The sequence below is a fragment of the Strongylocentrotus purpuratus genome, unplaced genomic scaffold (genome assembly GCF_000002235.5).
Source record: "Strongylocentrotus purpuratus isolate Spur 01 unplaced genomic scaffold, Spur_5.0 spur5_scaffold_1, whole genome shotgun sequence".
Taxonomy (NCBI): Eukaryota; Metazoa; Echinodermata; class Echinoidea; order Camarodonta; family Strongylocentrotidae; genus Strongylocentrotus; species Strongylocentrotus purpuratus.
In genome coordinates, this window is record NW_022145594.1 from 3,273,107 (window position 1) to 3,345,195 (window position 72,089).

The following is a 72,089-nucleotide window of genomic DNA, read 5'->3' on the forward strand; positions in this document are numbered from 1 at the left end:
TCGTCGACATACGTCAATCTAAATCTACTGCAACTGAAGAAAGATCCAAATATTTAATAAGATCAATCACTGAATCGAACTCGAAAGCTAAGCGAGGTGGCGTGGCAATACAGGACGTGTGCACATTTCTGGCAGAAAAATGGCGATCACTGAGCGCGCGAATGAATGAGGGGAATCCCCGGCTCTTTTCAGCAATGTTGTTGTTGGGGTTTAGATGGCGCTCTTCAATCTTGACAGATCTGCGCCAAGGCGTTCCTTCTTTAATGCAGCATGTTCATCTTTTCGAACTTGATCTCATGGCCCACTTTTACTGATTGGGGGGGGGGGGGGGGGGGGGGGGGGGTCTGTCTTTCCAGACTTCTGTTTTCGAGTCATGACTTGGCTCACCTGTCTCAGCGAAGTGCTACTGTGCAAGATTAATTATATTTCATTTCCCTTCACCATTTAAATCGTGCATTTTAATCATAAGGATGTAGCCTATAATCCTTATGATTTTAATACTGATGATATTCAAACATTTCAATTTCAACAACAACAACAACAACTTTTCAGAAAGATATCTTCTACGCTTGCGCGGGGTACACAGCTATATAAGTGCAGACAGTTCAGTTCAGTCTTCAGCTAGTGTGGTGTGGAACAATGCTGTAGGCCTACATCACAATTATCATAATATTATAATCATTATATTGTTGATCTGGTATATGACCTACAAAAATTCTCCTTCATCAGAGCACTTCATCTGCACTTATCTCGATCTCATAGGCTAGCTTTCCTTTGTCTTTTCCTCTTTTTTTTATACACAATTAGCTATAGATTGAAATCGGCCATTAGTAAGACAGTTTTCAGGGTCTCCTATAATGATTGTTGTCATGTCAGTGGCGGATCCAGGGGGTGATTCGGCCATGCACTCCTTTTCGGCGGCCTGAAAAGGGGGAAGAGAGCGACGGAAATAAAAAATAGAAAAGAAGGTTAAAGGAGTCACACCAATTAAGAAGCAAAAGTGTTATTGAATTGATGCAAAATTCATATCATTGCGAAGGGGAAGCCTTACTGATCAAATACAACAAATTTCCTCTTCAAAATATGTTTGGGGCCCGCAGAAATCAACTTTCAAAAATGTTAGTTTTGAGATCCAGATTTACTGCCTTCAGCAGTCCTTCGTATGACGTCACTATTGTGACGTCACACCCTGGACACGGCTGTCTAGCTGCAGACTAATACACACGCGACTCCGGTATGCGGCCGGTGCCGAGCTGTTTGTCCAGGGTGTGACGTCACTATTCAGAGCTCGCTACGCTCGTGTGTTTGGCTTACGTTCGGGGGCGCTTGGGGGTCTAAGAAGGGTCTTGAAAAATTGCATTTTACGCCTTTCCATGATATCTATATGATTTCTCAGCAAACTATTCGTGTTTTTCAAGAGAAAATCTTTCCATCCATATGTAATTTGTTCTAATTATCAGTTGTTAGTAAATTTTCTTTGTGTAGCTCCTTTAAGAGGAGTTCGAAGAGATGAAAATGAAAGAGAGAGTGAGAGAGTGAGAGAGAGAGACAGAGAGAGGTATATACGAGAGAGAAAGAGAGGGAGAGAGAGGGAGAGAGAGAGAGAGAGAGAGAGAGAGAAATTAAATTGAAAAAAACAAAAAACAATATACCACGTATTGGATGGGATGGATACCCCACCCCATCGCAAACATATGAAAACCTTTATTCTATAAAATTGTCCTTAACAGAGTGTGACTGAGAAAGAGAAATGATTTCAAACGAGATAAACCATTAAGGGCAGTGCAAATTCCAAGGGATATAGAATAGAGTTTAGAGCGTTTGGGTCTCCGGCTGGGGCTCTAGCTGCATGCCCCTGCGACCCGAAAAGGCACTGCAGCATGGCATTCAGGACCCCATCCGTAATGATAGAAGTGATTCCCAAAATTCACAAGACAACAGCTTCTACTGTCACAAGCATTATGATAGTTGGCATCTGCATTTATCTTGATTCTTTGATTTACCTCCATACTTTCAAGTTTTGAATTATATGTGTGTTTTTGTTTGTTGTTGTATTTCAGTTGTCACATTTTATGTAAATCAATTATATTATATATTATTATTGTTAAATGAATATCTTGTATTTGATTTTTCAATAAATGCAGAAACATCTGCTTAAAAAAAATGCTTTGTTGGATAAAATTGTCGTTAGGAGAGAGAGCTAACTAGAAGGTTTCGAATTGCAAAAACTCGAGAACGTCTGAGGGATTCGCCCCCCCCCCCCCCCCCCCCCCCGACAGGGTCTTGAATTTTGACGTGCCCCTGGACAATGCAACTGATCGCTTCTCTGTCTTTTCTAATGTTTTCTATCTCCCTTTCTATATCTTTCTCTTTCACTATCTTTTACTCCAACCCCTCCCCCTCTCTCTTCCTATGTATTTCCTCGGTCTCTAATCATCTGTCTTACCCCCCCCCCTTCTCTCTCTCTCTCTCTCATTCCTCCACTATTCCGTTTATTTATGTCCCGGTATGTGTCTCCCTCATTTCTGCCCCCCCCCCTCGATCCCCGGCCCTCTCTCTCACTTTCTCTCCGTCTCTATCGATCTATCTCTGTTTCTATTTTTTCTTAGTCTCTCAGCATGCATCCCTAGTATAAATAATTATATCTATATATATATTAACATCCCTTTCTTCTTTTATCCATTTATTTTTGTATCCGACATCTCTCTCTCTTCCTTTCAATCTTCCATTCATTTCTCCTGGTATCAGTCTCTCACTATTTTGTTCTCTCTCTATCTATCTCTCATGTTTCATTCCTCCATATTTCTGCTCCTCTCACTAAATTTCTGTCTACTCCCCTTTCCTCTCAGTCTATTACAATTATTGATGTTTCTTACCGCTCTGTATCACCCAATTACCGTTTCTCCTGCTCGTTCTCTCTCAACCCCCACCCCTTCCCCCATTATAACTCATTGCTACATGCAGGTATCTCTCTCTATTTGAACCCCCCCCCCCCAATCCCCCTCTTCCTTCCTCACCCTTCTTCGTATCTCTCTTCATCAACATTGCTCTCCCCCCCCCCCCCGCTATATCTCCTTTGTGATGCTCCTCTCCTTTCTCTCTCTCTCTCTCACCATTTCTCTATCTTCTCATTCAGTCTCCCTCCAAAGTCATCTAGCTATCACCGTTTCCCATGCTGTCCATCGCTGCTTTATTTTCAATACCCACTTTATAAAAATCTCCTCTCTCACTCACGTTATTAAGTTTTCGAGGCATCTCGCTTTTCCGCACCTCTTTTTTGTTGTCTCTCTTACTCACTATAAAATAGTGTATTTGTTTCTCTCATCTCTCCCTCTCCCTTCCTTCTTAGCCCCCTCCCCCTCTCACTCTCTCTCATCGTCTTCCCATGTCTCTCCTATATATATTTCACATCATACAAAGAGATCAGAGATACAGAAGGTATATTTAAATCTTCCCTTTTTTATTCAACTTATAATCCTGACTTCTTTTGCAATTTGTCCATATCAGGAAATTTGAATTCTGCTGGTTGGTACAAGTTATACAATATAAACATACACACAATGAAACAAAATACATACATAACATACAAAAAATACTTCAGTTATATATCGTCATCCTTACAATCAATCCATCAGAAAGGTTAAGAACAAAATGAGCTTATCATTATTATTATCATTATTATCATCAATAGTATTATTATCCATATCATTGATGGTAGTTACTTACCTACTTATTTACTGCATTGTATTACTTATGCAATATCAGTTATCAATATATTACATTCAGTGCCATTGATATAGTGTGGCTAGATCATGTTGTGTTTAGACAATCCAGTACATTATAATTTTGTGGCTTAATTGATTACCGATTACTAAGAAACAGTATGAAATATATGTATTGGCAATGTATGTGCACAAGTAGGAATTTTAGCAAGGGTACAGGGGAGAGAAGAGAAAGAGAGATAGGGAAGAGAGAGAGAGAGAGAGATGGAGAGAGAGAGAACGAGAGTGGGAGGGGGAGGGGGAAAGAGAAAGTAAGGGGATATAGAACAAGAGAAAGAGTAAACAGAGAGAGAGAGAGGGAGAGATGACAAATCTGTACACTGTTGGACATTTACAAAATAACTTCATGATGGTGAAACTCGTCTTGCTTTGGAGTTAAACAGATGGATAAACAATAGACTTAGAGACAAAGGATTGTCTGAAACATCCGGGAAACATGCACGTTAAGTTCGCGGTGCACACAGGTGTGTTCCTGATCAGTTTACACTCAGTGGATGTGAGCTTGGGTCCTGCATTATTTGTATCACTTTTAGAAAGGACATTATTCTGGTACAGATCTTCGATTGATGGTAAATCCACTGCAGCTATGATGCGTTTCACTACCTTTCTTGGACGTTCTAACATATTCCTGGTATCAGTCAGATTAGGTTGAAGGGTAATACACTTTGTATCAGGGACTTTAAGAACAATGCTATCAAAATGATACATATCAATTATGAAGTATAAAATATTGGCGCAGCAGATATAGATTGCTAACCCACATCTATAAAAAATAGTTACATGTATTAGATTTACTATAAACCATTTTGACATTTTAAATTGAAGCCTTAATCATCATTTTTTCTGAGAATGTAGGAAAACAATATGTGCTAAAATTTATAGACAAAAATAAGCAACAATGTATATCGAAAAAAATGACAAAGGAAATTATCATGTCATTATACATCTTCATTCAGTAATCACATTTGCATAGATTAACAATACGTACATATATTTATAAATTATGTATACATGTATGTATGTATGTATGTGACATATTGAGGGAGCCAGGCGCATTTGAATGCTTTTGCAGATAAATGGCGCTATACAAATGCTGTTCATCATCATCATCATCATCATATGAACTGAAAAAAATACTGAATTAGGAGATGAATACATATAACACTAAACAATGAAATGCATGCAATATTTGTTATATAAAATTGTGGATATTTGCAAACCTTTGGAGTCATGCCCTCTTGATTACTTTCAGATTGCCTTCGCGTCAGATGCGTGCAGTTAAGACAATGCAAACAATGGGTACGCATAGAGAACTAGAAGAGATGTGCGCAGTTTAATTCTCTTTTGCATGCAGTATAAAGTGCAAAATAAGGTTGTTATATTGCACGGTCGTGGAAATATAACAAAATGTTGAGTGTCATGTGACACCTTTTCAGCTAATAGGATACTCGCTAACAACTACAGCATCATCAAACTATAATTCACAAGTTCTTTTGTCTCCTTGGTACATCAAAATGTTGAAAAATTTAAGGCAACTTCATTTTAGTAATTCATGATCATCTAATATACCGTACATAGAAAGACCTATTTAGTACTTTTGCATAATTCAGAATAAACTCACAGATTTGAGCCAAAAGGCAAGGTAACGGAATGCTCATAATAGTTCCATTTATGTTTGAATCTTATAAGCCAATCAGGAATGCAAACTTACTAAAAATATAAAACTTATTTACAAGGCAAGTATTGCAAACATACAAGTTCAAAATATACATGAATCATGCCAGTGCATAATCATAATGATATGAAGAAAAAAAGCCTGGAATATGTATCATGAACATTATTGAAATGCAGTACTGAATACAATTATAATAAACATGTATGGTACAATTTTAGTAGCATATTTACATATACACTGAAATGATGTAGAAAAACCTGGAAAATATTTCCTTAATTAGATTTATTATATAGTACTGGTGGATCTTAATAGTATCTTAATAGTATAGCAGCATATCTACACAAACACTGGTGTGATGTAAAGACAATCCAGGAAATGTTTCCTCAACTGGATTTATTGTAAAGTACTGTCTGGTGAATGTAGTTAAACATATACAAACAATGATCCATGTCAAATTAGATATTACACTGATAACTCAGGCATGTTACATTGACAAAGAGAAATAGCAGCATATTTACATATACACTGGAGTTATGTAAAACAAAATCAGGAAAATATTTCCTCAATTAGATTTATTATGTAGTACTGGTGAATGTAGTTAAACATATACAAACAATAATCTATTTTAAGTAAAATATCCCACTTATAACTCATGCATGTTACATTGAAAAAAGAGACAAGTATCTTAATATTATAGCAGCCTATGTACATATACACTGGAATGATGTGAAGAAAATCCGGTAAAAATATTTCCTCAAATGGATTTTAAAATCTAGAACTGGATTTATTTCTAAATTTAAAACAACAATGTCAGAGAAAATGTTACACTGATAACTCAGGCCTATGACATACACCCTTGCCAGACAAAGCTAGTTCTCAAGTATACCGATTGAGCTCTATCAAGTTCGCTGACATGATAACAAGAGCAATATGGCTCTTAACATCTGGGTCATTTCCGGAAATTAATTCACAAGATATTTTAGATTCTACTTAATTATATTTTTATTGAACATATGTGCAATGTCATTGACAAATACAGTGATATTTTGAAATAAGATAATTATTTTGAAATATTACATACATAACCTTATAACTCACTTTGTGAAAGTTGAGTGTTATTTCATACATTGCATACAAATCACCTAAAACATAATGGCTAAACATCCTTGACAAGGCATTAATCCACATTTGCCACTCTCCACCCAGGTACACATCAGCACCCGATATGCCAAAGCGCTACATATTCAGCCACCTAGGACCATTGTAATAATGGTTGAGTGATATGGTATGATGGCATGTGTAGTTTGTCTTAGAAGCCATTGTTATTATCATTATAACAACTAGTTGTTGTCATCTTTTATACACAGGCATATTTGCATGATCATAGCCGAGTAAAAAATTAATCCTATTTGGAGTATTTTCAAAAACATTTTCCACACAACATGGCCCCTTTCTGCATAAAACAGGTGTACACAAAGGGCTCTTGATGCAACTCTGTTTTTAGGCTTATTGAGTACACATTCACAAAACGTATCCTAGTTTTGCATCATTTTCTACATAGGACTTTCACATGTTTTTGAACATTGTGACAATATTATGTTCTCTTTCTCGTAATACACTAACACTAGATAGTGGACTGTACTCATCAGGGTGACAAAAAGAAGAAGACTGCCTTTTTACAAATATTCAAACGTTTGCGAACATTGCCGAAAGTTTTTCCCTTTTAGCCCAAATTTCTTGCTATCACTCCAGGGGGGTGTTTCATAAAGCTGTGTGTAAAGTTGAACTGTACATATGTAGATTAATATTCCTATTATAACAAACATTTTTAATCCTAAGTATATTTTTTGCCATAATTTAATTGAGGTTATTGGAAATATAGTCAGACTTTGTTAAAACATCAGGAAAAACTTTGGGCATCCTATCTGGCACTTCATACACAAGTCGTTCGTAAAGTCATGAGTAACTTTACGAACGGCTTTATGAAACACCCCCCAGGGCTTGAAACCAACAGGCCAGCCGGGACACATGGACACCCAACATCTAGGTCCCAACCCTCAGAATGTGGAAGTATTTTCTTAGGGCTTATATGCATACAGACTGTAAAAAGTTAATTCTCAATCTCTTTTCCAAAAAAAGTCGGTGTGGAGCCCTGTATCATACATACACAAAGTCAAGATGAAGTGTTACCACCATGGCAACTAGACTTCATACTTTGATTGCTTCTCTGGAATTTCAGGATCATCCTGTGGAACTCTTGACTGAGTAGAAGGGGCTGGCCTCTTATCAGGCCTGTTCTGACTGCTGCTACCCTCTCTGTGTGTCTGAGAGAATTGACAAATAGTATCTGTTGTACTGCCACCATGCTGTTGAGTGTGGTCTGATAAAGGTAATGTCCATCTTGAATAGTGTACATCACCCATGGGTTGCTGTTGAGGGTGGTCTGATGGTGGAAATGTCCTTCTTGGATAGTGTACATCACCCATGGGTTGCTGTTGAGGGTGGTCTGATGGTGATAATGTCCTTCTTGGATAGTGTACATCACCCATAGGTTGCTGTTGAGAGTGGTCTGATGGTGGTAATGTCCTTTTTGGATAGTGTACATCACCCATGGGCTGCTGTTGAGAGTGGTCTGATAGTGGTGATGTCCTTCTTGGATAGTGTACATCAACAATGGGTTGCTGCTGAGGGTGGTCTCTACCAGTACTGCTTGTACTTTGGATTGGGGACGAAAAGTTGTCGGAATGTGATACCTGACTGGAAGAACCTGGTCTACTTGTTCTTTCCCATACATTAGGCGGATGATGGGAAGCTGAATGGAATCCTGATATGGAGCGATTTTGACTAGGCTGAGGTTGGCTATATCCTGACCGCTCTACAATCATTGGTTGAAATGGTGCATCTAAAATGTGCCATCTCGACATGGCAGGTTGATGATATCCAGAGACTGGAGGGTTACACAACAGAGCAGAGCTGGACGTAGACGCACGGTAGGATCGAGGCTGTTGTAAAAGTTGCTCCACAATGACATTGTCCCGAGGCTCTTGCAAGACTGGAATATTTGCATCTAACCCCCTTGGTAGGGTGTCTGGGGTAACACTGGTGATGGCATTTACCGGGTTCACGCGAAGAAACCTAAAATAACGTTGAAAAGGACTGTAAGGAATGATGGGAAACTGAGTAACGTTTGAGTTGCCCAAGTTGGCTGAGCTATAAAGAAAACTGATTTTTGCTTACTATCCGTTTGCAAGATGAGAAATAGAAAAATTGGTCTTATTGAAAGTACTAGTCTCAAGAAACATTTTGATCAGTGTATGAAGAAGAAAAAAGGAAAAGAAGAGACTACAGCCCCCTCCCCCAAAAAATAAAATAAATAAATAAATAAAAAATAAAATACATATTTACATACAGTATAGATATTTACAAAGAAAACAAAAATTCAACAAAATTTAGGTTGACTGATTCCACTTTTCAATAGGGAATTTGTTCAATAAAGCTGTTACTGAATATTCATTACTGTAAGACAAGAAATATTCATTTTGTTTAAAGGTAAACAGTATCACTTTATCGCATGCTCCATGAAGAGGTATCAGCATTGTAGCTTTTCTTAGTATTATATACTTTATATATCGCACTATTCATGAAAAGTCTACATGCCGTTACCTGAATTTTTTCCATCACATATACTGTACTGACCTTTGCAAACATGTGAGGGTGTGAAGAAATGAGTTCAAGTCATCTTGAGCAACTCCATTGAACCTGAAGTTTCCTTTCCTGATCTGAGGAAAACAACCCTGTAACATAAAATAGCAACATTGCTTGTAAACCTTGTATCAGTTTGAAGTAAGTGGATCTATTTCATTCTTGAGGAATACACACTCAACAGCTACAGTTACATCTGCACCCTACACTGGCTCTTAATCCCTCAACGTATCCAATTCAAGATCCTTCTCCTCACGTTCAACATCATCCATCATCGCGCACCATCATGCCTGATTGAACTGATCTCACCCAAACAGACTACCGGCATGAACCTTAGATCATCATCCAGACCCCAGCTCGCACTTGGTCCTCGCACCCACAACCGCTATGGTGACAGGGCCTTCTCAGTCTGTGCCCCCACTCTTTGGAACACTCTCCCCGCCCATATCCAGGTCTCACCCACCATTGACATTTTCAAAAAGAATCTAAAAACTCATCTATTCCAAAAGCAACCCAAATAACTATAAAATAAGTTATGGCCCGGTCCCACTGGCCGATGGACACAAAACGTATGCAATAAGGACACAGCGGCAACCAAAATTTTGTGGGTTGCTCCATCCGATTTCATCCGCTCCAGAAATGGACAAAATTTGCGAAAATTTGCGAAAACAGAACGGAAAATAACGGACGTGGGTAGTATCTAGCAGGGATGTTAAACGGATGTTCTTCGGAAGCCTAGCGGATGAAAGCGGATGGAAGTGGATGACAGCTTTGAATACTTTATAAACAAGATGCATACGCTTACATCCTTTCTATTTCCATGCTACTAACGATGTTTAAACACCCCATGTACGTTATCTTTCCTCCCTCTTTCCGTTTTTATCTGCAGCGGATGTGAGTTGCGAGGTTGCCCAGAGGATGCAGAGAGGATGATAACAGACATAGAACGTTTGTTGCTCGTATTTGTCGCGTATTTACATCGTACACGGCGGAAGTTCATCCATTCTAAAAGTTTTGTGCAGCTCAAAACTTTTTGCGCGGATGAAATCACAGTGGACGGATGCTCGACGGATAGAGCGTATGAAACACGTATGCAATGAGTACACAACGGATGCATAGCGTTTTCCAACAGATGGCAAGATTTGTTTACGTTTTACATCCTCTTTGCATCCGTAAGTAGAGTGGGACCGGGCCTTTAGAATAAATATTGCCATGCCTTTATTTTGTCTTTTCAAATTATTACTATAATTGATATAATGATATAATGTGTTAATTTCCAAGGAATTTACATGTTTTGTTAATTTCGCTAGTAATGTTTGATCTTCTTGTAATGTTAATTTGGTAAGTTATAGTAATATTTGATCTTCTTGTTAATTTAAGTAATGATAATTTGTTAAGTTATGTTATTACTATTGTGTTTTCTTGGTAATTAGAGTAATGTTAATTCCATTAGTAATTTTGATTTGTGTACATGTACAGCGCTTTGAAACTTTTGTCACAAGCGCTATTTACATTTTTTGTATTATTATTATTAATCAAAATGAAAATAAGAAGGAAAAAAAATAAGTATGGACAATTAACAAAAGCTAGAGTAAGACAAATTTTGTGCAAGAAATTTACATTAGTACTGGTAGTAGTATCCTCTATAGCAATAATAGTGGAACATGGTATCAACGACAAGTAAATCAAAATCAACTACCTGTAAAACAAATTTTTATACTTTTTTTTATACTTTTTCTAATACTACTAGCGGATCACAGAACAATAGAGAACAGAAGAGCATTACCAGCATTATAGCCCAGCACGGGGGATTTCCACCCACCACTCACAATGAAATTTAAGCATATCAATGGGAACATTTAGATCTAACAACAGTTGTAGATCTCGCAGATGTTTCTGTTCTGTCATTTTCACCAAAAAAAGAAAACATATATACATATGCACCCTATAACGATTACTGCTGTTTCATTCGTTCAATTACCCTCTCCATGACATATATACATTAGTACACACATACCTGTATAGATGATGCTTTTGCTTTTAATGTAGAGCAGAACTCCTCATTAACACTATGAACAGGCCAGACAAATTGACTAAATATGATCTTGCCAAAGTCTTTTTTTTTTTTTTTTTTTTTTAATAATTAGATCATTAAAAGATTAGTTTCAGTATTAAAGGTATTTATAACTCTGGATTTCACAAAAAGAACACACTACAGTGTCCATGGAGAGGATTATTTAGATAAAGTGATTTTTTTTTTATTTTTTTTTTTTAATATTTTTTAAAATTAAAACTATATATGTATTCTTTATACGGCTTTAAACCTGTTTGCATTGGTTTGTCCTACATACCCAGAAATATACGTTTGCTATCAATGTTCTCAAGGTATTTAAAACTCTGAATTTAATGTGCTCAAGAACCCTAAGTCAGGAGGTTTGTTGCTTCAGTGCAGTTTTGAAAATTCAAGCCTCTATTAAAAATTGGCTCTTTAAAAAATACATGACAAGTTTTCATATCAATCAAACTTGGAAAAGGTTGGATGTTTATTATTGATCAAAACAATGTCAATCTTATACAAGTTTGAATTTCAACTGAATCAGTACAAGTGTAGTTTGCTTTCCTTCCATGTTTCATGACTATCCCAATATACCAAGTGAATGGCCTTTAAAAAAAGAGGAGTGTTTGGAGAAGGAAGAAACAGATATACATGTGCACCATATAACTATTACCGCTATTTCTTTCTTTCAATGACACTCCATGACATTTACATTAGGACACACATACCTGTATGGATGATGCATTTGCTTTCAATGTAGAGTAGAATTCCTCACTGAGTTTCATAGCAAGTTTCAGGTCAGTCAGGTTTGGCATATAACACAGTGCTTCTGCTAGGTGATGTGATGAGGCTGGTGTGGGACCCTGGATATGATCAAGCTTGAGAGCCTGGACCTGCATTGTTTGTGAATATAGTTTAAATAAGCAGCACGTCTATACATGCATATGTCTTATTTACTAACTTCCCAATGTATTCTTACATTTCACACAAATTCCATTAATTACATAGATATATTTATAACATTCTTAACAAGAATGATTGAATAGATTGTATTTTCAAATTCAATTCTGATCTATTGAGCAAAAGAACACACTGCAGTTTCCATGGAGAAGATAATTAGAGTGATTTTTTTTCTCCAATTCTATATGTATTCTTTATACGGCTTCCAACATGTTTGCATCGATATATCTTACTGCTAATAACATCGAAATTAATAAAACCAAGAAATATATATTTGCTATCAATGTTCTAAAGGTATTCATAACTCTGAATTTAATGTGCTCAAGAATCTTAAGTCAAGAGGTTTGTTGCTACAGTGCAGTTTGGAAAATTCAAGCCTTTATTAAAAAATGGCTCTTTAAAAACTATATGACAATTTTTCACATCAATCAAACTTGGAAAAGGTGGGATATTGATTATTGATCAAAACAATGTCAATCTTATACACGCTTGAAATCAACTGAATCAGTACATTTGTAGTCTGCTTTCCTTCTATGTTTCATGACTATTCCAATATACCAAGTGAAAGGCCTTTTAAAAACAAGGAGTGTTTGGAGAAAAAAACAGATATACATGTGCACCATAAATCTTTTACCACTCGTTTTCTTTCAATGACCCTCCACGACATTTACATTAGGACACACATACCTGTATGAATGATGCATTTGCCTTCAATGTAGAGTAGAATTCCTCATTGAGTTCCATAGCAAGTTTCAGGTCAGTCAGGTTTGGCATATAACACAGTGCTTCTGCTAGGTGATGTAATGAGGCTGGTGTGGGACTCGTGATATCAATGAGCTTGAGGGTCTGGACCTGCATTGTTTGTGAATATAGTTAAGCAGCACATCTATACATGCATATGTTTTACTTACTAATTTCTGACTGGATTTCATGTGCACAAGACCCTAAGTCAAGAGGTTTGTTAGTACAGTTTGGTAAATTCAAGCCTTTATTAAATTTGGCTCTTAAAAAAACTGTATGACATATTTTTCATACCAATCAAATTTGGGAAAGGTTGGATATTGATTATTGATCAAAACAATGTAAATCCTATATCAACTTGAATTTCAACTGAATCAGTCCATGTGTAGTTTGCTTTCCTTCCATGTTTCATGACTGTTCCAATTTACCAAGTAAATGGCCTTTAAAAAAGGGTGTTTGGAGAAAAAACACATACATGTATATACATGTGCACCATATTATTAGTACTGCTCTTACTTTCTCTCAATGACCCTTTCCATGACAATTTACATTAATATACACATACCTGTATGGATGATGCCTTTGTTTTCAATGTAGAGTAGAATTCCTCAGTGAGATCCCCTCCAAAGAGTTCCAGGTCAGTCAGGTTTGGCATAGAACACAGTGCTTCTGCTAGGTGATGTGATGATGCTGGTGTGGGAAACTGGGGACCATCAAGCCAGAGAGTCTGGACCTGCATTGTTTGTTAATATAGTTAAGCAGCTAATCTCTATACATGCATTCGTTTTATTTACTAGTACTAATTTCTCATTGCATTCTTATGTCTATCACCTCGAGTATGTATAATACAGCTGTATTTATATTTACATTCTTAAGCTTAAGATAATTAAATAGATTTTTTTGTTTTAAATCAATTCTTGTATAACATTCAAGTTTTCATCAGAAGGATGATTAAATTTTTTTTAAATATTTTTTATAAAAAACCCTTTTCTGTTTGCATTGATAAGTCTTACTCCGAACAACACTGAAATAAATAATATCCAGAAATCTGCATTTGTTATTAACATAGTGAAGGTATTAATAGCTCTGGTTTCATGTGCACAAGAAAGCTAAGTCCGGAGGATGTGGCTATTGAACAGTTTGGGTAAATTTAAGCCTTTATCTAAATTGGAAAGGGTTGGATATTGATTAGTGATCAAAATAATATTAATCTCATACACACTAGAATTTCAATTAAATATATTCTTCTATACTTTGCTTTCATTCAATATTTCATGACTATTTCAACATTTTTGGTAAATGGATTTTAAAAAACAAAAGGTATTTGGAATAAAAAAAGACATGTATACATGTACACAGGGTTGTTTGATTTAAATCATGTCGATTTAAATCACTTGATTTTTTTCAAAAAAATCACTGATTTAAATCAACTTTTATGAAAAAAATTAGTTTTCTCTATTTTCTCTTCTTCTTAACAGATACTTTCAATGTAATCATTTTCATTTCTGTTCCACATGCTTTAGAGATACTTTAAAAGAATGATACACCCTCATGGAGTCTGATTTAACACCACTGTTTTATTTTCAAATTGTAAAACAAGCAAAACTGATGAAAACAACAAGTTTCTAACGAAGTAATGATAAATAACTCTCTGTATGTACACCAAACTGTTAAATCTTCAATAAAATAATATATAAAATCTACAAAGGTGCTCAAAGTCCACAACTTGGATACTTTTACAAAACAGCTGAACTACTTGTATGTACCTCCTTCTTGTTACTATTAATACCCATTCTTTCAATTACTTAAGTTGAAGGCATATGTGTACATTTGATAAGAATTACATGTATATTTGCATGCTTGTGTATTTTCTTATCAATACCCATACATTCAATTACACAATTTCAAAGTACACATGTATACTTAATAAGTAAGAATTTAAAAATGGGAAAGTTGCTGGGCAAGTGTTACTGTATGCAGCAATACAACTGCTGTGCTTGCTTGTTCATGTAATAGTTTGAAAAAACAGCACATCAATGATGTGGTGGACAGTGGTGCTTATCCTGCATCTTGCAACGAAATTTATTGAAGTTTTATTTGGAACTGAGGTTACACTGTAATGAAAACATAAAATGTGTATTTTGTTACAAGCATATCAGGAAGTGCCTATTGCAAATCTGGTTAAATATTACATTCAAATTAGATGTTAACGTACAGACTGATATAAAAATTTCAAGAGTTTAAATGTATACATAATACATAACATTACTTGGGCTTCCATAAAATGTCCCTCTCTATCATGCAAATAAATAAATAAAAAAAATAAAAAAATTACCTGTATATAAGTGGATTATTGTGTCAAATAGTACAATACACAATGTTCAAAAGACTACTTGACCACTATTATTGGTGTAAAACAGTTTAAATATAGTCTAAAACTTGTTAAGTGTGACCATTATTTTTCGTTGGAAAAAAATCAAAAAAATCTGATTTAAATCATAAAAATCCGATTTAAATAAAAAAAATCAACAACCCTGCATGTACATCATATCATCAATACTACTTTCCATTTTTAATGACCCTTTCCATGACATTTACATTAGGACACACATACCTGTATGGATGATGCCTTTGCTTTCAATGCAGAGAAGAACTCCTCAGTGAATGCCGATCCAGAGAGTGTCAAGTTAGTCAGGTTTGGCATGGAACACAGTGCTTCTGCTAGGTGATGTGATGAGGCTGGTGTGGGACACTGGAGATTATGAAGCCCGAGAGTCTGGACCTGCATTGTTTGTCAATATAGTTAAGCAGCTAATTATACATGCATTTTTTGTATTTACTAGTACTAATTTCACATTGCATTTATATGTTGAGACCCTTCTTATCAATGTTTCTAGCTCTATCTTACGAGAAATGGACTCCGGATCTGTCACTGCCATGGTCCTTTTAGATATGTCCTCAGTCTTCAACACCGTAGACCACAAAATACTTGTAAATACTCTTACAAGTCTGGGTATCCAGGAATAGGCTCTTGAATGGTTTGAATCCTGTAGTTCATGCCATGCACAGTCTGTCCTTTTGAATGGTTTCACATCCTCCCCCAGGCCACTGGGCTGTGGAGTAACCCAAGGCTCTGTGGGCGGGCCCACCTTATTTTCAACATATCTAATTGGTCTCAGAAATGTTTATCAACGTCACTCTGTTCAATATCATTTATATGCAGATGACATACAAGTTTTTGTTTCTTTTCCGCCGCATCAAATTCAAGCTTCCCAAACCTTGCGAAATTTGAAAAATTGCATCGCTGATATTGACGCCTGGATAAGGTCACATTCTTTGCTATTAAATCATAGTAAATGCGAATTCATTCTTTTTCGGCTCAAAATCTCAGTTGAATAAATTAAATATAGACTCCATTTCTATTTCCAGTAACACCATTCCCTTATCAAATTCATGTCGCGATCTTGGCGTCATTCATGATTCTCATATGTCTATGTCTAAACATATCACCAGCATTTCCAGATCAGTTCGCTATCAATTGAGCAATATTGGCTTCATACGGAAATATCTGACTCGTTCGGCAACAGAGAAACTTGTTCACTCACTTATTTCTTTACGTCTGGATTTCGGCAACAGTCAACTCTATAATTTACCAAATTCACAAATTGCAGAGTTACAAAAACTACAAAACTCAGCTGCACACATCATTTCTCTGTCAAGCAAACATAGTCACATTACACCTATCTTACAAAATCTCCATTGGTTGCCTGTAAAAGAATGTATAATTTTCAAAATCCTTCTTTTAGTTCATTAAATCACGAACAGAACAGCTCCTGAATACAACCAGTCTTTAGTTCACCTCTACCAACCCACACATACCCTCCGATCCTCCAACTCTGGTATTCTACACATACCACTTTCAAAGAAATCTTGGGGGGAACAAGCTTTTGCTCATGCCGGACCAGCCCGGTGGAATTCACTTCCACAGGAGCTGGAGAACTCCGAATCTCCAACGTCTGTTAAGAGCAACCTTAAATCCCATTCGTTTAATTTTGCGTTTTGAAGACAGACATTCATTCATTCTTTCATTCATTTTCTTTCTTATGTAAATGTACACGGTTCTTTGTCATGATGTAATGTGTTCCCTAATATTTTTGAAGCGCCTTGAGCATTTAATTAAAATGGAAAATGGCGCTATATAAATCTCATGTATTATTATTATATATCTATCACCTATGGAAGGTATAACACAGATCTGTATTTATATTCAAAATCTGAACATAAACAATGAAATAAATAAATAAATAAATAAAAAATCAAATAAATAAAAATCATCAGAATATTTGAGTGGCCTTCTTCTTCAGGAGTTGCTATGGTCAGTGCTTCCAGATCTTCTTGGGTGCAAGGGTCATTAATATTCCACATGTAATCTTTAAGGAGAATGAAACCCAACAAATTTTAAGTGATAGCCTTACTAAAACAAATTAGAGCCGGTCAAAAATATCTTGAAATTACTTAGCAAGGAAGAAAAATCTCTCCTTATTTTGCAGTTTCCTTGCTAGCCATTCTAATTAAAATAGTGATGTCATAGGAGTACAACTTGTGAGATACCCACTGACCTGTATTCAGTGTAGGACACTCACATGTGAAATACAGGACAATGGTTTCTTAAAGATTTACTTTTTTATAATACATTCAAATAAATGGATAATCAAATTTTCATTTTGAACAGTGGTCTTTGTGAGTTTACAGGCCTATGGCGCCTGTGGCAAACAATAACACATAACAAAATCTTTCATTCAGACCTACAAGTTGTGAAGTTTGGAGAGCATAATTGCATATTGATACCGTGATATGATGGTTGTTAGTTTCTTGTCTTTCCTCACTTAAAAATGCAGATCATGTGCAGATCTCCCTGGTTTTACTAGAAACTGTGTACCGGTAGACCTACACCATTAAACCGCCATCCAGCCAGGCACCATATTTAGTAATATCATTCTGTCTATCTATAGACCGAGGTTTGGGAAAATGCAAAACTAATTAGGTGGTCTGTTGTCAACAGACCACCTATTGATTTCGTCAGAATTTTCTTTTTTCTTTATTATTTCTTTATTTTTATTTATTTTACCCCCTTTTTTGTGAACAAGATAACTCAAGATCAGTTTAGTCAATTTCGTTCAATTTTGGCACAGTCATAGGTCATTGTCATAAGACGTGACAGAAACATTTCCAAGGTCATCAAGTCTTTATGACGTCATCCAGGCGCCATTTTTTTTTTTTTTTTTGGTACTTTTTACTCAGGATCATATCTCCATAACGGAAAAGCATTTTTTATTCATATTTATCATAATTAAGGTCAATATCGGTCCAGTCCATTTTGCGAGCTCGCAAAAAATAAAAATGCTTGAAATCTTCCCAAATTCATTTTGCATACGTTTTAGGCCATTTTAAGCATTTCAAAAATTTTGCGTGCGCACACCATTGCGAGCGCATAAATTTTTGCGCACGTAATAGCATTTTGCAACATGTATCTGCCAAATTTTCTCTGTCATCATATTTGGCACATTTTTCCAAGCATTTTCATACCTTGTTCATCTTTTTCTGACCATTAATAACGGAATGAGCGTCCGTTTCAGATACATGTCCGTGCGTGCGAGCTCTTGTAATACATCGCATATATGGGCAAAAACATGCCTACCGGGTACAAAATCCATTGTAGCTCTCTAAGATGCCCGTTGACCCCTAATTTTCTTTTCATATTTGGATAGAATATGAATTGTAGATATGATTTTATGTCTCATTTGACCCTCAATGAACTCATGGCATCATCATAATGGCCTCTGAACTCAAAATTTCAATTTGCATATTACGACGTCAGCATATTTTTGGAAAATTGATTGTATTACTGTAAATATTGATCGATTTTCTTCCAAATGTTGACATGTTCTAGCTAAGACAAATTTAGTCACCACATTTTTTTCATTTTGACAAAAGCATCATGGCGTATTTTTGCGATTAAAGGAGGCATGTCAATTTTTCACATTTTGTGTGTATTCTATATGGGACATGACTTTTTTTCATCATGATCATCATTGTTTACATGTCTATATAAATTCTCCCATTCTCAAATCTATCATATGAAGTGAAGACAGACCACCTTATTCGTCCCCATGACGAATTAAATTTCTAGTTATGTTTAGTTGTTTGATATCATCACCCAGTCTAATTGTATCTAAATGGTATCTATATATAATATATAGTTTCATTGGCGATGAGATAAAGGGAATTTACAAAGACTTTTCAGAAATCATTTGACAGCCAGGCAGACCATCATGTTAGCATCCATGAATGGGGTTCTAGGACATCTCCTAAAGTATCTCTTTGCTCACTGATGTAACAGTTTGCTCTCAAAATATTATTCTTTCAAAATACTATGATTGTTAATCAAATTGGAACCTACATGTGTGAGTCTAAATCAATTTCTTACTGATATTTAGACTATATAGTCTTTACAATGTTTCATTAATGAGATATATGAAGAAAAGGGAGAGAAAGGGTGTGCAGAAAATAAATATACATTCTACTTAAAATGAAAATCTAGGGCAAGACCAATAGAGAGCGAATTCATGGTCTCATCAAAATAATAATCCAGTATTGAAACATCATGATGATGAGAGAAGATAGGGAGGAGAGGGAGAAGGAAAAAAAAGACAGATAGAGAGAGAAGGTCGAAGGTATAGAAGACAGTTTTAACAGGTATACTTTATTTGTGGTGGTGGTTATTTTGCCTGACTGCTAAGAAAGCATAAATGCTTGTAAGCAACCAGACGTTCGACGGCTTTAGGCCCTCTCCGACGGACCTGGTAATGAGGATTAATTTTTTTCTCCATATTTTTCCCTCCACAGGGATTTTATTGATTTTCATTTGAAACAAATTAACAAATATATATTCAAGGTAATTTACATTTATAACATAAATAAAATTGGCTTCTAAAGATACAAGTATTGTTGAACTGTTGAGTTAACAGAAAACTAACAAATCAATAATAAATTTCCGAAATTAAGTTCATGGAAAGAAAAAAGAAACACAGAAAAAATGTCATTTTAAGTAAACAAATTCCTGAATTGAAACCATTTTTGTGTGAATTTATTATTTCTACAATTCGAATTTGCAATAAATACTTTTCGTTTTTAAGTAATTTATAATCGAAACTCTAATATTATCAAAGTCGGGCAATATTTTCTTTATTTTGCAAGTATACACCATCTGTCGCACCACAATCAGTATACAATTCAATGCATAATTATTTGAACCTCTTAAACCAAATAATTTATCTTGTAATGAAAATGTTAATTTATTTCCGGTTCCAGTTTAAATTCAGTGCTATAACCTATCTCAAATATGTTTAACATGCGTACAATCACATAGCAGATGTATGACTGTTTCAATCTGTTCATTACAAAATGTACATTCTTTTCTTGGGACTAAATTCATTTTAAACAGTAGATCGTTCGTATATATAATATGTGTTGCAAAACTGAAACCATCGTAAGTCCACATCAATGGTACAATTAAATCCAATAGAACAATATGTTTCCCAACTCTTATTATTCAGATCGAAAATGCATTTCCATTTAAGAAAACTTTTACATAGTCGTTTTCTTCTCTTTGGTAAAATTGCATAGATATTATGTGAACATCCTTTAAAACGTTTCATAACAAATGCCATTGTATCTGGGAAAAGAGGTTGTGGCACCTTGTTAAAAATAGTACAATTGTTAAACCCTTGTCTAATTGCATCCCATAATCCACAATAAAATTTTTTTTATTTGAATTATACTTTTCTTGGAAGTGTTCCAGAGAGAAAAAAATCACCATTTGTGTTTAAAATATCATTGACAAAACGAACTCCCTTTTGACACAAATCTATATTATATATTGAGCTATTGCCTATTTTAATGTACCGGTAATCATTATTCCACAAGGGTTGGCAAGAAATGTTATCATAATGCATGGACAAGAGCGTAATAATAATAATAATATTTAATTTTTATATAGCGCTTAATACAAATGTCTCTAAGCGCTTTACAAATATACTATTACCCCCGGTCATTGGATTCAGTGCTTAATAAGCTTAATAAGCTGTTCCAAAAAATAATTGTTTCCCATATATAATTTTAAATCTTGCAGTTCAGGCAAGAAAGATTGCAAAAGACAGAGGAAATTGCTATCTATTGAGCCAATAACTAATCTCTTAATCCAGGAAATTTGTAATGATTGGCAATGTGTGTTTAAATCTATCATCTTAACCCCTCTGTCTGAGTAACTTTGTGACATTTGTTTTCTACTTATTTTATCAGGTTTCTCCCCCATATAAATCTATAAAAGTGAGCATTTATATCTTTCAAAAGATTTTCACCAGGATTAGGGAGGGGCAAAAAAGGTAGTTTAATTTGAATACCAACAATGACTTTACGACAGTGATTCTTCCAAGAATAGTTAAAGATGAAGTTGAGTTCTAGTCATGCGATTGCATTGTGAAAGAAACGGTGTGGAATCGACCAGAAAAGGTTGATCATCTAGCATATAAGAATGTGTGTGTATTGCAAGGTTCTGGAATCATCAAAATGATAAAAAATTTGGCCAATTATTGGTAAAGTTACAAACACTGTACTAATAAAGATGTATATGGGACTACACAAACATGTGGCGTAAAAAACCTACCCCCGAGTTTAAGATGTTACATTACATATTTAGAATATGAAGGCATTTGAAGAGCCATGCTTTTCAGGGAACATGTCTTATCTGATGTTCTTCCACGCTTGCATAGTAAGAATGATAAAGTTCACAAATTATTTTTCACCTCTTCCCAGAACTGAACCTTCTCTTTAAGTATCGCCTGAACCACGATGTCATTTGACTTTTGATTTCTTTAAATTTTTCATTAAAACTGTGCATTACCAGTTTGGGCATATCCGTACAAAAGTCTATACCTAAATATCTGAAATAATCATCAAACACCCAATTTAGATTTCTATTCAAAAGAACACCATTTTTATTTTTTTTAATCCTCCAATCCAAATCGCATGTGTCTTCTGTATTATAACTTTTAAACCAGACATTGCATTATATTTATCTAAAATGTTTAATGCACCGTTGAATTCCATTACTGACCCGTTCAATATTAGAAGTATCAGAGTATCATCTGCATATTGAATTATTTTAAGTTGTCTACCAGGTAAACCAACAATGGAATCGGAATTTCTAAACAAAAGACCTAGTATTTCGGCGCATAATAGAAAGATAAGAGCCGACAACCTCGCTCTATTGAAAATCTTGGAGACAGGTATCCATTGAGGTAATGAGGATTAATGGCTTACCAAAGGGCACTAGCGCATCGCCTTGGTATCGAACCCGCGTCACCGGATTACGAGACCATTGCTCTACCGACTGAGCTATCGCGTCTCCTTGACAATTCATTACTTAGTGCAAGCAAGAGAAGTAACAATAAAACCGATGGTTACCACAACGAAATCTAAAAAGAGTAATTCTACCTTTATGTGGAAATCAATAAGGTAATATTCATGGAGGATGGATTTATGTTAATATCAATGAAACCAATTAAGTTGGCATCAAAAAATCTTCTACCAATCTTCTAGATTAATTCAAGCATTTCAAATATATGTCTAACTGATCATAAACATATCCTTAATATGGGAGTACCTTGAATTAGCCTTGTTTGATTCAGATACAAGAATTAAAACAACAAAAATTCACTTCATGGTTTGACAAAATCAATATAAGTAGTGATTCTGTGGACAAAATCACTATGTGACATTGATTTTGTGACAAAATCAAGTATTCAGAGTGATTTTGTGACATATTCACATGTGTCACATACATGGTGCCCCACAGTGCATAGTTGGAAGTGGAAATGGGGGGGGGGGGGTGACATGGAAATGCTGACATCTAGTGCAGCTATCTTTGTTGGGTTAGTTTGCTCGATTGTTTCTTTTATAATTGATCTAGCAAAGTATTGGTGAATCAAAATAGATAAACATCTATCAAAATTGATTGATGTGTAGAATTGTCACTTCTCACATTTTTTCCAATCTCTGGCATTTTACCTCTGATATTTCAACCTCTCACACTTTTACACCAAATAAATTGTACTTGGTAGTTGCAAGGGAGGGGGTAAATTGTCCAAGGGGTACAATGTAATTGTCCAGATACAGTCCATGGAAGTGATTTAAATCATGCAAACTCTGCTAGCCAGGGACACTTATCATATACTCTTCTGTATTTATCTAATTATTTTATATATTATAATTGTATTTTGTGTTTTGTGATGTAAAATTTAACATCTTCCATTTTGTAAATTACATAGAGGGGCCAGAATCGACTAGCAAATACATGTGCTATTTTCTGGAATTTCATAAGTTGACCTTTGTGACCCTGACCATCGAGTCCAAAAAAGCGTTAACGTACACACAGTACATGCAGTCTAGTCATTACGTCACGATCACATCACCATGGTACCAGCACGCGCACAGCTAGCTGTGCGCGTTAATTTATTTTTCCGGTGCGCGCACGCATGCGTATTGGGTCTATCGTCAGAATTAACGCCTACTGGGCATGCGCAGAAGTCTTGACTACAAGTTAAACACGACCTGCGCAGAACTTAAACAGTTGTTTAGTTAAACACGACTTAGACAGGACTTAAACAGTTGTTTAGTTAAGACTTAGACACGACTTCAGAATACAAAATTTAGTTAGACAGGACTTAGACACGACCTCGCGTCTAAGTCGTGTCTAACTAAACAGTTGTTTAACTTTAGACATGGCTAAGTTAGACACGACTTCAGAATACGGGCCAATGCCTCCGGCAGCACCTTTATAATATTTCTAGGATTAAGAAATACATATATATCTGACTTTCAGTACATGCCAAAACATGTTAATCCTTAATCCAAAGTTGTAAGGATTTATATGCAAATTCTCTTCCTGCAAATGCAAATGTGACCGATACTATAATGCATCAGAGTCCAAAATAAAGGCAAGAATCACTCACCCTTCTTATTTCTTCAAACTGATTGTAGCCTAAAATGATTATATTATTGCTATCTACCCAATGTTTTACTACTAGTGCTTTCTATTTTTTTCCTCATTAGTAAAGCTCAATAATACCAAATAGGCCACTCTGTGACGTATCTTGCAAAATGCAAAGTCCCCTCCCTTTGACCCTGTAATAAATTCCTTTAAAAAATGTATGATTTCCCTCAAGAAATTTTTCAATCATACATTCATTCGAAATATAATCATACAAATCATTTTTATGCAACCCCTGTATGAAACATATCTATTCCATCATCAATAACTAAGAAAATAAAAGTTTATAAAATTTTCTGCATTGAACAAATTGAAGAGGAGCTTGCAAGATACATCAGTGTTGCAAATATTTGTTCCACTGATCACAACATCAAAAATTCATAACTTGTGTATCTTTAATCAGATATTGTTCAAACTTTCACATATTTGTTTCTCTTATTTTTCTGCTTTTATTAAAACAAACTTAATATCAAGGTGGACTTCCCCTCTAATTATGGTGTGATCTTCCTATATGTGATTTTTTTTTAGAGCATTCAAGTTCTATAAGCATACAGCTGTTTACATGGTGCTCCCTGCCCACACTCTAGGTTTCCACGGTTAGTTTTCACACTTTTCAAACAATGCTGCCAACTTAGTGAAAAAGACCATTGATATTATCTTCTGTACAAAAAACAGCATATATGAGATATTTAAAGGAATTAAAGAAAATTAGAAAAGGGAAGAGATGGTATTGGAATGAAATTAAATTAAAAACTCACACATACATCACAATTGTGGATAAACTGCTCACCTTTGATTCTTTTCCTTTCCTTGCAAGTGTTTCAAAAAAACGATGGTGGAATGCAGCTCGGTTAACGAAAACTTTCCTCAAGGATGACATAGAGCATATCATCTCTGCCACATCAAGTGACACAGTAGGTCCACAATCTCTCTCAATACGGAGTTCAACCTGGATAAAATGACAAAGTGATTACTGATGGGATGCAGAATATAGATGTTCACTTGGATGTAAGCCAAACATGAGTAACCTACATGAGCGGTTGCCCTAAATGTGCTGCTAGAACTACAGAGAGTAAGAGGGAAATGTAAATAACTAAGGATACAGGCTGAATAACTATTACCATGACATTTCATATCAAATTCCTATTTTGGGGACAGTAGGAATATCTCATCTTCGTTTACCATGTAATAAACAGAGAATCTTAAAAAAAATTAAACGAGAGTATAAATCTAAGAACAGGTTTCAAAGGAGATTACTCAAGTCCACACCATCTGGTGCCTCGAACATACCTTAATCATTTATAAATGTTAATAGGAATACCATCACTAAATTAAAAGGGTGGATACAGAGCAAACATTTAGGCTGGCAAAGGAGAAAAGAAGAAAAAATGTTGATACCCCCGGCATGAGCACAGTTGTATGTATTCAATCTTACCAAGGGAGAGTGAAGCAGAGGATGAATTAAAATCAAAATTAATAATGTACATTTATGTTAAGAGTTGCAATTTCAATAACACCAATTTTACACTGGGCCAAGAATATCAAACAGATTCCTTTGTTGACCTCTGTTTACCATGTTTGCTCCTGTTACATGTAAACATTCATAAACCAAGAATTGGGATTTCAATTGGGCAAGAGATATTTTTTTTTTGAAGGGATGAAAATGGGCAAACTATTGTTGAAGTTTCCTGTCCCCAAATTTTATCTCATCTAAAAGGTATAGATGCAATGTGTATGCATGTGCCAGTACATATACATAATAATGTAATTGAATTGAGTCAATGCCTTATATCAATTTGCGCGTTCTGAATTTTTTCTTATTCCTCTTCCGCCCAAATCACATTCGTTTTGCATGCAGCTAGTGCTTGTTATTCCTAATTAGGTCCTTTTCTCTATCCCAATTCCTTTCAGATTTTGTATGCATATGCTTTACCATCTCACCGTCTGCACTAGCGGCTAAACTTCATCCAGGCGCCATTTTGACTGTTTCGGGACCGTTTACATGACTTTCTTTCAGTCTACCTATCTCCCCTATCCTAGATGCTACAGACTGCTAACAAATTACTCTAAATAGTGCAAGAGATGCTCTTAATCTTAAATATACAATTGGTCCTTCAAAATGCAATCTTCATACTCTAAATATAAGGCCGAAATCGACTTTTTCAACAATCGCTAAAGTTCTTTAAATATTGACCAATGAAATAGAAAAATTACCTTTACTTTGTCATAAGTCTAAGAACAGGTTTCAAAGGAGATTATTTAAGTCCACACCATCTGGTGCTCAATCATACCTTAATCATTTATAAATGTTAATAGGAATATGATCACTAAATTAATATGGTGGATTTCTGTCTGAATTTTTTACAGCATGTTTATCTTTGCATTGCACATATTTCTGCTGAATTTCACACATCAATATAGTCATGCATGATATGAATAGCATCCTCTAAAGTTCTGACAATGGATGTTTATAGGGCCATACATGTAGCTTTATCATGCCTGGCTTTATCGGTACCCTTTTTTGGATTTACATACTTCAAGATAAACAATTTTCAGCAACAACAACAACAAAATTTGTCCTACCACTGACCGACTAGAGAAAAATTGCTCTCAAAAACCATACTTTTCAGGATAAATCCTTTTAAACTTCAACAGGTGTATGCGCTCAATTTGCGAACTTTATACCTAGATCTATGAAACTTGGCAGACATGTATATCAACCTACTTGACAACAGACTGCCAACTTTGGTAAAATTTCATGACGTCATCATCACAAGATTAATTTAAAAAATGCTGAATTTGCTATGCATCACATTACAATGCGTGAAATGCTTGGAGTACCACAATGGAATGCGCCTTCAAATGGTTCCATACACATGTTCACTCAGAAAATTTTTAGTAAATCGAAATTGGAAGCAGGTCACAATTCTGATTACGCAGGGTTTCTGCCCGTAACACGTAGCGGCTATAACTTCTATTTTCAGACTGATTTTTGCCCCTTTTCGGTTTTTCTTTATCTTGAAATTGTATTGAAAAGAATTTTCTGGGTGGCCAAACTCAGGGCATATCTCATAGCCTAATTTCACAAATCTGTCAAGCGGGACGTTTTAGATGCCATTTTATATCCTGCATTACAATGTATCGCTCTATATGCGTCATGTATTGGTATGTTAGCATTCAAGGCCATACACATGTAGGCAAAAGTATATATGGAAAACCATACATGTGTGTGCGTAATGTTGTGTACATTGTACAAAGTACCATTGATCTAATTGCTCAGTTTATTTATCTGCTCAAAAAATAGAAATGCAGGAATCAATGCATGCATATCATCACCGATTGCAGCTCTAGTTTTTAAATTATTTCTGTTTAAACCTCCTTGATGTACCCTTCCATAATTATACTGTTGTACTGTAAACAAATTGCAAAAAGACGTAATGTAAAAAAATGGATGTACTAATTGTGTTTATCAAACTATGATTAAACTTACCACATGCGGTCCAATGAATGCATAACCAGCTACAGTGTGTGCTGTCATGTATGTGCCTATGGTCAGCTCAATCTCCTCTGATGAAATCCTGTCCCTCACCAAGGCTGCTACATCTGGGTCCTGTCTCTCAAAGGCTACATCAACAATGAAAGCTAACTCTATGGCCAATAGACTCCTGTTTACTCCTTGAAGCATAGACCTCATTACATGGGTTGCAATACTTTTGTTTTGTGACACAGTGAAGTACAGGAGATACCTAAACCTCTCCTTCCATGGCAGCACTACTTGCTCAATCAGCCTGTTGAATTCATTACGATCTGATTCATACAGGGAAGCAAGATGGACTCCAGCCATGTACTCCTGAAACAGTTTGTGAGGAAAGAAGACTGGCAATTGCACATAAGAATTTCCCTGGTGTATGTCCATGCTAGTGGTAATTCTGTCCTCCTGAGACAAAATCCCAACCCTACAGGCAGTGTCCTTGGATTCTGGGCAAATTTCAAAATCGTCTTCACCGAAAACTAAGGTATTTTCTAGCAGACCATTGAGGGCCTGTTTGGCAATTGGTATAAGGAGCTCATCAATTTTTTTTCAAAGAGGCAAGAAGTGAGGGGCTGCCTACTTTCTTCACCTCTTTCTGAGCATAATGTTCTTTTAGAAAGGCAATCATTGTTTTGAATATTTGAGAAAAAGTTTTCAGTGATTTCATTTCCTTTAGTTTTTGCTCACCAACTTCTTTCCACATAAGACACAACATGGCTACATATATAGGATAGTGGGCCATGTTTTCAGATATGACATCATTCTCACGGGTGAACTGGATAAGCTGATTTGCCTTATCCTCATTCTTTGGAAAGTATTTGTGAATGTAAACTGACAAATTCTCTCTGTTGAAACCCTCAACATGAATGAATGTGTAGAGCTTCATCAGATCACCATCTGATCTAATCTCTACTGCTCTCCATGGGCGAGTGGTAACCAAGACAGGGCAAGAGGCAAGTTGATTGGAACAAAGAATGTCTACAAGTCCAATATCACCAGTCTCAGATGAGCTTCCACATGCCTCTGAAGAGTTGACACTTGGCTGTGATGGCTGAAGTTGCATTTGACCAGTAGACTGTGATTCGCAGGATTTATACTTCATGATTTCGCCACTGACTTCGTCTAGCCCATCGAATGCAATGAATACCTTGTCAGGATTTGACTGGATATACTCAGTAATCTGAGAAACCGTTGCTGGATTGTTTTTGGCCAGATAAGACTTTGCAATCTTGCCAATAGTGTGTTGCTTAAATTCACGTAGAGGAACAATCAAGACCCACACAAAGTGACTGAAATGCATCCCTTCAATCCAGTCCCAGGCAATTTTAGCACAAAATGTACTTTTTCCAGCCCCTGCCTCTCCCTGAACCATGATCCGCTTGGGGAACTCTCCATTGACTTTGAGATCAAGGATATCATTGTAATCTAGCATTTGTTTTTCTGTCCCATGTTCTTCTAGTAAGACGAGATTAGTATACATGTCTTTAAACTGCACAATGGAAGCAGGATTAAGAGGATCAGCTCTGATCTTACATACAGTTGACCTGTACTTGAACTTGAAATCATTTGCACACCGCTTAACTAGTTCAGGAGAAAGTGGTTTGGTCTGAGATTCACCTGAAGGAGGTTTGGTCTGTGATTCGAGCAGTCTTGATGACCCTCCTAAAAATACATAGATAATCGATATTCATATGGTTACACATAAACATGTATTTTGATACATCTGAAAGGATTTTAAAGGCATGAGGCTAATAATGTGACCTACGACTAGGTGCATGCACTCATGCAAAGACACAAAGTCCTACATGTTTGTCTGAATTTGACTTGTATGAAGACATGAAGTCAATTATGCATCCGTGCATGGGCAGATGCATAATGATAGTTATCATAATGAAATAACGCATAAGGATAACTTTTTGTAGAACATGTACACATAAAAAAAGCTGACAAATATTAAACTCTGCTATCACTCAAAGAACTTGTACTATACTGGTGTACAGAAAATACCTAGGATTAACGAAATTCAATTAGTAAATTATAAAAACATACATGTGGCCTGATAAAATTTGACACTTCTGTAAATTGTGGCAAATGTACATGCATGTATAGAACACAGAGCATCAGTCATTTTATCTAGATGGTAAAAACTGACTTTACTTTAATGCATGGTTTTCTATATCTTCTGTTGACATAGCAAGACTGCAATAATTAGTATCTGTTTACCTGTGCTGTTTGGTTCATTGAGTAATCTGTCTGATAAGCCACCCAAGTCGATCTCTCGTAGTTTGTCTGCCAAAACCTGCCGTTTGTTTGAGTGTGGAGGTTTTTGCATGACATTCCATTTCATGAATACCCGCAAAAATGCATTGGTATAGTTATTCCACTTCTGAATCAGGATGTTCTCTAGCTGAGCATAGGAGAACCCTAGGGATATCCCTACAGCCTCGTAGTAAGATGGTTGGATATCATGGGCCAGCTGCAGGAACTCCATGTCACTGACATTACTGTAAAATGAATAATAAATTAATTGGGTATGATAGGATATTAGTTCGAGACAGGGCTCCCGTGAGCCTTCCCACGGGGGCTCTTTTTTTAATACAAATTTCCATTGAATTGGTACCTATGAAACTCCTAGATTCCTTGGTATTTTCTTATTGTCATTTATTTAAGTCGGCATTTTCCCTCTTAGAAATTTACTTGACATAGCTGCTATTGACTTTTATCCCGTGATGACATTCTCTCCATTTGTTCCCGTTCTGCACATAATTTCCTTATTCGGAGCAACCTTATTTACATTCTTTCTTTACTTTTAGTCTTTACCATATCCTTCCAAAGCACAGGGGCGGATCTAGCTTTTTGCTAATTAGGGTGGGGGTAATCCAAATAAGATGTGGAGCATCGTCCACGAGCCGCGTAGCAGCGAGGCGATTTTTGTTGTTGCTATTTTGAACCCTCGCCCCTGTGAGCAACCTGACGGGGGCGATTATGGAGCTCACGGGGGCGAATCGCCCATCGCCCCCGTGTATTTTGAGCGTTAGAGAGCATCCTATTGCCTGAGAAGTTATCATGTGATACTCAACAAGTGCTTGAGCGTGCAATATAACAGCCTAGGAATATCAGAATATAATGCCTGTGATATTAACAATTGAAACATATTGGTCCAAGTTGCAGGTCAGGGCAGTATTATTCTGTCAAGGGTAATTAATAGGGACTTTTCGTTTTACACGACGAGAGCGTAGACTGCCGCGTGTGCCTTTGTGTTAAGGCACTGGGCCGTGCCCGGCAGTGCCTTAAAAGGATGGCACATTACCTTAAAAGGATTCACACGTGGCGGTCTACGTTCTCGTTGTGTAAAACGAAAAGTCCCTATTATTGTCTAATATTGGACCTCTTGACTGTGTTGCACTTTTTTTAGCACTAATTTTAAACCATGGGTTATGTAAATGAACTTAATGAAGGTTAAAACCATGGGTTAAATTTAGACCTCCTTTGTGAATTCGGGCCTATAAGTTTGTTCTATAAAATGATGATTTCAAGTGACACATTGATCTCATTCATGACTGACCACATTGTGTGGTTTGCCTTGTTTAAGGAGGTTGAGTTTTTGGGAAAGGTGACAAAAAATTATGAGCTTTTTCACACTTTTTATGTTAGTGTGGAAGAGTATCATAGAACAAAATCTTCCCTGACTGAAAAAGACAGCTCTTCAAATGCCCTCATTTTTAAAAAAAAAATTGTTTTTGACCACATGCACTTTCCTGCCGCCATGTTTGTGGAGTCCCAAATACGGTACACATTTCTATGTCCAGCTAGTACATACATGACTTTTAGCAAGACTGGGCAAAATTATAATTTTGACAACTCCAACACCTCACAGTATACACCAATACTTACATGTATGTGCTACATGATCAACCTTTCCTATCGCTTCCACACTGTTTCTTTCGCAATGCAATCACGTAACTTTAGGTCCCTTTTTCATGAAACTTGTTATCAATCAAAAATGCTAAACTTCTATGACATTTCTGATCTCAGGCTCTCAGGCTCTCAGCAGAACAAATGCCACAATAGACCAATTCACGGTTAGCACATCTCTGTAATGGCCCCGAATATCCACAGATCTTCAAAACATGGAGAAGTCCCACTTTGTACATTTTGAAATAATCACTCCTACAGCGATGGAGGTGCTACATATAGCCTTTGTTTCTCCTTTTCAAAGAATACTTCCACCTGTGTATCATGGAGTGCACTGCTTGTGCATGAATGAATAATGTTACATAACTCCCATCAGCACATATCCGGTATTTCGTCTCCGTATTTTTCACAATTTGTTCTGCAATAACCTTTATCTGCTCTTCCTCAGACTGCAACCGTGAACTTGCTTATTCTAGTAGCTTATAACAGTTATTGTAACTTGTTATGATAACAAGGTTTATGAAACAGGGCCCAGAATTCAACGTCATTGTTAACCCTAAAGGCGCTATGCATACCTTACTGCAGGGTTAGGACCTGGATTGGTTTCAACGTCACCAGATCTCATCAAGAGGATCAGGAGCAGATAGAGAAGGCAGAATCCATCCATGGTGTAAGATGTCCTTCTCACTCGACAGAAATGTACCAGTAGTCCTCTGGAAAATGGTGATATCACATGGACGACAGTATCTGAAAACAACATTAAAAAATATAAATATTACGCATATACAACAGATGGAATAACTATCCTTCAGAGTTTCAATTCACTACATCTATTTAATAATAGCTTAAGGTTTTGGGTGCTTTACTTCAACGCCATAAACTTTTTCGCCCACGCCTCCTGAAACCCGCCTTTGGAAAAAATGACTGGGACCAGCCAAGAAGCTGTGCCTCACAGGGTTAATATTCAAGAAATGCTGTAGGTCTATTTGGGCAGAAAAACAATGATTTTGTGATTTTTTTTTTGTAGTCAACAATCAGGGCACCCAGGTTTCTTTCCCAGCATGCAACGATTGTCATCATGTATTGCAGAGTCTACACCATATATAGAGATCCCAGGAGTTATTCAAGGCCCCTCGGCCCAGCAGTGGCAAGAAGAGGCACAGGAATGGAATCAATTTAATAGATAATCTTTGTTAAGTGCCTCGTTACAAATTATTTCATTCACCCGTTACAAATAATTTTATTTCAATAATCAGAATGTGAAATTGCAAACATTAGTTGTTACATGTAGATCTAGGTAGGAAAAACATGATTTCTTGTCCGAGACTACCTAACAACATCATGGAATAGGGTCTACATGCAATTTGCATTCTGACTATTTCTTACTTACTTACTTACTTTAATACAAGATGTTGTACTAGACCTACTAGGTCTATAAGCCTGGTCATCGATCCAGGATTCTTCCATGATTACTGCTATTTATGGAGGCCGGGAGGAGGTTGTGTAATAACATGAGACAATTATTTGTAACAGGTGAATGAAATGCTTCTAACAAAGATGTATACCCTATGCATTAAATTTGCTTCCATTTAATACGAAAAAATTGAGAAATTCTAAAAATAGATATTCGATGACGTCACACTTCACCACTCTATAGATCTACTACAACACATGTACTATGTAGATTATAGTAATTCATAGAGATATATATAGCTCTAGGCCCGGCCCCCCCCCCCACCCACTCAGTGTTATTTAGGGTACGCATATGCTCGTTCCCTCTTTTAATTTGAAACCCAGGACCAAAATCCAATTGAAACCAGTTGGAATCTCAACTGGTTTCAATTGGTTTCAATTGGTTTCAATTGGAATATAAAATTTCCAGTTGAAACCAATTGCCGAACTGGAAAATATTGTTATGGGTACTCATTTCCAGTTCAAACCAATAAGAAGTGCAACTGGAACCAGTAAGGTAATTTTTCCAGTTACTCAATTGGTTCCAGTTAGAATTCATTTCCAGTTACCCAACTGGTTACAGTTAGCATTCATTTCCAGTTAGAAGTCATTTCCAGTTACCCAACTGGTTCCAGTTAGAATTCATTTCCAATTACCCAATTGGTTCCAGTTAAAATTCATTTCCAATTACCCAACTGGTTCCAGTTAGCATTCATTTCCAGTTAGAAGTCATTTCCAGTTACCCAACTGATTCCAGTTAGAAGTCATTTCCAGTTACCCAACTGGTTCCAATTAGAATTTACTTCCAGTTACCCAACTGGTTCCAGTTAGCATTCATTTCCAGTTACCCAATTGGTTCCAGTTAGCATTCATTTCCAGTTAGAAGTCATTTCCAGTTTAATACCCAACTGGTTCCAGTTAGAAGTCATTTCCAGTTACACAATTGGTTCCAATTGGAAATATTTCCAGTTACCCAACTGGATCCAATTGAAACCAGTTAATTTGCATATTATCTGCTTGTGTTCAGATCAATGTTTTATGTAATTTATTATGATTTACAATGTACTTATTAATTAATTTTCATTTGCAAGTAATGCATTTGTTTTAGATAGATATAAAGATTAATTAGCAATGATAAGCATGTTCATTAGTAACATATTTTTGTAATTACACAGATTAAAAGTTGATTAGTAAAACACTAACCATGTACAAAATACATCAAATACAAACATATATAATGGCAATGCCTTCCTAGTTAAACCCTATGGTTTAACTAGGCGTTGTGGCGTGCGCCTGTAATCCAGCTAAAAAGTGGAAGTTACAAACTGATTCAGCCGAGGACGCAGGTTCGAAACTGAGTCACGTCTTTCGGATGGTGACGTTTAAAGGTCGGTCCCAGACGTAAATAATCATATCTGATTGATACACGTCTGTAAAAACCCAATACACACACTTGTTAAGTATATTATATGATCTGCATATTATAATGCCCTTTACATTGTACTTAATGTAGACACATATAACAATGCTTCTGTGTTGACATGAGCGATAATTAGTGCAAGGGCTAATTAACTTATAACTAAGTTTATGCCAACTGTAAGTTTCAATTGGATCCAATTGAAACCAATTGAAACCAGTTGAAACCAATTGAAACCAGTTGAAACCAATTGAAACCAATTGAAGCCAACTGGTTTCAATAGGGAAATTGGAACAACTGGTTCCAGTTGAAACCAATTAGGCAACTGGAACCAGTTGGCAATTGGCTTCAACTGGTTTCAATTGGAACCAGTTGGCAATTGGTTTCAACTGGTTTCAATTGGAACCAGTTGTTCCAATTTCCCTATTGAAACCAGTTGGCAACTGGTTTTAATTGGTTTTGCTCCAATTGGTTTCAACTGGATTTTGGTCCTGGGAAGCACCCCCTATCCGAGGACTGCCAACATTTTCGAACCCCCCTTTCGCAGGCTTTTCCTGCCTTGGAGACCCCCCTAAATCAGGAAAAATGCTTAATGTACCCCCCTAAATTCGGAATAATTTCTCAGGATTCCAAAGAGATGAGAGAAAAAAAGAAAAAACACCCCCTTTTTAGAGAAATCTCTGGGTGAAAAGTCAAATACACCCCTTTTTTTTACAATTCTCGGGCCGGACTTTGTCGCACGAAAAGTACCCCTTTACCGGACATTTTGGCAACACGCATGCGGTCATTCCGACCCCTGAGTGGGGGGGGGCCGGGGCTCTAGGCTATGAATACACTACCTTACCTAGGTCTAGTTGTTTCACTTCAGTCTGATTATGTTTACAAAGGCAGCATTTCGTCGACAGACTTCAATCTAAATCTACTGCAACTGAAGAAAGATCCTAATATTTAGTAAGATCAATCACTGAATCGAACTCGAAAGCTAGCTAAGCGAGGTGGCGTGGCAGTACAGGACGTTCATGTGCACATATCTGGCAGAAAAATGGCGACTGTACAGTTCGGTGGGTCACTGAGCGCGCGAATGAAATAAAAGGGGAATCCCCGGTTCTTTTCAGCAATGCTGTTGTTGGGGTTTAGATGGCGCTCTTCAATCTTGACAGATTATCTGCGCCACGGCGTTCCTTCACTTCTGTTTTCGAGTCATGACTTGGCTCACCTGTCTCAGCGAAGTGCTACTGTGCAAGATTAATTATATTTAATTTCCCTTCACCATTAGTCGTGCATTTTAATCATAAGGATGTAGATTCTAATCCTTATGATTTTAATACTGATGATATTCAAACATTTCAATTTCAACAACAACAACAACAACAACTTTTCAGCAAGATATCTTCTACGCTTGCGCGGGGTACACCACTGTAGACAGTTCACTTCCGTTTTCAGCTAGTGTTGTGTGGAACAATGCTGTAGGCTTACATTACAATTATCATAATATTATAATCATTATTGTTGATCTGGTATATGACCTACAAAAATTCTCTTTCATCAGAGCACTTCATCTGCACTTATCTCGATGTCATAGGCTAGCTTTTCCTTTGTCTTTTCCTTTTTTTTTATACACAATTAGCTATAGATTGAAATCGGTCATTAGTAAGACAGTTTTCAGGGTCTCCAATAATGATTGTTGTCATGTCAGTGGCGGATCCAGGGGGTGATTCGGCCATGCACTCCTTTTCGGCGGCCTGAAAAGGGGGAAGAGAGCGACGGAAATAAAAAATAGAAAAGAAGGTTAAGAGGAGTTCGAAGAGATGAAAATGAAAGAGAGGTAGAGAGAGTGAGAGAGAGAGACAGAGAGAGGTATATACGAGAGAGAAAGAGAGGGAGAGAGAAGGAGGGAGAGAAATTAAATTGAAAAAAACAAAACGCACTATACCACGTATTGGATGGGATGGATACCCCACCCCACCGCAAAAATATAAAACCTTAAAGTTGTCCTTAAGGGAGTGTGAGTGAGAAAGAGAATTGATTTCAAACGAAATAAACTATAATTAGGGACAGTGCAAATTCCAAGGGATATAGATCTAGAATAAAGTTTAGAGGGTCTGTGTCTCCGGCTGTGGGCTCTGCATGCCTCTGTGAGCCGAAAAGGCCCTGAAGCATGCCATTGGACCCCATCCGTAATGATAGAAGTGATTCCCAAAATTCACAAGACAACAGCTTATACTGTCACAAGCATTATGATAGTTGGCATCTGCATTTATCTTGATTCTTTGATTTACCTCCATACTTTCAAGCTTTAAATTATGTATATGTATTTAAGTTTGTTGTTGTATTTCAGTTGTCACATTTAATGTAAATCAATTATATTGTATACTATTGTTAATTGAATACTTTGTATTTGATTTTTCAAAAGTGCAGAAACATCTGCTTTAAAAAAAAAACGCTTTGTTGTATGAAATTGTCGTTAGGAGAGAGTGTGCATTGTTCCTATCGCTCAAGACGGCTAACTAAAGGTTTCGAATTGCTAAAACTCGAGAACGTCTGAGGGATTCGACCCCCCCCCCCCCTCCCCGACAGGGTCTTGAATTTAGACATGTCCCTGGGCCCCACTTTTTAAGGCGCCTAAAAATGGAAAGGGGTTAAGAAAGAGCGACTGGTGATAAGGGATAATATAAAGAGAAGAGAAGGTTGAAGAGAAGAGAGAGGGAGGGGAAAAGTAGAGATAAACCGAGATAGATATAGAGACAGGGAGACAAAGAGAGAGGGGAGAGAGAAAGAGAGAGAGAGAGGGGGAGGGAGGAAGAGAGAGAGAGAGAGAGAGAGAGAGAGAGATGGAGAGAGAGAGAGAGAGAGAGAGGGGGGAGGGAGGAAGAGAGAGAGAGAGAGAGAGATGGAGAGAGAGAGAGAGAGAGGGGGAGGGAGGAAGAGAGAGAGAGAGAGAGATGGAGAGAGAGAGAGAAAGAGAGAGAGAAAGAGAGAGAACAGGAAATAAAAATGTTAAACCTAAATTTACACATACAGATTCCCGTTGAGTTTGCTCGATATGGGCCGACGAAGACTTCGGAGGAAAATAGAACAGTACGACAAACAGTTAATCTTATTTATACACAATAGTTTTTTTACGACAGAAAGAGAGATGATTTCTAAAATGAAAAGATAAAGGCTATGCTATGTTAATTCCAAGGAGAAAATAACAATTTATATCACTTTTGACGGCCATCTTTATGGTTCTACAATCAATTTTAAAAACTGAAGAACTTCGGGGCTCCCTAGCAAAGGCTCTGCCCCTGTATGGACTTTAAGGCGGGCTCCTGGACCCCAAAACAACCTTTTGTTCTCTAAAATTATTGTTAAGAGAGAGAGTGTGCGTTTCTATCGCTCAAGACGGCTATCTTGAAGGTTCTGAATAGCTAAAAAAATTGAGAGCGTCCGGGGGCTCCGCCCCCGGACCCCCGACTTGCCTCTGCAAGCTTACGGGGCCCTAAAACAGGTATGTGGACCCCATCCGTATAAGCTGTTCCCAAGAAAAACCCTTTGTTCTATAAACTTGTTTTTAAGAGAGCATACAAAACTCTTTTTTTTCTTCAATTGTATTGAACAGTGAGTCTCAAAAATAAGTGTAAATTGTTTTTGGAATTACTGGGTTTTCCCCAAACAATAACGTGGGGGAATAAATTGAATTGAATTGAATTGAATTGAATTTATTTATTCACCACCATTGAAAACATTGAAACAAAAGATAAATGTACAATGACAATGTCAATATAACCTAAATGCATGACATGAATTATAAAAAATACATGTTCTACAGCGATATACATGTACATTATGACAATTATAAAGTAAACTTTGCTTCAAGAGTAAAACAATAAATGACTATTTACAATTTAAATTGAAGTGTTAGTTATTATGTTTAGTTGCATAATGAATTGAAGTATTCATCAGTGCACTCTTAGAAAAGTTAGTACATTTCGCATGAAATGAGATGACGCATTGGTTCTAATTTTAGAAACATATTAGAAGCGGTTCTAAAGGGGTTTGGGCTCAACCCCCCCCCCCCCCAAGTTATCTTTCTAGCAGCAATAGGCCTCATCTGCCCCTAGTGAAAATGTGGTCATATACGCCCATAGTTGAGGCGCTCTTCTTCTTCCAATTGTTATGTTAATCTTCAACGGGCTATGCAGCCCATCTCAAAGATTTGTAGGAAGGCTACCAGTTAGTGAAATTTTCTATAAATAAAATCCATTAAAAAAAAAGAAGTGTTTTTGAGGGTAAATGATGGAAGAAGAAATATAATGCTCATTTACAATGCCACTGACTGCTTCTCCGTCTTGTTTAATGTTTTCTCTCTCCTAGCTCTCGCCCTTTATCTTTCACCATCTTTTACTCCAACCCTTCCCCCTCTCTTCCTACGTATTTCCTCGGTCTCTAATCATCTTTCTTACCCCCCCCCCCTCCCCCTCTCTCTCTCTCATTCCTCCACTATTCCGTTTATTTCTGTCCCGGTATGTGTCTCCATCTCCTTTGTGCTCCCCTCTCTCTCTCTCTCACCCTTTCTCTATCTTCTCATTCAGTCTCCCTCCAAAGTCATCTAGCTATCAACGTTTCCCATACTCTGTCCCTGGCTGTTTTCTTTTTAACCCCCCCCCCCCTTTAAAAAAATCTCTCTCACTCATGATTTTAAATTTTCTTAGCATCTCGCTTTTCTGCTCCTATTTTTTTCTTCTTTTACTCACTATAAAATAGTGTATTTGTTTCTCTTCTCTCTCCCTCTACCTTCCTTTTTACCCCCCTCCCCCCCCCCCCTCTCTCTCTCTCTCTCTCTCATCGTCTTCCCATGTCTCTCCTATATAGATTTCACATCACACAAAGTGATCAGAGTTACAGAAGGTATATTTAAATCTTCCATTTTTTATTCAACTTATAGTCATGACTTATTATGACACAAGTATAGGTATAAGTATATAATTTAATGCCCATATCAGGAAATTTGATTTTCACTGGTTGGTACAAGTAAAACAATGTAAACATACACATAATGAAACAAAATACATACATAACATACAAAAATACTTGAGTTATATATCGTCATCCTTACAATCAATTCCATCAGAAAGTTTATTAAAAAATGAGCTTATGATTAGCATTATTATTTATATCATTGTTAGTAGTTACTAACCCAGGCGCGTACGCAGGGGGGGGGGGGGGGGGGGGGGGGGGGGGGGGGGGGTTGGGGGGGTTGAACCCCCCCCCCTTTGGTATTTTTATGTATGTATTTTCCCCTAAAACCCTCCCTTTTGTCTTTTTAATTAAAAAATAATAATACAAAATAATAATTTTAAAAAAATGGTAATGGCTGACCTAAAAACGCTGACCTTACCACCCCCCCCCCCTCAACGAAGAAAAATGTCAAATTTTCAAATTTCGACACCAAAACAAAAAAAAGTGTCCTCTTAACCCCCCCCCCCCCCCCGCTTATTCAGCGACTGGCTGAGTCGTTGCGAAATTTTCGGCCCGATTTCAAAATGTTAAAACCCCCCCTTGAAAAAATCCTGCGTACGCTACTGTACTTACCTACTTACTTACTGCATTGTATTACTTATCCAATATCATTTATCAATATATTACATTCAGTGCCATTGATATAGTGTGGCTAGATCATGTTGTGTTTAGACAATCCAGTACATTATTATTTTGTGGCTTAATTGATTATTGATAATTTAGATACAGTATGAAATCTATGTATTGGCAATGTATGTGCACAAGTAGGAATTTTAGCAAAGATACAGGGGAGAGAAGAGAAAGAGAGATACAGAAGAGAGAGAGAGAGATGGAGAGAGAAAGAGAGGGGGAGGGGGGGGGGGGAAGAGAAAGTAGGGGGATATTGAACACGAGAAAGAGTAAAAAGAGAGAGAGGGAGAGATGACAAATCTGTACACTGTTGGACATTTACAAGATAACTTCATGATGTTGAAACTCGTCTTGCTGTGGAGTTAAACAGATGGATAAACAATAGACTTAGGGACAAAGGATTGTCTGAAACATCCCGGAAACATGCATGTTGAGTTCGCGGTGCACACAGGTGTGTTCCTAATCAGTTCTCACTCAGTGGATGCGAGCTTGGGTCCTGCATTATCTGTATCACTCTTAGAAAGGACATTATTCTGGTACAGATCTTCGATTGATGGTAAATCCACTGCAGCTATGATGCGTTTCACTACCTTTCTTGGACGTTCTAACATATTCCTGATATCAGTCAGATTAGGTTGAAGGGTAATACACTTTGTATCAGGGACTTTAAGAACAATGCTATCAAAATAATACACATCAATTATGAAGTATAAAATATTGGTGCAGCAGATATAGATTGCTAACCCACATCTATCAAAAAGAGTTACATGTATTAGATTTACTATCAGGTATTTTGACATTTTGATGAAAGTACTTGTAGCCTTAATCATCATTTTTTCTGAGAATGTAGGAAAACATGTGCTAGAATTTATAGACAAAAATAAGCAACAATGTATCTAACCGAGTGACAAAGGAAATTATCATATCATTACATCTACATTCAGTAATCACATTTGCATAGATTAACAATACGTACATGTATGTATATATATGAACCGAAAAATACAGAAATTCCTGAGCAATCTTATATTTCACTGAGGCCATAGGCTGAGGTTGAAATATAATGACACAAGGGGAATACTGAATTAGGAGATGAATTCATGTTACACTAAACAATGAAATGCATGCAATATTTGTTATATAAAATTGTTGGTATTTGCGAACCTTTGGAGTCAGACAATCTTGATTAATTTCATGTTGCCTTCGCGTCAGATGCGCGCAGTTAAGACAATGCAAACAATGGGTACGCATAGAGAACTAGAAGGGATGTGTGCATTATAACATGCAAAATTAGGTTGTTATATTGCAAGATTGTGCAAATACATGTATAACAAAATGTTGAGTGTCACGTGACACCGTTTCAGCTAATAGGATACGTACTAACAAATACACCATCATCAAACTACAACTTTATCAAAATGTTGAAATATCTACAGCATTGCAAACTTCATTTCAGTTATTCATAATTAACTAATATACATAGAAAGACCTGTTTAGTACATTCTTTTGAATGAACTAATCTGGATAAACTTGCAGATCTGAACGATTTACATTGTCTATTATGAAAATCAGAGCGGATTATAAAACTGACATCACTTAATCAGAAGAGAACGGTGATCAAAAGGCAAGGTAACGGAATGCTCATAAGAGTATTATTTATGTTTGTATCTTATAAGCCAATCAGGAATGCCAACTTACTAAAATATCAAACTTATTTACAAGGCAAGTTTGGAAAACATGCAAGTTCAAAATATACATAATAATACCATTGCATAATCATAATCATAATGATGTGAAGATAAGCCTGGAATACGTATCATCAAAATTATTGAAATGCAGTACTGAATACAATTAGAATATATTTACATATACAGTGGAATGATGTAGAAAAACCTGGCAAATATTTCGTTAATTAGATTTATTATACAGTACTGGTGTATGTACATGTATAACATGTATAAATAATAATCCATGTCAAAATAAATATTACACTTATAACTCAGGCATGGCACATTACCAAAGAGACAAGTATCTTAATAGTATAGCAGCATATTTACATGTACAGTGGAATGACGTTAAAAAATCCAGGAAAATATTTCCTCAACTGAATTTATTATAGTGCTGGTGAATGTAGTTAAACATGTATAAACAATAATCCATTTCAAATTAAATATTACACTGATAACTCAGGCATGTTACATTGACAAAGAGATATAGCAGCATATTTACATAAGATGTAAACAAAAATCAGGAAAATATTTCCTCAATTCCTCAATTCCTCAATTAGATTTATTATGTAGTACTGGTGAATGTAGTTAAATATGTAAAAACAATAATCTATTTTAAGTAAAATATCACACTTATAACTCATGGATGTTACATTGAAAAAAGAGACAAGTATCTTAATATTATGGCAGCCTATGTATATATACACTGGAATGATGTGAAGAAAATCCTGGAAAAATATTTCCTCAAATGGATTTTAAAATCTAGAACTGTATGTATTTCTAAATTTAAAACAACAATCAACGTCAGATAAATTGTTACACTGATAAGTCAGGCCTATGACATTACACCCTTACCAGACAAAGCTAGTTCTCAAGTATACCGAGTTCTATCAAGTTCGCTGACATGATAACTAGAGCAATATGGCTCTTAACATCTGAGTTATTTCTGGTAACAAATTCACAAGTTAATTTAGATTCTACTTCATCATATCTTTATTGAACATATGTGCAATGACATAGACAAATACAGTGATATTTTGATAAGATAATTTAAAATACTATATACATAACCTCATAACTCACTTTGTGAAAGTTGAGTGTTATTACATACATTGCATACAAATCACCTAAAACAAAATGTTAAAACATCCTTGACAAGGCATTAATCCACATTTGCCACTCTCCACCCAGGTACACATCAGCACCCGATATGCCAAAGCGCTACATATTCAGCCGCCTAGGACCATTGTAATAATGTTTGAGTGTCATATAGTATGATATGTAATATATCTTAGAAGCCATCGTTATTATCATTATAACAACTAGTTGTTGTCACCTTTTATACAGTGGCATAATGCATGATCATAGCCAAGTCAAAAATGAATCCTATTTCAAGTATTTTCAAAAACGTTTTCCACACAACATGGCCCCTTTCTGCATACAACAGGTACACAATGGGCTCTTGATGCAACTCTGTTTTGGGCTTATTGGGTACACATTTACAAAGCGTATCCTAGTTTTGCATCATTTTCTACATAGGCCTTTCCCATGTTTTTAAACATTGTGACAATATTATGATCTCTTTCTCTTAAAATGTATACACTAACACTAGAAGACTGCCTTTTTACAAATATTCAAACGTTTGCATATACATTGCCGAAAGTTATCCCCTTCTACCCCAAAGTTTTTGCTATCACTCCAGGGCTTGAAACCAACAGACTAGCCGGGACACATGGACAACAACATCTAGGTCCTAACCCCCAGAATGTCAAAGTGTTTTCTTAGGGCTTATGCATACAGACTGTAAAAAGTTCAATCTCAACCTGTTTTCCCCCAAAACAGTCAGTGTGGAGCCCTGTATCATACATTGACAAAGTCAAGATAAAGTGTTACCACTGGGACACTGTCTTACTCTACCGATACCATAGCAACTAGACTTCATACTTCGATTGCTTCTCTGGAATTTCAGGATCATCCTTTGGAACTCTTGACTGAGTAGAAGGAGCTTGCCTCTTGTAAGGCCTGCTCTGACTGCTGCTTCCCTCTCTGTGTGTCTGAGAAAATTAACATGGAGTATATGATGTATTGCCAACATGCTGAGGGTGGTCTGATGAAGGTAATGTCCAACTTGGATAGTGTACATCACCCATGGGTTGCTGTTGAGGGTGGTCTGATGGTGATAATGTCCTTCTTAGATAGTGTACATCACCCATGGGTTGCTGTTGAGGGTGGTCTGATGGTGGTAATGTCCTTCTTAGATAGTGTACATCACCCATGGGTTGCAGTTGAGGTTGGTCTGATGGTGGTAATGTCCTTCTTGGATAGTGTACATCACCCATGGGTTGCTGTTGAGGGTGGACTGATGATAATAATGTTCTTCTTAGATAGTGTACATCACCCATGGGTTGCTGTTGAGGTTGGTCTGATGGTGGTAATGTCCTTCTTAGATAGTGTACATCACCCATGGGTTGCAGTTGAGGTTGGTCTGATGGTGGTAATATCCTTCTTGGATAGTGTACATCACCCATGGGTTGCTGTTGAGGTTGGTCTGATGGTGGTAATGTCCTTCTTGGATAGTGTACATCACCCATGGGTTGCTGTTGAGGTTGGTCTGATGGTGGTAATGTCCTTCTTTGATAGTGTACATCACCCATGGGTTGCTGTTGAGGGTGGTATGATGGTGTTAATGTCCTTCTTTGAGAGTGTACATCACCCATGGGTTGGTGTTGAGAGTGGTCTGATGGTGTTAATGTCCTTCTTTGAAAGTGTACATCACCCATGGGTTGCTGTTGAGGGTGGTATGATGGTGTTAATGTCCTTCTTTGAGAGTGTACATCACCCATGGGTTGCTGTTGAGGGTGGTTTGATGGTGTTAGTGTCCTTCTTGGATACTGAACATCACCCATGAGTTGCTGTTGATTCTGGTCTGATAGTGGTAATGTCCTTCTTGGATAGCGTACATTACCCATGGGTTGCTGTTGAGGGTGGTATGATGGTGTAAATGTCCTTCTTGGATAGTGTACATCACTCAAGGATTGCTGTTGAGGGTGGTATGATGGTGTAAAAGTCCTTCTTGGATAGTGTACATCACCCATGGGTTGCTGTTGAGGTTGGTCTGGTGGTGGTAACGTCCTTCTTGGATAGTGTACATCACCCATGGGTTGGTGCTGAGAGTGGTCTGATGGTGTTAATGTCCTTCTTTGAAAGTGTACATCACCCATGGGTTGCTGTTGAGGGTGGTATGATGGTGTTAATGTCCTTCTTTGAGAGTGTACATCACCCATGGGTTGCTGTTGAGGGTGGTTTGATGGTGTTAGTGTCCTTCTTGGATACTGAACATCACCCATGAGTTGCTGTTGATTCTGGTCTGATAGTGGTAATGTCCTTCTTGGATAGCGTACATTACCCATGGGTTGCTGTTGAGGGTGGTATGATGGTGGTAATGTCCTTCTTAGATAGTGTACATCACCCATGGGTTGCAGTTGAGGTTGGTCTGATGGTGGTAATGTCCTTCTTGGATAGTGTACATCACCCATGGGTTGCTGTTGAGGGTGGACTGATGATAATAATGTTCTTCTTAGATAGTGTACATCACCCATGGGTTGCTGTTGAGGTTGGTCTGATGGTGGTAATGTCCTTCTTAGATAGTGTACATCACCCATGGGTTGCAGTTGAGGTTGGTCTGATGGTGGTAATATCCTTCTTGGATAGTGTACATCACCCATGGGTTGCTGTTCAGAGTGGTCTGATAGTGGCAATGTCATTCTTGGATAGTGTACATCACTCATGGGTTGCTGTTGAGGGTGGTATGATGGTGGTAATGTCCTTCTTTGAGAGTGTACATCACCCATGGGTTGCTGTTGAGGGTGGTATGATGGTGTTAATGTCCTTCTTTGAGAGTGTACTTCACCCATGGGTTGCTGTTGAGGGTGGTATGATGGTGGTAATGTCCTTCTTTGAGAGTGTACATCACCCATGGGTTGCTGTTGAGGGTGGTATGATGGTGGTAATGTCCTTCTTGGATAGTGTACATCACTCATGGGTTGCTGTTGAGGGTGGTATGTTGGTGGAAATATCCTTCTTGGATAGTGTACATCACCCATGGGTTGCTGTTGAGGTTGGTCTGGTGGTGGTAACGTCCTTCTTGGATAATGTACATCAACAATGGGTTGCTGTTGAGGGTGGTCTCTACCAGTATTGCTTGTACTTTGGATTGGGAACGAAAAGTTGGTGGAATGTGATACCTGATTTAAAGAACCTGGTCTACTTGTTCTTTCCCATACAATTGGTGGATAATGGGAAGCTGAATGAAATCCTGTAGTGGAGCGATATTGACTATGCTGAGATTGGCTAGTTCCTGACCGCTCTACAATCATTGGTTGAAATGGTGCATCTGAAATGTGCAATCTCGACATGGCAGGTTGATGATATCCAGAGACTGGAGGGTTACACAACAGAGCAGAGCTGGGCATAGACGCATGGTAGGATCGAGTGTAGTGATCCTGACTTGACAAAGGTATGTTGGTATGTGTAGCACCTGTGCTCCCATGAACCGGTGGTTGATACTGTGTTGGTGAAAGGTACCCTGCGAACAGGGTAGATTGATGATGCCTCGAGACTAGAGGGTCAGGAGACGGAGCAGAACTTGACATAGTGGGATGGTAGGTAGGATTGTAGTAGCCTCTCTATACTCAAGACTGCAACAATAACCACTGAATGGCTCATTTGGAGCAGGGGTGTTGTACCCAGCAAACATGCCTGATTGGAGATTGGAAGGCATAAATTGGGGCTGACCAGGCCCAGCATTCCAAGGTAGGACATTATTCTCTGAATATTCTCAATGTATGTGGCTGTTGTAAAGGTTTCCCCACAATGACATTTTCCTGAGAGTCTTGCAAGACTGGAATATTAGCACCTAACCCCCTTGGTAGGGTGTCTGGGGTAGCACTGGTGTTGGCATCAGCTGAGTTGTCTGATTCATTTGAGCAGCTTCTTAATGGATAGATTGACCTGAAATAAGGTTGATAAGGACTGTAAGGAATGATGGGAAACTGAGTAACGTTTGAGTTGGCCAAGTCGGCTGAGCTATATAGGAAACAGATTTTGTCTTACTATCTGTTGCAAGATGAACTAGATGGAATTCGACTGCGCGCAGTCGAAAATGATGCCTCCGTTATAGAGCAATTTTACAAACCAAAACAGAAGAAAAAAATTGAATTCACGTTCAATGGTAATCCATTGACAGGTTCTCAGAATATTGTGATTACAAGCAATTTCTCATATACATATATGACCCTTTGATCTTTGACCTCATGACCATAAAATCTACTCAGTTCATTGGCTCTGCAAGATGTTCTGAGTTAAATAGTAATCCATCTGTCAGTTCTAATGAGAATGCGTTCACAAGCTATTTTTGCATACATAATGGGCCCATGACCTTTGACCTTTGACCTTATGAACCAAGAATCTATTCAGTTCATTGGCTCTGCAAGTAACAAACATGACCTAATTTTGGCATGAATCCATCAATCGGTTCTTGAGATAACGCGATCACAAGCTGTTTTTGCATTCATAATGTGCGCTGTGGCCTTTGACCTTTGACCTACGTGCTCCAAAATCTAATCAGATTGTCTTCCTATGGTGATACACACTATCATTAAGTTTAAAGTTTTTACATCTCCAGTGGTTCTTGAGATATGATAACAATCTCAATGTATGGAATTTCATAAGTTGACCTCTATGACCCTTGACCTTTGACCTACATGCTCCAAAATCTAATCAGATTGTTTTCCTATAGTGATACACACTATCACTAAGTTTGAAGTTTAAATCTCCAGTGGTTCTTGAGATATCATGATAACAATCTCAATGTATGGAATTTCATAAGTTGACCTCTGTGACCCTTGACCTTTGACATACGTGCTCCAAAATCTAATCAGATTGTTTTCCTATAGTGATACACACTATCACTAAGTTTGAAGTTTAAATCTCCAGTGGTTCTTGAGATATCATGATAACAATCTCAATGTATGGAATTTCATAAGTTGACCTCTGTGACCCTTGACCTTTGACATACGTGCTCCAAAATCTAATCAGATCGTCTTCCTATGGTGATACATACTATCCTTAAGTTTGAAGTTTAAATCTCAAATGGTTCTTGAGATATCACGCTAACAAACTCAATACAAGGAATTTCATAAGTTGACCTCTGTGACCTGTGACCTTTGACCTACGTACTCCAAAATCTAATCAGATCGTCTTCCTATGGTGATAAATACTATTCCCGAGTCTTAAGTTTAAATCTTAAATGGTTCTTGAGATATTGTGATAACGGTCAAACGGGACGGACGTACGGACGGACGTACGGACGGACGGACGGACGTACGGACGGACGGACGGACGGACGGACGGACGGACGGACGTACGGACGGACAACCCGAAAACATGATGCCTCCGGCACCACCTTCGGTGGCGGAGGCATAAAAATAAAAAATCAACTACTCTTGGTCTTATTGAAAGTACTAGTCTCAAGAAACATTTTGATCAGTGACTGGAGAAGAAGAAATACATATAAGAGACTACAGCCCCCCCCCCAAAAAAAATACATATGTATACAGTATATATATATATATACTAGTATATATAAAGGTAGAGGACACACAAATTAAACAAAATTTAGGTTGACTGATTCCACTTTAGAGTAGGGAATCTGTTCAATAAAGCCGTTACTGAATATTCAGTACTGTAAGACAAGAAATCTTTATTTTTTTAAAAAGGTAAACAGTGTCATTATTGCATGCTCCCTGAAGAGGTATCAGCATTGTAGCTTTTCTTAGTATTCCATTAGAGGCTCATTATATTGTTAATATATCGCACTATTCATGATGGGGATATACATGCCGTTACCTGATTTTTGTTTTGTTATCACATATACTGTACTGACCTTTGCAAACATGTGAGGGTGTCAAGAAATGAGTTCAAGTCATCTTGAGCATCTCCATTGAGCCTGAAGTTTCCCTTCCTGATCTGAGGAAAACAACCCTGTAACATATAATAGCAACATTGCTTGTAAGCTTGGAGAATTAAAAAAAGCTAGAGTAAGACAAATTTTGCACAAGAGATTTACATTAGTACTAGAAGTAGTATCCACTGTATCAGTAGTAGTGGAATATGGTATTGGTGAAAAGTAAATCAAAATCAACTACCCGTTAGACAAATCTTTATATTTTTTCTCATACTATTAGGGGATCAGAGAACAACAGAGAACAGAAGAGCATTACTTGTACGATTTAACCCTAAAAGGGATTTGGTTGGTGGAAGCTGCCTACTTTCTTGTAAGTAATGTGTTTGAGAATAATTTATTTCCAAGATCTGTCCTGACTTAATAGCCTAAAATCTTGTGCATCTTTGATTCTAAATGTATAGAATTTAACCATAGGTTACTGCACAGCATCAAGAATGTTTGCACTGTGCACAGCCAAAATAGACATTTACCCATATGTAATGTACACAATGCAGAATAAACAAGATGAATGTGACTTCATATCTAATATGACTCCCCCTACATTTATGTTCAATGATCAATGATCCTGTGACCTTTAACATCTGACCTCACAAACCTAAACCTAATATTTTCATGCTCTCAAATACCTGAGCCTTGTTTGGTTGAAACTGATTACTTTTGTTCATTTTTAGACTAATAAGGTATTTTGGGGGATTTGTAACAGTTCATCATTCACCTTTGATCTTTTACAGGCACTCAAAATCTAATCAGTTCATCCTTACAGCCAGGTATATACGTATGTAATGAAATGGCTTTGAAGCTTTTGTTTGATGTCTGCCTGACTCGCATGACTGGTTCCCTGACATAGCAACCAGGCATGCAGTCAGGAAGTAGATTGTATTAAAATGACTTTGTCGTTTTTGTTTGCTGTACGTCTGTCTGACTTGCATACCTGGTTGCGTCTTATTTTTTTGTAAGCAAGGTAGCCCAGCTTGCGAAGGAAACCTGAACATGCGCACTCGGGAAGGATACCTGCACATGCGCACATGGTAACCGTTAGGCCAAATAAAAAAAAAACATGTTTAGCGTCCTGTTTTTTTGAAAAATAAGAAACAGGAGGCCCTTTTTTTTTTCTTTCAAAATGGCCGCTCAAAATGGCCACTCGGTACATTTTCCCTGACAGTCAGGCTATTTTTCAAGATGGCCGCCGACAATTTTTAATGATATTTTTTAATCAGAAATAGATCCATTTTAGCAGTGCTTTTCATGTTTTGTTTTGTTTTTTGTTTTTAATTAAAAAAAAAAAAAAAAAAAAAAAAAAAAAAAAAAAATAGGAGGCGACCACCAAAAGGAAACGGGCGGGGACGCTAAACATGTATATTTTTCGTAATGGCCTTAGGGTTAGTGATAGGGTTATAATAATCATGCAAACCCACCTTTCATCAACCCATCGTTAGCTCAATTGGTAGGTACAGGGTCATAAAACATTGGAGTTGTGGGTTCGAATCTCAGTTTTTATTCAGTTTTATTTATTGCCTTTATAAATAGTGAGTCAAAGCAATAAATAATCAAAGTATAATTGTTTGTGATCTCTTTCTAAGCTTTCGTAGCTTGTTATTGACAAGATTGACAAGATGTACGAAAATGAATTCATACTGGAATCTCGGCTCGCTTGGTTACCCCAAAACAAGATGCTACCTGGTTGCCTGACATAGCAACTAGGCATGCAGTCAGGTGATAGATTGCTTTATCGTACCTATGTGATGCAAATGTTTTGTACTCGTGCACTATGCGTCTGGATTAACATGCCAGAAGAAAGGATAAAAGGGCGCCTGGTGTATTGGCACGAGGCAGATAGACTAGGGCCTGTAGAGATGAGATGTACCAGTAGGGAGTGGCAAGATTGGCAATAGATTATATTTTGTTTGATATTTTGCTTGGACATTAACAAAGCAGGATTTCAAACTGTATACACTTGAGCCTGCGTTCTTATTTTCTGGTTTCACTACAAGTACTTGAGCCAATATTAGTTTAACCCCTAATCAGGCAGGGGGCCATAATGCCGCCCCCTCCCCCTCCCCCCCCCAGAGTTTTTGCGCTGCGTCTTTACCACTTGAACTACTTTATTTTTTCTTTCAAGTCTCCCGCACATTTTGATTCCAAATTTGTGCAATCCGGACCTACAGTAGGGGTGTCAAATGACAATTATTGATCACATGTCAATCAAAATGTGCATTTTCTCTATTTGCTAGTATGTTAGCCTATTGAAGTATCGATGATCATTTCAAAATCAGTTGATCTTTGTCGTTGTTAAGAAGGTTTACACTCCTATTCCACTAAGTGAAACCTATCTTGGGTTCATGCAACAAAAGAAAACATAGAATATGATAAACAAGATAAGAAATAGTTGGTGCTATATCTTACACAAGAAATAGTATATTGTCTTTTTCATCCTTTATTATTGGCCAATTTCCATATTCATGACAACTGAACTACTGTAATGTATTTTACTTAACTTCTGTTTTAAACAAACCATGTAGTTCATCAGTTGGAGTTTTAAATATATAAAGCAACTAATTTTTCAACCATTTTACACTGTAAAACTGCAAAGTAGGTGTGTTAAGAAAAATTTGGAAAAAATTTGCATATTACATAAGAAATAAATAAATTTATAAGAAATGAAATTGAAAAACTATTGTTGTCTTGTTGTTCATTATACTTTATTCAATATGTGTACCAACTTTCATCTTCATAGAGCCAACCATAGCCGATATCTTAGGGGTGTAATAATCCCCCCCCCCCCCCCCCCCGTATTAGAAACCCTTGAAATACCCCGGGCTCATTAGGGTTAAAGTGTTTATATATCAATACATTTATGTGATTTTCACAACTTCTTAGCCCTGTAACCTTTGACTTTTCACATCTCACCCCAAAATCTAATCCCTTGATCCTTGGCCGATTCTTTGCTGAATGTGTCCTTTTCTGTCCATGTGCTTACATACCACATAGATGAGGGGGAGGGGTGTATGTGGAGGGGGTTCCCACGGAAGGCACTATTTTAATTAGATTTACTTAAATTGTGATTTAGCGCAATGAACAAAATAGGAATTGAACGTTACCTTTTTAAATAATTAAACAAAATAGGATTGACAGGAGGAGCATCCTTCAAAATGAAGGGCACTAACAACAAAAAAAGGACAAGGTGGACTGGGTAACCGGGTCCTGCCCGAGAGCCTCGGGTCCAGGGTCAAAACATTAGGTACATGTTTCCCGAAATTGGATGGCGATGAAAAATAAGCCCCTTAAAATTTATGTTTGTCAGCAATGAAATAAATCGACACAAGAGTACCTTGGCACAGATTGGTATATTATTCCATTTGATATTATGTTCATAATATATGTGTTTGGCAATGTTAAGTACTAATATCATGCTTCTAAATGTTGAAATCTGATATAAAATTAGAATTAGAATATGCGAGCCACCATTCTGATTTATTCAGGATAAAGGAATCATGCTAAAAAACAATGTTGGAATTACAAAAAAGGCTTTCTGAAAATTCTTCTTCTAATCAAATACATTTTTAAAGACTATTTGTTTTCTTCTTATTCTAAACAATGCATGCTTCTTTGAATAGCTGATGTAATCATAACAAGTTCCATTATTTATCACTGTTGCTAGGCAAGTTTGGATTAGTCACGAAAGGAACTCTTGTACACTGCATTAGCTGTAATCAGAGCTGCCAACCTCCAGAACAGAAAATCAGTAATTTTAGGAATAAATCAATAATTTCCTATGCTGCGCTATTAATCTTAAAAAATGGCACTACAACACTCCATGGCCGCCAAGAACGAAAATAAAATGCTGTAAAACTAATACCTAGCCTTTTGGGGGGTGATTTTAGTCACACAATATTGCTAAACATTCAATTTTTAAGTCATCACAACACATCTCACGGAGATGGCGCTGCTCACATTTTTTTTTGTTTTTTGTGTGTGGTCGTGTTTTCCGTAATTTTAGACAACATTCCATACTTGGGTAATGATTGTTAATTTCTGTACCAATTAAGGGAAATCTGTACTAGTTGGCAGCTCTGCGTAATATGTGCCAAAACAAACCGTAACAAATATACCGGATCGTACTAAGATATCTTTCAAAATTATGAAAACACATCGGAAAAGACAACTACTCCAAATGATTGTAAGCAGATAGTCTTCCTTGAAATGCCACAGAAATAGTTATATTCAAGGAGTTACTGGGTACATTTTTAATGAAATGCTCATCTATTGCTTAATAGTGCTAATCACTAAGCTCGAATCTATTGCTTTACTTATTTTTACCGCAGAGGGCAGTAGAGTGGATTCTCGCATAGTGATCAATATGAACAGTACATGTGTAAGAACCTCTCACCAAGCCCATTCCGATACTAAATCTATCAACTAACTCCTGAAATATCACTATTTCTGTGACATTTCTTGGACAACTATTGAATTCATGTACCTGCATGTTTACACAAATTTTGAGGGGTTGTCTTTTTCATTATGCTTTCATATTTTTGAAAGATATCTCGGTACGATCACATTTTTATTTAGGTTTGCAACAGCAATGAGTATCGAAACTTATTGTGATTACTTAGCAAAGATATAAGGTTTTAAAAGAAATTCAAGGTATTTAGACTAAAAGACGTAAAAGCACTAAACAATGCCAAACATGGATGAAAATAGCTTTATATGAGATATATTCTGACATTAGCCTATCGGTAGGTATTCATGCTATGTATATTCAAAGGTATTTGGCTGCTACAATGAAATGTCAGCATAGTAATGGGAACATTTAGATCTAACAACAGAAGTAGATCTAGCAATTGTTTTCTGTTGTATCATTTTCACGTTAAAAAACACATATATACATATGCAGCATGTAACTATTATCGCTGTTTCTCTCTTTCAATGACCCTCCATGACATTAACATAGGGACACACATACCTGTATGGATAATGCCTTTGCTTTCAATGCAGAGTAAAACTCCACAGTGAATGTCTCTCCAGTGAATGGCTCTCCAGTGAGTGTCAGGTCAGTCAGGTTTGGCAAAGAACACAGTGCTTCTGCTAGGTGATGTGATGAGGCTGGTGTTAGACACTGGAGACTATGAAGCCAGAGAGTCTGGACCTGCATTGTTTGACAATACAGTTAAGCAGCAAATCTATACATGCATTTGTTTTATTTACAAGTACTAATTTCTCATTGCATTCTTATAACTATCACCTAGGATATATATAACACAGCTCTATTCATATTTACATTCTTAACCTTAAGATAACTAAATAGATTTTTTTTTAAATCAATTCTTGTATATTTAAACATTCAAGTTTCCATCAGGGGGATGATTAAGTTATTTATTCTTTCATAAAATATCCTTTATCTGTTTGCATTGATACGTCCTACTCCTAACAACACTCAAATAAATAATACCCAGAAATCTGCATTTGATATTAAAGGCATCGTTTAGCAACGTTAAATCTTAGATGAATGGCCCTACGTGTCATCAATGTCTGTGATATGGTGTAATATGAAGCCCTAAAAAAAATTGCGCTTCCAAATGATCATGAAGTGCCTCAAAAAAGTAAAAATCGTGGAGTGACCGGTTTTACCATACTCGTTTTTCCAAAATAGACTGTAGTGTTATCAAAGCTGTAAGGAAAACGCAATATTTGATTTTGATTTCCAATCATAAATATCTTGATAATCTAACAAGCGATCAGGTTGTAAAAGTCATAGGGTTCCTGACTGACCTAAAGGTTTATAATTATAATTGCATCATGCGCTAAATCTAGGATTTTGTTTCAGAATCTGATACAAAGTTACCCAATCCCTTTAACCTAGTGAAGGTATTCCTAACTCTGGTTTCATGTCACAAGAAAGCTAAGTCAAAAGGATGTGGTAATTGTACAGTTTTGGTAAATTTAAGCCTTTATCAAAATTAGAAAACAGTCAAATAATGATCAGTGATCAAAATAATATTAATCTAATACACAATGGAATTTCAACTATCTATGCTCTTCTATAGTTTGCTTTCATTCCATTTTTCATGACTATTTAGACATTTAGGGTAAATGGATTATAATTTTTAAAAAAAAGGTATTTGGAATTTAAAAAGACATCTATAGATAAACATCAGTTGATCAATACTACTCTTTCTTTTTTCAATGACCCTTTCCATGACATTTACATTAGGACAAACATACCTGTATGGATGATGCCTTTGCTTTCAATGCAGAGTAGAACTCCTCAGTGAATGACTTTCCAGTGAATGCCTCTCCAGTGAGTGTCAGGTCAGTCAGGTTTGGCAAAGAACACAGTGCTTCTGCTAGTTGGTGTGATGAGGCTGGTGTGGGACACTGGAGACTATGAAGCCAGAGAGTCTGGACCTGCATTGTTTGACAATACAGTTAAGCAGCAAATCTATACATGCATTTGTTTTATTTACAAGTACTAATTTCTCATTGCATTCTTATAACTATCACCTAGGATATATATAACACAGCTCTATTCATATTTACATTCTTAACCTTAAGATAACTAAATAGATTTTTTTTAAAATCAATTCTTGTATATTTAAACATTCAAGTTTCCATCAGGGGGATGATTAAGTTATTTATTCTTTCATAAAATATCCTTTATCTGTTTGCATTGATACGTCCTACTCCTAACAACACTCAAATAAATAATACCCAGAAATCTGCATTTGATATTAAAGGCATCGTTTAACAACGTTAAATCTTAGATGAATGGCCCTACGTGTCATCAATGTCTGTGATATGGTGTAATATGAAGCCCTAAAAAAAATTGCGCTTCCAAATGATCATGAAGTGCCTCAAAAAAGTAAAAATCGTGGAGTGACCGGTTTTACCATACTCGTTTTTCCAAAATAGACTGTAGTGTTATCAAAGCTGTAAGGAAAACGCAATATTTGATTTTGATTTCCAATCATAAATATCTTGATAATCTAACAAGCGATCAGGTTGTAAAAGTCATAGGGTTCCTGACTGACCTAAAGGTTTATAATTATAATTGCATCATGCGCTAAATCTAGGATTTTGTTTCAGAATCTGATACAAAGTTACCCAATCCCTTTAACCTAGTGAAGGTATTCCTAACTCTGGTTTCATGTCACAAGAAAGCTAAGTCAAAAGGATGTGGTAATTGTACAGTTTTGGTAAATTTAAGCCTTTATCAAAATTAGAAACAGTCAAATAATGATCAGTGATCAAAATAATATTAATCTAATACACAATGGAATTTCAACTATCTATGCTCTTCTATAGTTTGCTTTCATTCCATTTTTCATGACTATTTAGACATTTAGGGTAAATGGATTATAATTTTTAAAAAAAAGGTATTTGGAATTTAAAAAGACATCTATAGATAAACATCATTTGATCAATACTACTCTTTCTTTTTTCAATGACCCTTTCCATGACATTTACATTAGGACAAACATACCTGTATGGATGATGCCTTTGCTTTCAATGCAGAGTAGAACTCCTCAGTGAATGACTCTCCAGTGAATGCCTCTCCAGTGAGTGTCAGGTCAGTCAGGTTTGGCAAAGAACACAGTGCTTCTGCTAGTTGGTGTGATGAGGCTGGTGTGGGACACTGGAGACTATGAAGCCCGAGAGTCTGGACCTGCATTGTTTGACAATACAGTTAAGCAGCAAATCTATACATGCATTTGTTTAATTTACAAGTACTAATTTCTCATTGCATTCTTATAACTATCACCTAGGATATGTATAACACAGCTCTATTCATATTTACATTCTTAACCTTAAGATAACTAAACAGATTTTGTTTTAAATCTTGTTTATTCAAACATTCAAGTTTCCTTCAGTAGGATGATTAAGTTATTTATCCTTTCATAAAATATCCTATATCTGTTTGCATTGATACGTCCTATTCCTAACAACACTGAAATAAATAATACCCAGAAATCTGCATTTGTTAATAAAGGCATCGTTTAACAACGTTAAATCTTAGATGATTGGCCCTACGTGTCATCAGTGTCTGTGATATGGTGTAATATGAAGCCCTAAAAAAAATTGCGTTTCCAAATGATCATGAAGTGCCTCAAAAAAGTAAAAATCATGGAGTGACCGGTTTTACCATACTCGTTTTCCTAAATAGACTGTAGTGTTATGAAAACCGTTAGGAAAACGCAAAATTTGATTTTGATTTCCAATCATAAATATCTTGATAATCTAACAAGCGATCGGCTTGTAAAAGTCATAGGGTTCCTGACTGACCTAAAGGTTTATTATTATAATTGCAGCATGCGTTAAATCTAGGATTTTGTTTCAGAATTTGAGACAAAGTTACCCAATCCCTTTAACATAGTAAAGGTATTGATAACTCTGGTTTCATGTCACAAGAAAGCTAAGTCAAAAGGATGTGGTAATTGTACAGTTTTGGTAAATTCAAACCTTTATCGAAATTAGAAACGGTTGGATATTGATTAGTGATCAAAATGATATTAATCTAATACACAATGGAATTTCAACTATCTATGCTCTTCTATAGTTTGCTTTCATTCCATATTTCATGACTATTTAGACATTTTGGGTAAATTGATTATAATTTTTTTTTTAAAGGTATTTGGAATTTTAAAAAGACATGTATAGATAAACATCATTTGATCAATACTTCTCTTTCTTTTTTCAATAACCCTTTCTATGACATTTACATTAGGACAAACATACCTGTATGGATGATGCCTTTGCTTTCAATGCAGAGTAGAACTCCTCATTGAATACCTCTCCAGTGTATGCCTCTCTAGCGAGTGTCAGGTCAGTCAGGTTTGGCATAGAACACAGTACTTTTACTAGGTAATGTGCTGAGGCTGGTGTGGGACACTGGAGACCATGAAGCCCGAGAGTCTGGACCTGCATTGTTTGACAATACAGTTAAGCAGCAAATCTATACATGCATTTGTTTTATTTAAAAGTACTAATTTCTCATTGCATTCTTATAACTATCACCTAGGATATATATAACACAGCTCTATTCATATTTACATTCTTAACCTTAAGATAACTAAATAGATTTTATTTTAAATCAATTCTTGTATATTTAAACATTCAAGTTTCCTTCAGTAGGATGATTAAGTTATTTATTCTTTCATAAAATATCCTTTATCTGTTTGCATTGATACGTCCTACTCCTAACAACACTCAAATAAATAATACCCAGAAATCTGCATTTGTTACTAAAGGCATCGTTTAACAACGTTAAATCTTGGATGAATGGCCCTACGTGTCATCGATGTCTGTGATATGGTGTAATATGAAGCCCTAAAAAAAATTGCGCTTCGAAATGATCATGAAGTGCCTCAAAAAAGTAAAAATCGTGGAGTGACCGGTTTTACCATACTCGTTTTTCCAAAATAGACTGTAGTGTTATCAAAACTGTAAGGAAAATGCAATATTTGATTTTGATTTCCAATCATAAATATCTTGATAATCTAACAAGCGATCAGGTTGTAAAAGTCATAGGGTTCCTGACTGACCTAAAGGTTTATAATTATAATTGCATCATGCGCTAAATCTAGGATTTTGTTTCAGAATCTGATACAAAGTTACCCAATCCCTTTAACCTAGTGAAGGTATTCCTAACTCTGGTTTCATGTCACAAGAAAGCTAAGTCAAAAGGATGTGGTAATTGTACAGTTTTGGTAAATTTAAGTCTTTATCAAAATTAGAAACAGTCAAATAATGATCAGTGATCAAAATAATATTAATCTAATACACAATGGAATTTCAACTATCTATGCTCTTCTATAGTTTGCTTTCATTCCATTTTTCATGACTATTTAGACATTTAGGGTAAATGGATTATAATTTTTTTTTTAAAGGTATTTGGAATTTAAAAAGACATGTATACATAAACATCATATCATCAATACTACTCTTTCTTTTTTCAATGACCCTTTCCATGACATTTACATTAGGACAAACATACCTGTATGGATGATGCCTTTGCTTTCAATGCAGAGTAGAACTCCTCAGTGAATGCCTCTCCCATGAGTGACAAGTCAGTCAGGTTTGGCATAGAACACAGTGCTTGTGCTAGGTGATGTGATGATGCTGGTGTGGGACTCTTGAGATCAAGGCTGAGAGTCTGGACCTGCATTGTTTGACAATACAGTTAAGCAGCGAATCTATACATGCATTTGTTTAATTAACAAGTACTAATTTCTCATTGCGTTCTTATAACTATCACCTAGGATATGTATAACACAGCTCTATTCATATTTACATTCTTAACCTTAAGATAACTAAACAGATTTTGTTTTAAATCAATTCTTGTATATTTAAACATTCAAGTTTCCTTCAGTAGGATGATTAAGTTATTTATTCTTTCATAAAATATCCTATATCTGTTTGCATTGATACGTCCTACTCCTAACACTGAAATAAATAATACCCAGAAATCTGCATTTGTTACTAAAGGCATCGTTTAACAACGTTAAATCTTGGATGAATGGCCCTACGTGTCATCGATGTCTGTGATATGGTGTAATATGAAGCCCCAAAAAAAATTGCGCTTCCAAGTGATCATGAAGTGCCTCAAAAAAGTAAAAATCGTGGAGTGACCGGTTTTACCATACTCGTTTTTCCAAAATAGACTGTAGTGTTATCAAAACTGTAAGGAAAATGCAATATTTGATTTTGATTTCCAATCATAAATATCTTGATAATCTAACAAGCGATCAGGTTGTAAAAGTCATAGGGTTCCTGACTGACCTAAAGGTTTATAATTATAATTGCATCATGCGCTAAATCTAAGATTTTGTTTCAGAATCTGATACAAAGTTACCCAATCCCTTTAACCTAGTGAAGGTATTCCTTACTCTGGTTTCATGTCACAAGAAAGCTAAGTCAAAAGGATGTGGTTATTGTACAGTTTTGGTAACTTCAAGCCTTTATCAAAATTAGAAACAGTCAGATATTGATCAGTGATCAAAATAATATTAATCTAATACACAATGGAATTTCAACTATCTATGCTCTTCTATAGTTTGCTTTCATTCCATTTTTCATGACTATTTAGACATTTAGGGTAAATGGATTATAATTTTTTTTTTAAAGGTATTTGGAATTTAAAAAGACATGTATACATAAACATCATATCATCAATACTACTCTTTTCTTTTTTCAATGACCCTTTCCATGACATTTACATTAGGACAAACATACCTGTATGGATGATGCCTTTGCTTTCAATGCAGAGTAGAACTCCTCAGTGAATGCCTCTCCCATGAGTGACAAGTCAGTCAGGTTTGGCATAGAACACAGTGCTTGTGCTAGGTGATGTGATGATGCTGGTGTGGGACTCTTGAGATCAAGGCTGAGAGTCTGGACCTGCATTGTTTGACAATACAGTTAAGCAGCGAATCTATACATGCATTTGTTTAATTAACAAGTACTAATTTCTCATTGAGTTCTTATAACTATCACCTAGGATATGTATAACACAGCTCTATTCATATTTACATTCTTAACCTTAAGATAACTAAACAGATTTTGTTTTAAATCAATTCTTGTATATTTAAACATTCAAGTTTCCTTCAGTAGGATGATTAAGTTATTTATTCTTTCATAAAATATCCTATATCTGTTTGCATTGATACGTCCTACTCCTAACACTGAAATAAATAATACCCAGAAATCTGCATTTGTTACTAAAGGCATCGTTTAACAACGTTAAATCTTGGATGAATGGCCCTACGTGTCATCGATGTCTGTGATATGGTGTAATATGAAGCCCCAAAAAAAATTGCGCTTCCAAGTGATCATGAAGTGCCTCAAAAAAGTAAAAATCGTGGAGTGACCGGTTTTACCATACTCGTTTTTCCAAAATAGACTGTAGTGTTATCAAAACTGTAAGGAAAATGCAATATTTGATTTTGATTTCCAATCATAAATATCTTGATAATCTAACAAGCGATCAGGTTGTAAAAGTCATAGGGTTCCTGACTGACCTAAAGGTTTATAATTATAATTGCATCATGCGCTAAATCTAAGATTTTGTTTCAGAATCTGATACAAAGTTACCCAATCCCTTTAACCTAGTGAAGGTATTCCTTACTCTGGTTTCATGTCACAAGAAAGCTAAGTCAAAAGGATGTGGTTATTGTACAGTTTTGGTAACTTCAAGCCTTTATCAAAATTAGAAACAGTCAGATATTGATCAGTGATCAAAATAATATTAATCTAATACACAATGGAATTTCAACTATCTATGCTCTTCTATAGTTTGCTTTCATTCCATTTTTCATGACTATTTAGACATTTAGGGTAAATGGATTATAATTTTTTTTTTAAAGGTATTTGGAATTTAAAAAGACATGTATACATAAACATCATATCATCAATACTACTCTTTTCTTTTTTCAATGACCCTTTCCATGACATTTACATTAGGACAAACATACCTGTATGGATGATGCCTTTGCTTTCAATGCAGAGTAGAACTCCTCAGTGAATGCCTCTCCCATGAGTGACAGGTCAGTCAGGTTTGGCATAGAACACAGTGCTTGTGCTAGGTGATGTGATGAGGCTGGTGTGGGACTCTTGAGATCAAGGCTGAGAGTCTGGACCTGCATTGTTTGACAATACAGTTAAGCAGCAAATCTATACATGCATTTGTTTAATTAACAAGTACTAATTTCTCATTGCGTTCTTATAACTATCACCTAGGATATGTATAACACAGCTCTATTCATATTTACATTCTTAACCTTAAGATAACTAAACAGATTTTGTTTTAAATCAATTCTTGTATATTTAAACATTCAAGTTTCCTTCAGTAGGATGATTAAGTTATTTATTCTTTCATAAAATATCCTATATCTGTTTGCATTGATACGTCCTACTCCTAACACTGAAATAAATAATACCCAGAAATCTGCATTTGTTACTAAAGGCATCGTTTAACAACGTTAAATCTTGGATGAATGGCCCTACGTGTCATCGATGTCTGTGATATGGTGTAATATGAAGCCCTAAAAAAAATTGCGCTTCCAAATGATCATGAAGTGCCTCAAAAAAGTAAAAATCGTGGAGTGACCGGTTTTACCATACTCGTTTTTCCAAAATAGACTGTAGTGTTATCAAAACTGTAAGGAAAACGCAATATTTGATTTTGATTTCCAATCATAAATATCTTGATAATCTAACAAGCGATCAGGTTGTAAAAGTCATAGGGTTCCTGACTGACCTAAAGGTTTATAATTATAATTGCATCATGCGCTAAATCTAAGATTTTGTTTCAGAATCTGATACAAAGTTACCCAATCCCTTTAACCTAGTGAAGGTATTCCTTACTCTGGTTTCATGTCACAAGAAAGCTAAGTCAAAAGGATGTGGTTATTGTACAGTTTTGGTAAATTCAAGCCTTTATCAAAATTAGAAACAGTCAGATATTGATCAGTGATCAAAATAATATTAATCTAATACACAATGGAATTTCAACTATCTATGCTCTTCTATAGTTTGCTTTCATTCCATTTTTCATGACTATTTAGACATTTAGGGTAAATGGATTATAATTTTTTTTTTAAAGGTATTTGGAATTTAAAAAGACATGTATACATAAACATCATATCATCAATACTACTCTTTTCTTTTTTCAATGACCCTTTCCATGACATTTACATTAGGACAAACATACCTGTATGGATGATGCCTTTGCTTTCAATGCAGAGTAGAACTCCTCAGTGAATGCCTCTCCCATGAGTGACAGGTCAGTCAGGTTTGGCATAGAACACAGTGCTTGTGCTAGGTGATGTGATGAGGCTGGTGTGGGACTCTTGAGATCAAGGCTGAGAGTCTGGACCTGCATTGTTTGACAATACAGTTAAGCAGCAAATCTATACATGCATTTGTTTAATTAACAAGTACTAATTTCTCATTGCGTTCTTATAACTATCACCTAGGATATGTATGACACAGCTCTATTCATATTTACATTCTTAACCTTAAGATAACTAAACAGATTTTGTTTTAAATCAATTCTTGTATATTTAAACATTCAAGTTTCCTTCAGTGGGATGATTAAGTTATTTATTCTTTCATAAAATATCCTATATCTGTTTGCATTGATACGTCCTACTCCTAACACTGAAATAAATAATACCCAGAAATCTGCATTTGTTACTAAAGGCATCGTTTAACAACGTTAAATCTTGGATGAATGGCCCTACGTGTCATCGATGTCTGTGATATGGTGTAATATGAAGCCCTAAAAAAAATTGCGCTTCCAAATGATCATGAAGTGCCTCAAAAAAGTAAAAATCGTGGAGTGACCGGTTTTACCATACTCGTTTTCCCAAAATAGACTGTAGTGTTATCAAAACTGTAAGGAAAATGCAATATTTGATTTTGATTTCCAATCATAAATATCTTGATAATCTAACAAGCGATCAGGTTGTAAAAGTCATAGGGTTCCTGACTGACCTAAAGGTTTATAATTATAATTGCATCATGCGCTAAATCTAGGATTTTGTTTCAGAATCTGATACAAAGTTACCCAATCCCTTTAACCTAGTGAAGGTATTCCTAACTCTGGTTTCATGTCACAAGAAAGCTAAGTCAAAAGGATGTGGTTATTGTACAGTTTTGGTAAATTCAAGCCTTTATCAAAATTAGAAACAGTCAGATATTGATCAGTGATCAAAATAATATTAATCTAATACACAATGGAATTTCAACTATCTATGCTCTTCTATAGTTTGCTTTCATTCCATTTTTCATGACTTTTTAGACATTTAGGGTAAATGGATTATAATTTTTTTTTAAAAGGTATTTGGAATTTAAAAAGACATGTATACATAAACATCATATCATCAATACTACTCTTTCTTTTTTCAATGACCCTTTCCATGACATTTACATTAGGACAAACATACCTGTATGGATGATGCCTTTGCTTTCAATGCAGAGTAGAACTCCTCAGTGAATGCCTCTCCCATGAGTGACAGGTCAGTCAGGTTTGGCATAGAACACAGTGCTTGTGCTAGGTGATGTGATGAGGCTGGTGTGGGACTCTTGAGATCAAGGCTGAGAGTCTGGACCTGCATTGTTTGACAATACAGTTAAGCAGCAAATCTATACATGCATTTGTTTAATTAACAAGTACTAATTTCTCATTGCGTTCTTATAACTATCACCTAGGATATGTATAACACAGCTCTATTCATATTTACATTCTTAACCTTAAGATAACTAAACAGATTTTGTTTTAAATCAATTCTTGTATATTTAAACATTCAAGTTTCCTTCAGTAGGATGATTAAGTTATTTATTCTTTCATAAAATATCCTATATCTGTTTGCATTGATACGTCCTACTCCTAACACTGAAATAAATAATACCCAGAAACCTGCATTTGTTACTAAAGGCATCGTTTAACAACGTTAAATCTTGGATGAATGGCCCTACGTGTCATCAATGTCTGTGATATGGTGTAATATGATGCCCTAAAAAAAATTGCGCTTCCAAATGATCATAAAGTGCCTCAAAAAAGTAAAAATCATGGAGTGACCGGTTTTACCATACTCGTTTTCCCAAATGGACTGTAGTGTTATGAAAACCATTAGGAAAACGCAAAATTTGATTTTGATTTCCAATCATAAATATCTTGATAATCTAACAAGCGATCGGCATTTAAAAGTCATAGGGTTCCTGACTGACCTAAAGGTTTATAATTATAATTGCAGCATGCACTAAATCTAGTATTTTAATTTAGAATTTGAGACATAGTTACCCAATCCCTTTAACATAGTGAAGGTATTGATAACTCTGGTTTCATGTCACAAGAAAGCTAAGTCAAAAGGATGTGGTTATTGTACAGTTTTGGTAAATTCAAGCCTTTATCGAAATTAGAAACCGTTAGATATTGATTAGTGATCAAAATGATATTAATCTAATACACAATGGAATTTCAACTATCTATGCTCTTCTATAGTTTGCTTTCATTCCATATTTCATGACTATTTAGACATTTTGGGTATATTGATTATAATTTTTTTTTTAAAGGTATTTGGGATTTTAAAAAGACATGTACAGATAAACATCATTTGATCAATACTACTCTTTCTCTTTTCAATGACCCTTTCCATGACATTTACATTAGGACAAACATACCTGTATGGATGATGCCTGTGCTTTCAATGCAGAGTAGAACTCATCCGTGAATACCACTCCAGGGTATGCCTCTCCAGCGAGTGTCAGGTCAGTCAGGTTTGGCATAGAACACAGTACTTCTACTAGGTAATGTGCTGAGGCTAGTGTGGGACACTGGAGATTGTGTAGCCTGAGAGTCTGGACCTGCATTGTTTGACAATACAGTTAAGCAGCAAATTTACACATGCATTTGTTTTATTTACAAGTACTAATTTCTCATTGCATTCTTATAACTATCACCTAGGATATGTATAACACAGCTCTATTCATATTTACATTCTTAACCTTCAGATAACTAAGTAGATTTTTTTAAAATCAATTCTTGAATTTTTACATTCAAGTTTCCTTCAGTAGGATGATTAAGTTATTTATTCTTTCATAAAATATCCTATATCTGTTTGCATTGATACGTCCTACTCCTTACAACACTGAAATAAATAATACCCAGAAATCTGCATTTGTTATTAAAGGCATCGTTTAGCAACGTTAAATCTTAGATGAATGGCCCTACGTGTCGTTAGTGTCTGTGATATGGTGTAATATGAAGCCCTCAAAAAAAATTGCGCTTCCAAATGATCATGAAGTGCCTCAAATAAGTAAAAATCGTGGAGTGACCGGCTTTACCATACTCGTTTTCCCAAATAGACTGTAGTGTTATGAAAACTGTTAGGAAAACGCAAAATTTGATTTTGATTTCGAATCATATATATCTTGATAATCTAACAAGCAATTCGCTTGTAAAAGTCATAGGGTTCCTGACTGACCTAAAGGTGTATAACTATAATTGCAGCATGAGCTAAATCTAGGAATTTGTTTCAGAATCTGAGACAAAGTTAACTACCGGTAATCCCTTTAACATAGTGAAGGTATTCATAACTCTGGTTTTATGTCACAAGAAAGCTTAGTCAAAAGGTTGTGGTTATGGTACAGTTTTGGTAAATTCAAGCCTTTATCGAAATTAGAAATGGTTAAAAAGTGATTAGTGATCAAAATAAAATTAATTTAATACACAATGGAATTTCAACTATCTATGCTCTTCTATATTTTGCTTTTATTCCATATTTCATGACTATTTAGACATTTTGGGTAAATGGATTATAATTAAAAAAAAGGTATTTGGAATTTTAAAAAGACATGAATACATAAACATCATATCATCAATACTACTCTTTCTTTTTTCAATGACCCTTTCCATGACATTTACATTAGGACAAACATACCTGTATGGATGATGCCCTTGCTTTCAATGTAGAGTAGAACTCCACAGTGAATGCCTCTCCAGTGAATGGCTCTCTAGTGAGTGTCAGGTCAGTCAGGTTTGGCATAGAACACAGTGCTTCTGCTAGGTGATGTGATGAGGCTGGTGTGGGACACTGGAGATATTGAAGCCTGAGAGTCTGGACCTGCATTGTTTGACAATACAGTTAAGCAGCAAATCTATACATGCATTTGTTTCTATTTACTAGAACTAATTTCTCATTGCATTCTTTTATCTATCACCTAGGGTATGTATTACACAGCTGTATTCATATTAACATTCTTAACCTTAAGATAACTAAATAGATTTTTTTTTCCATCAGTAGAATGATCAAGTTATATATTTTTTAATAAAATATCCTATATCTGTTTGTATTGATAAGTCCTACTAACAACACTGAAATAAATAATACCCAGAAATCTGCATATTTTATTCAAGGCATCGTTTAAAAACGTTAAATCTGAGATGCATGTTTCTACGTTTCATCATGTCTATGATATGGTGTAACATTGAAGCCCTACAAAATTATAATTATCATTGCAGCATGCGCTAAATCTAGGATTATGTTTCAGAATCTGTGACAAAGTTGCCCAATCCCTCTAACGTAGTGAAGGCATTCATAATTCTGGTTTCATGTGCACAAGAAAGCTAAGTCAAAAGGATGTGGTTATTGTACAGTTTTGGTAAATTCAAGCCTTTATCGAAATTAGAACAGTTGGATATTGATTAGTGATTAAAATAATATTATTCTAATACACAATGGAATTTCAACTATCTATGCTCTTCTATAGTTTGCTTTCATTCCATATTTCATGACTATTTAGACATTTTGGGTAAATGGATTATAATTAAAAAAAAAGGTATTTGGAATTTTAAAAAGACATGTATACATAAACATCATATCATCAATACTACTCTTTCTCTTTTCAATGACCCTTTCCATGACATTTACATAAGGACAAACATACCTGTATGGATGATGCCTTTGCTTTCAATGCAGAGTAGAACTCCTCAGTGAATGCCTCTCCAGTGAATGCCTGTCCAGTGAGTGTCAGGTCAGTCAGGTTTGGCATAGAACACAGTGCTTCTGCTAGGTGATGTGATGAGGCTGGTGTGGGACACTGGACAGCATCAATCTTGAGAGTCTGGACCTGCATTGTTTGACAATACAGTTAAGCAGCAAATCTATACATGCATTTGTTTTATTTACTAGAACTAATTTCTCATTGCATTCTTATATCTATCACCTAGGGTATGTATATGTATATATTCACATTCTTAACCTTAAGATAACTAAATAGATTTTTTTTTTAATCAATTCTTGTATAACATTCAAAGTTATATATTTTTTAATAAAATATCCTATATCTGTTTTATATGATACGTCCTACTACTAACAACACTGAAATAAACAATAATCTGTATTTGTTAGCATAGTGAAGGCATTCATAACTCTAGTTTCATGTGCACAAGAAAGCTAAGTCAGGAGGATGTGGCTATCATACAGTTTTGGTAAATTCAAGCCTTTATCGAAATTGGAAAGGGTTAGATATTGATTAGTGATCAAAATAATCTTAATCTCATAAACACTGGAATTTTAACTAAATATGCTCTTCTATGGTTTGCTTTCATTCAATATTTCATGACTTATTTTGGGTAAATGGATTTTAAAAATAAAAAAGGTACTTGTAATTAAAAAAAAAAGAAGACATGTATAGATGCACATCATTTCATCAATACTACTTTTTCTGTTTTCGATGACCCTTTTCATGACATTTACATTAGAACACACATACCTGAATGGATGATGCCTTTGTCTTCAATGTAGAGTAGAACTCCTCAGTGAGATTACCTCCAAAGAGTACCAGGTCAGTCAGGTTTGGCATAGAACACAGTGCTTCTACTAGGTGATGGGATGAGGCTGGTGTGGGACACTGGAGATCGTGAAGCCTGAGAGTCTGGACCTGCATTATTTGTCAATATAGTAAAGCAGGTAATCTATACATGCATTTGTTTCATTTACTAGAACTAATTTCTCATTGCATTCTTTTATCTATCACCTAGGGTATGTATTACACAGCTGTATTCATATCAACATTCTTAACCTTAAGATAACTAAATAGATCTTTTTTTTTCCATCAGTAGAATGATCAAGTTATATATTTTTTAATAAAATATCCTATATCTGTTTGTATTGATAAGTCCAACTCCTAACAACACTGAAATAAATAATACCCAGAAATCTGCATATTTTATTCAAGGCATCGTTTAAGAATGTAAATCTGAGATGCATGTTTCTACGTTTCATCAGTGTCTTTGATATGGTGTAATATTGAAGCCCTAAAAAATTATAATTATCATTGCTAAATCTAGGATTATGTTTCAGAATCTGAGACAAAGTTACCCAATCCCTTAAACGTAGTGAAGGTATTCATAACTCTGGTTTCATGTGCACAAAAAAGCTAAGTCAGGAGGATGTGGCTATTGAACAGTTTTGGTAAATTTAAGCCTTCATCTAAATTGGAAAGGGTTGGATAGAGATTAGTGATCAAAATAATATTAATCTCATACACACTGGAATTTCAACTAAATATGCTCTTCTATACCGCGCGAGTCAAACAAAAGTTTACACCTAAAAAATTGCTAATTATTTTTAAAATCATCTATGAACAGTAAGTTATTATACATCTTATGAAAGAGTGTTTTATCCCAAATCATTTGGTACCATTTTTGTGTGGTATGTGTTCACGCTTAGATGAACAGGTGGCATTGTTAGCGAGAGTGCAAAAATCGACTTGCGCCAAAGTGATGCCTACAGTATGTATTATGTTGGGATTAGCGGAGTGAGAGAATGAATTGAATGTATCAAATGAAATGCATTGCATATGTTTTTTGCAAAGGGCAAATTTACACACACCTACACACGCGCGCACAAATGTTCCTTGATATTCGATATTTGATATGTGTGGCATGATTAATTTTGTTAGGGATCTTATTTGGATCTGCAAAGACCGAATTAATACCCAAATCCCAATTGTTTTATTCCAACATCACATAAGCAACTTTGGCGCAAGTCGATTTTTGCACTCTTGCAAACAATGTCTCCTGTTCATCCAAGCATGAACACATACCACACAAAAATGGTACCAAATGATTTGGGATAAAACACTCTTTCATCAGACATATAACAATTTAATGTTCATCTATGATTTTTTTAATAATTAGCAATTTTCTAGGTGTAAACTTTTTTTTGACTCACACTGTAGTTTGCTTTAATTCAGTATTTCATGACTATTTCGACATTTTTGGTCAATGGATTTTAAAAAACAAAAAGGTATTTGGAATAAAAAAAAGACATGTATACATGTTCATCATATATCTATCACCTACGGTATGTTTAACACACCTGTTTTTATATTCATATTCTTAACAACAACAAACAATTAAATAAATTAATTAATAAATAAAATTAAAAAAAATACAAATCATCAAAAGGAATATTTAAGTGTCTTCTTCTTCTTCTGGATTTGCTATGGTCAGTGGTTCCAGATCTTCTATGGTGCAAGGGTCTTTGTGTTCATTAATATTCCACACATAATCTTTAAGGAGAATAAAACCCAACAAATTTTAAGTGATAGCCTTACTAAAACAAATTAGAGCTGGTCAAAAATATCTTGAAATTACTCCTATTTGATTACTTAGCAAGGGAAAAAAATCTCTCCATATTTTGCATTTTCCTTGCTAGCCATTCTCGCATGAGAGGTGCCATTTTGATTAAAGTAGTGATGTCATAGTAGTACAACTTGTGAGATACCCACTGACCTGTATACAATGTAGGACACTCACATACGAAATACATGACAATGGTTTCCTAAGAAGAATAGACTTTTTTGTAATGCATTCAAATAAACGGATCAAATTTTCATTGTGAACAGTGGTCTATGAGAGTGTAGGCCTATGGAGCCTGTGGCAAACAATAGCTCTTTACAAATTGTTATCAAGGTCTACATGTTGTGAAGTTTGGAGAGCATAATTGCCTATTTATACCATGATGTGATGGTTGTTAGTTTCTTGTCTTTCCTCTTAAAAATGCATATTATGTGCAGATCCTCCCCACCCCCCTGTTGTACTCAAAACTGTGTAGATAGACCTACATCATTAAACCGAGCACCACCGCCATCATTTTGTCTATCTATAGACCTAGGTTTCCTTAGTTTGCTCAGAAAAATGCAAATTTAATATTATTAAGTTGTTCAACAGCATCACTCAGTCTGATTTGATTCAAGATATATCTCATTTATTTAGTGAAACATTGTTTCTAAAGACTGAGGCTTCCTTGGTTTCTTTGGGAAAATGCAAAACTAATTTTATTTAGTTGTTTGATCACCTAGTCTGATTGTATGTAAATGTATCTCTAGATAATAGTTTTAGTGTCGATGTGATAAAGGGAATTTAATCATGAAGCTAGCTAGATTAACCAAAATTGTCCATTCAGAAATAATTTGACAGCCAGGCAGACAATCGTGTTAGCATCCAAGAAAGGGGTTCTAGCTAGGGCATCTCTTAAAGTACGTCTCTGCTCACTGATGTAAAATTTTGCACTCCAAATATTATTCTTTCAAAATACTTTGATACAAATTGTCAATAAAATTGGAACCTCTATGTGTGAGTCTAAATCAAATTCTTACTGACATTTAGACTATATAGCCTTTACAATGTTTTCATTATTAACCACTTGATTACTGTTGGCTTAATCCGCGTTCATACCTCCTGTGCTACTCGCACTAACATCATTAGTGGGACTGAAACATCACTGCCGGATCTTTTTTTTGGGAAGAGCGCCAGCTATTGTTAAAGTCCTGTATAACGTCATTGCAGTGCTAATTACACAGTAGAGCTAGGCATAATATGCAGTGCTTCGGTCTTGAAAGTACAATGCACTAAGCACGTACATGTACGTGGTCCGCACAGGCATGCGAGAGCGAGAACACGTATATATTGTACATGGTGCACAGTCGAGTGGTTATAGGGACTTGGTAAAATTGTGCAGATGAGATAATATGGTGCTAAGGTAGTGACTTCAATGCCAGATGTACAATTAAAGATAAACTGAAAGTTTGAGTGAAAACAGACCGTTATTAATGATAAAAATTGGGAAAAACTGATCTGATCAATTCCTGAATTCTCCCAACTATTTCATTATAATGTAATGTGAATCGTCTCAAAGCAATGAATTGGCTCTATATACCATTCCAAACATTAATATGTGGAATGATTGTTTAAAGCCTGTCTGGCGTCTTATTTTCATGGAAAATTGGGTGGGAAAATTCAAAAATTGGTTGGGAGAATTTACTGTTAGAGGGTGTCGCACAGTGACGCCTTCAGAGAAAACCATAAATATATATATTTGAGATTTTTATTTCAGGATTTTGGGCATGTTAGAGGGTTAGTACAGTAGAAGGAATAAAATAACTAACATTTCATTAACAAATTACGCTGTTTTTCCATCAATCTTCAACAATGTAATACCAAGTCACTTAAATGAGATATATGAAGGAAAGGGAGAGAGAGGGCGTGCAGGAATAAATATACATTCTACTTAAAACAAAAATCAAGGCAAGACCAATAAAGAGTGAATTCATAGTCCCATAAAATAATCCAGTATTGAAACATCATTATGATGAGAGAAGATGGGATAAGAGGTAGAGAAAAAAAGACATAGAGAGACACAGAGAGACCGTGAGAGAAAGGACGAAGGTATAGAAGGAAATAGTTTAAAAATTTTAACAGGAATACTTGACAATTCATTACATAGTGCAAGCAAGAGAAGTAACAATAAGACAGATGGTTATCAATGTCAGTAGTGATCCCGTGGACAAAATCAATTAT

General features: G+C 36.0%; 4 protein-coding genes across 4 annotated transcripts in view; all 4 read right to left on the reverse strand.

Moving 5' to 3' along the window:
* Nucleotides 1-28, reverse strand: part of LOC115920855 — an 8,223-nt gene extending 8,195 nt beyond the window's left edge. Inside the window, exon 1 of the mRNA XM_030977510.1 lies at nucleotides 1-28. This exon is cut by the window's left edge and continues 42 nt beyond it. Within this exon, the coding sequence (XP_030833370.1) occupies nucleotides 1-10 (10 nt within the window). The 5' untranslated portion in view covers nucleotides 11-28.
* A 9,106-nt stretch (nucleotides 29-9,134) lies between these two features.
* Nucleotides 9,135-27,870, reverse strand: LOC115920967. The gene is made up of 6 exons (XM_030977791.1): nucleotides 27,517-27,870; nucleotides 24,817-24,975; nucleotides 13,482-13,649; nucleotides 12,863-13,027; nucleotides 11,944-12,108; nucleotides 9,135-9,251 (listed from the first exon to the last, which is right to left on the reverse strand). The coding sequence occupies exons 1-6, from the start codon at nucleotides 27,868-27,870 to the stop codon at nucleotides 9,135-9,137; spliced, it is 1,128 nt and encodes a 375-aa protein (XP_030833651.1).
* LOC105440530 lies at nucleotides 27,699-32,305 on the reverse strand. The gene is made up of 3 exons (XM_030977511.1): nucleotides 32,049-32,305; nucleotides 29,782-30,062; nucleotides 27,699-29,220 (listed from the first exon to the last, which is right to left on the reverse strand). The coding sequence occupies exons 1-3, from the start codon at nucleotides 32,231-32,233 to the stop codon at nucleotides 28,097-28,099; spliced, it is 1,590 nt and encodes a 529-aa protein (XP_030833371.1). The 5' UTR covers nucleotides 32,234-32,305; the 3' UTR covers nucleotides 27,699-28,096.
* A 16,051-nt stretch (nucleotides 32,306-48,356) lies between these two features.
* LOC115920856 lies at nucleotides 48,357-57,681 on the reverse strand. The gene is made up of 2 exons (XM_030977512.1): nucleotides 57,458-57,681; nucleotides 48,357-48,741 (listed from the first exon to the last, which is right to left on the reverse strand). Exons 1-2 carry the CDS (start codon nucleotides 57,644-57,646, stop codon nucleotides 48,625-48,627), a joined length of 306 nt encoding a protein of 101 aa, XP_030833372.1. The 5' UTR covers nucleotides 57,647-57,681; the 3' UTR covers nucleotides 48,357-48,624.
* Nucleotides 57,682-72,089: the final 14,408 nt, after the last annotated feature.

Coding starts and splice junctions, on each gene's coding strand:
- LOC115920856 (XM_030977512.1), bottom strand. CDS start 57,646: ATGCAGGTCCAGACTCTCGGGCTTCATGGTCTCCAGTGTCCCACACCA. Junction 48,742..57,457: donor CAAAGGCATCATCCATACAG/GTATGTTTGTCC, acceptor TATATGTTACAG/GGTTGTTTTCCTCAGATCAG.
- LOC115920967 (XM_030977791.1), bottom strand. CDS start 27,870: ATGGCTGGAGTCCATCTTGCTTCCCTGTATGAATCAGATCGTAATGAA. Junction 13,028..13,481: donor CAAAGGCATCATCCATACAG/GTATGTGTATAT, acceptor CAAACAATGCAG/GTCCAGACCCTCAAGCTCAT. Junction 9,252..11,943: donor CAAATGCATCATCCATACAG/GTATGTGTGTCC, acceptor TTTATGTTACAG/GGTTGTTTTCCTCAGATCAG.
- LOC105440530 (XM_030977511.1), bottom strand. CDS start 32,233: ATGTTGTTTTCAGATACTGTCGTCCATGTGATATCACCATTTTCCAGA. Junction 30,063..32,048: donor GGTCCTAACCCTGCAGTAAG/GTATGCATAGCG, acceptor TTCATTTTACAG/TAATGTCAGTGACATGGAGT. Junction 29,221..29,781: donor CAATGAACCAAACAGCACAG/GTAAACAGATAC, acceptor ATGTATTTTTAG/GAGGGTCATCAAGACTGCTC.